This window comes from Equus przewalskii, chromosome 17 (genome assembly GCF_037783145.1).
Source record: "Equus przewalskii isolate Varuska chromosome 17, EquPr2, whole genome shotgun sequence".
Taxonomy (NCBI): Eukaryota; Metazoa; Chordata; class Mammalia; order Perissodactyla; family Equidae; genus Equus; species Equus przewalskii.
The window spans coordinates 37,832,254-37,904,342 of NC_091847.1; the positions used below are offsets into that span (position 1 = coordinate 37,832,254).

At 39.3% G+C, this 72,089-nt stretch overlaps 2 protein-coding genes across 2 annotated transcripts; one reads left to right on the top strand and one right to left on the bottom strand.

Moving 5' to 3' along the window:
- The first annotated feature begins 4,958 nt into the window (after positions 1 to 4,958).
- On the top strand, positions 4,959 to 52,239 carry GALNT5 (polypeptide N-acetylgalactosaminyltransferase 5). The gene is made up of 10 exons (XM_070581364.1): positions 4,959 to 6,922; positions 24,546 to 24,712; positions 26,408 to 26,527; positions 34,991 to 35,126; positions 35,705 to 35,824; positions 38,275 to 38,392; positions 39,406 to 39,729; positions 44,363 to 44,443; positions 47,341 to 47,502; positions 50,298 to 52,239. Exons 1-10 carry the CDS (start codon positions 5,469 to 5,471, stop codon positions 50,436 to 50,438), a joined length of 2,823 nt encoding a protein of 940 aa, XP_070437465.1. The 5' UTR covers positions 4,959 to 5,468; the 3' UTR covers positions 50,439 to 52,239.
- A 4,387-nt stretch (positions 52,240 to 56,626) lies between these two features.
- Positions 56,627 to 64,012, bottom strand: ERMN (ermin). The gene is made up of 3 exons (XM_008525446.2): positions 63,410 to 64,012; positions 62,667 to 62,759; positions 56,627 to 59,769 (listed from the first exon to the last, which is right to left on the bottom strand). The coding sequence occupies exons 1-3, from the start codon at positions 63,648 to 63,650 to the stop codon at positions 59,249 to 59,251; spliced, it is 855 nt and encodes a 284-aa protein (XP_008523668.1). The 5' UTR covers positions 63,651 to 64,012; the 3' UTR covers positions 56,627 to 59,248.
- Positions 64,013 to 72,089: the final 8,077 nt, after the last annotated feature.

The window sequence follows — 72,089 nt, forward strand, 5'->3', positions numbered from 1 at the left end:
TATTAAAAAATTAAAATTGGCCAGGAACCTATAAAGCACAAATGTTGGCTTGTCTCCACTCCTCAAATATCAATGAAAGCTGAGGTCTGAGTATAGTATATTATCTTTCAAGGATAGAGGCCTTGCTTTCTTTAACTCAGGCTTAATTGATTGTGATTTAGCACCCCTAATATGGGGAACCCTTTCCAAGAACAGATGTCTAAGACCAGATCATCTTATTCTCTGGACCTTAAGACCATTTCTTAACCAGCTTTCAAATCTTATAAAAAAGGAGACATACACCAATGCTTAAATGGCTTCCAGAAGTTATAGTCATCCATCTTTATTGGAAGAACTGGTTAAAATGGAACAAGAGTCTCATTTGTGTTTTTATGCTACCCACAGATTTTGCAATAACCCCAGGCTTTAAGTTATGATTTTCAAAATTCTCTCCTTTTTTTGTGGATTTTGTTCACAGGATAATGTTATCCTGCTGAATAGAATTTGTCTTTTCCTCAAAAAAAAAGAATTTTGAAAGAAAAGGGACCATATTAAAATAAGAAAGCAAGATGATATTTAATATTTACTTGGCTTTCCCATTTGAATTTCCAAAATGGATAATATCCACATCCCATATTGTCTTTAACTGGAATCCCCAAATTTAAATCTAAATTCAAATTCAGCGATGTACCTATAGATTATCATTATTCTCTGTAAAATATACATTTAAATATGTTTTCCCTTTTATATCCTTTATAATTAGGAGTAGGCAATTGAGTAAATATGATAAAAGAAAATAGATAAGAAGCATTAGTGACTCAGAATATACTTATGTGGTCAAGAAACATTCAAATGCCCTGAGAGAGTAACTTTAGATGCAAAGCTGGAGAATTAGAACCAGTACTTCTAAGATTCTGTGTTCCCACTGAGGAAATTTGAAGGATAAAAATAAAAACATGTTTACTGAACTCCTACTAATTAACAATAAGGAATATTCAGAGATATGTGCCATGGAAGTGGAACAGGGTACAGATTTGACTCTAGTTATATGCAGATCTATCTTACTAAACAGTTCACAATCTAGTCTGGGAGAATCTAGTGGGAGGCACTCAGTAAACTCTCAATAAATCCTTGCTATTAATATGATTATCCTGACAGCAACCAAGTAGAGTAAAGGGTAGGTCTCCTATTAATATACCCATTTTACAGAAGAAGAAACTAAAAATATTTTTTTAAATTTTTCACTACACAGGTGGAATCAGAATAGAAATTAGAGTAACCCCTCCGAAAGCCTCCCAAGGATCAGTTCATGACTTTAGAATTTTAGATGAATATCTACTCCTACTATGTACAGATTCCTGGGAAATTTGACCAGCCAAAGCTACCATTTGGGATGACAGTCATAAGTACCTTAAACAGCCAACCCACCTATATATTTAGTTTTCTGCTGGAAACATGGAAATTAATACAACTAAAATAAAAAACAGCATCATTTACTTATGCGAAAAGTCATCTGTTGGGCAAAGTGTGTGTTGACTTCTTTTAAAGGTAGAATTTCTTAATTTCTTTGTTTTCTATTCCTTTTTATCCATATTTTGCCATTGGTATGAACATTATATGTGTCCAGACAAGAGAGGAGAAAAGGAGAGATGGTGGAGCCACCAGAAATTGTTGCTGGGTCCCTGAAGATCCATAGAGTTGAGCCTGTAGTGTTCCTTATAACCAACTTCTGTCATCCTCATGGATTCGCACAGACTCACCAGGGCAGAAGATGAGGGAGAGGCTGGGAAGAGACCCTTAGCGGAGTTCTTTCATGTGCGACATGTCTGTGGTCATGTTTGTTAAAGGCCAAATCAGCACTTTAGACCAAGTCTGACTATCAATCCACTCCTTTTGTAGGGAACTTGATCAGATTTCTTTCCTCTCTTAGGTACTCTTCTTGTCTTATTCTGAATTCTCTACCATCTAGAACTGAAGACTAAGCTGGAGCTAACAAGTAACTTTACCTAGGTTAGATAAGCCTACTTTAATTTTGTCAACATTTTCCTCTCCTATTGCAAGTAATTTATGTCATGACCAGCAAGGACAGACCAGAAAGAGAGAAAGAAATCATTGTTCTTACATCAAATGAATGCAGAAGGCTTATAATGTTTTTCAAACAGTGTTTTAAAGCTGTCAAGCATAGTTAGGATGTAACAAGTGTTAACTTTTCTAATAGAAGTTTGAGTAATTCCAGCTGTCATTTGGGGTGGGGAAGCGGTTGGACAAGACTTAATAGTGAAAAAAATTTCTCACGTTATTTCTGAACATAAATCCTCAATAGTTGTGCTATATTTTGTGTTGAAGATGTTCTATTCATTGGAGTTTTAAGGTCATTAGGGGCAGAAACAATGTCACCCACTTCATGTTTTGGGCATGTAGGGAGTTCTCAGTGAACAATTGTTCATTGGTTGAATCCATAATAAAAGGAAATAGGAACAACAAGAAAAAAATTAAATATATACTCAGATATACTTTTTGACCCATTGCCAACATCATGTTAGTCATCAGTCTTCTATTTGATTTTTTGGGAAGAACTAGTGTGTTGTTTCCCACAAGCACGTCACATTCCTATCACAACAAAGTGTCAGCAACAGTATTAGTGGCAGTGACTATCATTTATAGAGTGCATTCAATATAACAAGAACTTGAAAACATTTTGTCGAATCTTCACATTAGCATGCAATGTAGAAATTATTTTCTTTTTTTATTGCTGAGTAAACACATAAAATTAACTAACTTGCAAGGTCACACAGCTAGAGAAGCTGTGCTGTGTCATATTTAGGCACATGGACTATAGCATCATACAGTCCTTTATTCAAGATCCAGCTCCTCCAATCTCTATTGCAAGTTGCTTCACCTCTCTAAACTTTTGTTTCCTTGATTACATAGTGATGGTTAGAATTGTATCTTCCCCATTGGATTGTTGAAGATTGAGTGAGAGACTTAATGCAAAGACCTTTGCAAAGTGTTTGGGACATATTGGGTACACACACACACATACGCTCACACGCAAGCTAACACCAAAGCCTGTGTGTCCAATCACGATGGTTCTCAGAAATTTGTCTTCCCCAAAAGTACTAAACTCTCTCTTCATTTCTATGTTTTTGCTAATTTATCTGCCTTTCACCATCCAACTAATATTTCATTTCTCGAATCACAATATGAGCAGAGATAATTATGTTCTTATTCATCCCTCAAGCCTAAGAGTAGCTTCTTCAAAAATCATCCGTGCATCCGAAAGCTAAGCTACGTCCCCATAGAATCCAAGATATTATTCTCTCAAATACTTATTTTGTGACATTACTTTCTCAAATACTTATTTTTTTACTTATTGTGTATTGTATATGTGCCTACCTATCTGTACCCACCAATAGATTGTGAGATCTCAAAGACAAGAACTATGTTCTTTTACTCAGTATCCCTCAACACCCAACACAAGGCCTGAGCCATGGAACACAGTCAAGCAGTATTGGAAGGGTGGATGAATCGAGGCAGGGATGCATGGAAGAAACGGCTGAGCTACCAATACTGCTATCCACATGGATATTCCAAATCAGAGTGAGCAGGCACTGAATAAAAAGGAGAACCAGGGATTCAAGAAACATGTTCCAGAGCTCCATTTATCTAGGTTCCCTCCCTTGGGGCAAAGTTCAAACTTAAAAGTCAAATGCTGCAGACGGCAATACGTAAGTATAAAGAATTCACAGGGCCGACCCCATGGCCAAGTGGATAAGTTCACGCACTCTACTTCGGCAGCCCAGGGTTTCACCAGTTTGGATCCTGGGCATGGACCCAGCACCACTCATCAGGCCATGCTGAGGCAGCATCCCATATAGCACAACCAGAAAGACCTACAACTAGAATGTCCAACTATGTACTGGGGGTCTTTCGGGGGAAGAAGAAGAAGAAAAAGAGAAGATTGGCAACAGATGTTAGCTCAGGTGCCAATCTTTAAAAAAAAAAAAAAAGAATTCAGAATCTCTCCTTCTTCCCTTCCCAAGTCTTCAGGAGCCTAACTTTATCTCAAAGGACGGACACTATATCCCTCTAACACTAGAGTAATAAGTGGTACCACTGTCTGCAGGTCATTCAGAGATCCTCTGAGAACAGTGCTCCTGGGCAGTCCTTCTCAAACGTTGCAAAGTTTATAACAGGTGATGTTAAAATGCAGATTCTGACCCAGTTGCTCTGGGAATGTATAGATTTTATTAGATTTTCCTGTATCTGTCTGGGAAGGAATTTCACAAAAAGTATGGGCAATGTTCAAAAACTAAAAAAAAAATAATAGTGAGGCATTTTATTCTAGACCTTGTTTCTCAACTTCGGCTATACATTAGAAAGACCTTAAAATTACAATACGAGACCAGCTGTCATCTCTCTCCCCTGCCCCCATCAATTAATCAGAACTTGGGGGCTTCTCCAGAGTGATTCCAGCCTAAAGCCTGTGTGCGGCCACTCTTGTCCCAGTCTACCAGCTCCACTCAAAGTCTGCTCCAAGTCCTGGAGCAGTCCGCAAACTGTTACTGGTCTGTGACGAGAGAAGTACCGAAACTGAGAGTAAGTGCTTTTACAGCAATATGACAAGTTAGGTTTATGTCCAATGAATCTAATAAAAATAAATGGACCAGTGTTTTTAAAAAAGAACACTTGATTTACAAAGAAACATTTTGACACCCCCTCAAGGAAGGCTTCCGAATAATTCAACATCCCCATCTGGTATGGAGGTCATGGTGGGCCCCTTCTTTAAGCTGTTACCTCTGAAAGCTGAAACATTCAGGTCAGTGACTAATGGCAGGGCCAGATCATTCAGAGACCTAGGTACAACAGGGTTAATGAGCAGGAATGGGGTAGGTGGGGTCACAAACCAGGAACACATGTCATCCAAGTTAGATAGCTTTTTTTTCCCATTTAATTGCCCTGAAAACACACACGCTCTCACATAACACGGAAGGTGAGAGCTGAATGAAGTTTTCTGGGTAATGGCTCGAAATGTTTTCCTTATGAGAAGTGGTGTTGAGTTACAGCGTGCAGACTGAGAACTGGGAGGAGAGAAGAAGCAGCCCCAGCCCGGCCCCCACCTTTTCTTGGGCTTGTAGGAAGGTGGACATGGGCTCACGGAGACAAGACGAGTGACATGTTGAACTGTCTGGTGGCTGCAATCGACTGCTCCCAGAGTGACCTAAGGGCAGTGTTTAGCAGGGTTTAGCCAGGGGCCAGCTGAGCAGGCACAGATGCTGTGCTATGAAATGCCACGCAGGCAGAGACTGACAAGCGGTAGGAGCTGAGCTTTCCCCTTGGACTGCTGTTTCCTGCTGTGTTCCGGGGGGGGGGGCGCTTTCTGGCAACTCTGCTGCTGCTGCTGCTGCTGCTGCTACTACTTCAGCTCCCTCTCCACTCAAGGTAAGCAGGCTCAAAGGGAGGGCAGGCTGCAAGGAAGCCTTTGTACCATGAACAAGATCCGAAAGTTTTTCCGAGGAAGTGGGCGAGTCCTGGCATTTATATTTGTAGCTTCTGTCATCTGGCTGCTCTTTGACATGGCAGCTCTCCGCCTCTCATTCAGTGAGATCAACACTCGGGTCCTGAAGGAAGACATCGTCAGGAGGGAGCGGGTAGGATTCAGAGTTAAGCCAGACCAAATGAAGATCATTTACAGCAGCATAAAAGAGATGAAGCCCTCACTGAGGGGACACGGGAAGGGTGTATGGGGCAAAGAGAACTTTAGAAAGACTGAGGAGAGTATGCTCAAGGTTAAGGATAATTTGGACCAAGCTGAGAGGGAAAGAAAAATGCAGAACACCCCAGGGAGGGGCAAAGTTGTGCCTTTGTGGCATCCTGCACGTCTGCAGAGCTTCCCAGTGACTTCTAGCAAGCAGAAGACAGAGGGACGAGACATCAAACCTGAAGCTTCCTCTCACCACATGATGCCAAAGCAAACAACAGCTCAGGAGGCTCAGAAAACCCCATTCATAGCACCAAGAGGAACTCCATTGGCCCAAATATCTGTACACACAGGACCTGTGGGTATACACCAGGAAGCCCTGAAGAGTCATAGTCTCAGCAGTGACACATCAAAACAAGTAGCTGAAAGGAACCTGAAGGTGACCATTAGTCTTACTACTGACAGTTCAAAGCAGCAATCACAGGCAGTAGCAAAGGAGAGGACACACCCTGCCAGCCCACCAGTGCCAAAATCTGGGGAAGCCATAGCCTTAAATAAAACTGAGACTCAGAGTAAAGAACTAAATGCTAATAAACAGAAAGCCAGTAAGGCCCCTTCCTTTTCCAAGCTCAATGCCAATTCAAATCACTTAAAGAAGCAATCTATTAATGAGACACAGTTGGGAGGCTTGCCAAAGGCTGATGGAGCCCAAGTGGCTGGTGGGAAGAAATTCAATTTCTCTGAAAGCCATGTTGTGATTGTAACCAAGGAGGAGGAGCTAAAGACAGACACCAAAGAGATCCCCAATCCTAAAGACAAAACTATATTTTCTCGAGTATTGGGTGAGAGCCAAGGAAAATATATCTCCAGGAATAGAAGGGAGACGTCTTTTTCTTCACTTGCTCTACAGAGAGCAACAGTGTCTCAAACCAATCAAGCCTTAGCTGGGGGGCTAGATCTGGCAAGAACCAACTTAACTGCCAAGGTCCAGCCTGCAGAACTCAACCAAAGTCATATAAAAGTCCTTTTACCTGAAGACAGTGGAATGCACCATGTGTTAAAAATTGATGTGACACTTTCCCCAAGGGACCCCAAAGCTCCAGGTCAGTTTGGACGTCCTGTGGTTGTTCCCCATGGAAAAGAAAAGGAGGCAGAAAGAAGATGGAAAGAAGGAAATTTCAATGTCTACCTCAGTGATTTGATTCCAGTGGACAGAGCCATTGAAGACACAAGACCTGCCGGGTAAGCTGCATTTCTCTTCTCTTTCTTCAACCTCAAGTATTTTGGCTCTTATTTAGAGAAAATTTATTTCTAGATAACTCTGTGTGATTTTTGGCCACCTAGAGAATTAAAACAACATTAATTATTAGACACAGTCCAAATAATCTACCATCCACACAGAGAAAAGTTCTGATATCAGTTTCCCCACTATGTTCTCTTTCTGAACTTTCTACACTTATTTCTCTGAGACTTTGGCTCTCATTCTTGTGAGCTCATGTTTCATTTCCTTTCCTCTATGGAAAACCTTTTAAAATGATTAGATGAACTCCATTCCTAATAAGATGTATATGAAAGGTAGAGCTTAAAATGTAATTCCATTAAAACAGTGACAAAGAAGTGAATTCCCAACTTTGAAACTTTTCATTATTAACAAGTTTGTCAGGACTATATTTGGGAAAGGAGGGAGAGAAAGAGCCTTCTAGGCCTCCCTGGAATCACATCTTAACCAGCAGAATTCTGCCTAATCAAGAGTAATGATCACCACACTAGCAAGTGAAGAAGTGAATTTACCCTCTAAAACTTAATAATCTTTGTAGATGGAGATAGTAGACATTTCAGGAGTTCAGTTATACAGGAATAATAATGTTGGGAAAATTCAATCAGCTAATAACTGGAAAACACCTGCAGGATGTACAAGAGTATAATAATAACCACTTAAATTTCTAGAGTTTCACCATTTACAAAGAACCTGCATACACATCACATGAACTTTATGAGTCCCAGAAAGGAGGTTGCAGATGCTATAGGTTCAAATTAACAGATGAGGGTACTCCGAAATTTTGTCACTTTCCCAAGGTAACACAGCTCTAAAGTTGCCCTATGAGCCTTCATGAGCCAGTTCTTCAAGGAACTAAATTCCTATAACTACATCACTGGAAAGTAGATCAAGTCACATATATTTGATCTGATTCAAATACAGCCGAGTTCTCTGCTCTTTTTGGCCCTATCATAAATGACGGTACTTTGCAGCCATATGTTCACTATCCATTAATTGATAGTACAGCTCCATGTACACCTTGATATTCTATTCCTGAGCCAAACAATGTTTGCCTAAAAGTTGGAATTAGAGAATGTCAAAATTCAGAATAGCACATTATGTAAACCACGGCCTTGTTAGGCCTCTGTAGAAAACTCTTCTTTGTGCTCCAGGTAGTCAACGTTACTAGGAGGAAGGCAGATAGAGATGTGCCTGGATTCATATTAGTAAGAGGAGTCTCTCCATTGTGATGTCAACTATGAGAAGGCCACTTTCGGCTCTGTTAGCCATTGGCAGATGGCTATCAGCCGTGTGCTAATAGCCTGCTTAGATCAAGCACTATGCCATTCACGTCCCTCAACGTGGTAAAACTCACAACCTTGAGGAGAACACAAATGTACCCACAATAAAGATGAAGAAACTGAGGCCCTGGAAAGTTACATTGTCTGTGGTCATAAGACAAATGATTAAAATCTATGTTCAAAATTATGCTGTGCTGTTTATCTCCCATCTCTTGCTGATTATCCTCAAAAAAAAGATCCTAAAACTTATGTTGGGCCAACTCAGATCTGAGATCCTGTGTATCACATATATTTATGTATAATTTATATATATACATATGTATGTATACATATATATGCCAGCTTTGAACACAGAATGCCAGAGAATGAAGTAGTAGTTAAAGTAGCCTTATTTTAACATCTCTTTAGTGACCCGGCAGACTGCTACAGAGTCTGGGGAAGAATCAGCCACTGCACAGAAGCACAGGCTGCACTTCCAAACCAGAGAAAGAGCAATTGTGTGAGGGCCAAAAGCAAGCAACAATGATATTATCGTCCATGTGATTTATTGAAGGGCTGATGGCTCTCAGCGCTTGTTAGTCTCCGAAATTTGGTCTGTGGAAGTTCAGGGTTGCGGCCCAGGAAAGTCACAGTCAGGCTCTGTCTTCTGAAGGAGACTGTCCCGACCGTAGGAGAAAATGACACGTGTGCTTGAGGATGAGTCAGACAGCATGCGGCCAGGCCCCTCCCTCTTATCACACAATCCACCTTGGTTAAATATAGACACTCCTGCGAGCTGCCTACCTAATGCCCTACTCCACCAACAGTTTAGCCACCAGGGGTCCTATGGACAGACCCCCTGAACTATTAACAGCCCTTTTGGGCCACTCTGCTTTGAAAGGGGATACATTATTTTTCTTTTCTTTTACTCAAATACTCTGACTACAAATATGTGCAAATTATATATTCCCATGGATAAAGATTGGAAGAAAACGCAAATGAAAAACATGTGATTCATCAGGTTGGCAGGAACTGAAGTTTCTTTACTTTGATTTTGTTTTCAATCTTACTCAAAAAAGCACATGAGATGGCTTATAAGAATACACACAATAAGATTTTTCAAGATAATAAATTTTAAAGGTCAGCATAAGGGGAAAGTTGTTATGGAATCTAATAAGAAAATGTGTGTATGAGAGAGAGAAAGAGAGAAAGAAAGAAAGAAAAAGAAAGACAGGAGGGCTGGGCTCCAAAACTTAGCTACAGTAGCAGCCCCCTCAATCCTTTAACTTTTAAGAGTTCTGGGGGATATCTCTCTTACGGCTCTTTACATTTCCCAAAAATCCACCATTATGGATTGATTAACACAGTAACTGACCTATCGTAACTGCCTAATGAATATACAGTGAACTGAAAAAAGGGTAAAAACCACTGATGGGCTAGTATGTTCCTTTAAATTCAATTCTTCTCAGTGAAGATAGTAACTAGAACTAGTTTTCACTTGACTGATAGGCTTGCGTGAGGCTGGCATTGGGGAGGAGAGGCGATGAGCAGAGTTCCCGGAACTACTTCACCTGCTCTAGATCTAAAATCAGACTCTCTTTTCCAAAACTGCTCTTCCCTTCTCTTCTCCTGAGTCCCCAAGAACCCTTTCTAAGATGCTGAGATGCAATCAGGGCCTTTCCCACAAGCACAAGAACTCCTTTCTGTCAGCAGCATTGTTTTCACTGTCCTATTCGGTGCCACCCAGGTTTCTGCCCCTTGCAGTGTAGCTATAGCTTTCTGCATGTGCCACTCTCTCCAATGCAGGCCTTCGGCGTTAGGAAAGTTAGCCTCATTACCCTTTTCCGCACATCATGTTCACCACCATCCACCGAGGTTTTTCGGTGCACTAGTTCCTTCCCCAGCCTCCCGCCATTTTCACCTTGCAGGATCCTCACCATTTTCTCCCACACATCTGAATCCGACTCTGCTCAAAACCCAGCTGTAGCTTACCTCCACCTGGACCGGGATTTGACTGTGACCTCTAAATTCCAAGTACCCTTCATGCACCCGTGGTTACTGAAACAAGCCTTGTCATGTGCTTTTCACCGACTAGAGCCTTGAGAATCTGCTTTGCCTTCTCAGTGAGGTTATAAGCCTCTGAAGGAAACTCTGTCTTTTACTTTATTTTATACCCCTTAGCACTGAGCACAGCGCTGTACACTCAAAAGGTACATACAGGTTTACACAACATGGTTTTAAAAGAGATGTTTCTCTGAAATGACTTTTGAAAATCGATACTATGTTTAAAAAATAAATGAGAGGTGACTATTTTAAATGAGGCCTGCAATGAGTCTTTTTATCAGTTAATATTGACTTCCTAATTTTTCATTTTGAATATGTTAGTATCTGGTTTAAGGTAAATACATTCTGTTCTAACACTATAATCTCTTCATTAATTTGTATTTATTCTTTAGTTCATATTTTTGTTGTTGTTTGTTTTTAATTTTAATGTTTTGACTTTCCAGGCAGGAAAATCTTTTTATTTTACATTCAAGAATGTATTATGTCAGAAAGTAAAATACAGTTTCATTTTTGCCTAGAACTTTTACCTATAAAATATGCTTCAAATAAAATACTTTTTTGACAGTCATTTTAAAGTTCCATATTTAATCTTTTCTTTATAAAAAGCTAACCCTTGCAGTTCTTGCTCTTAACTATGAAGTTTGTTTCAGTCAGCAATAATCAATACACACATAGGTTTTGCTAAATACACACAAAACACGCATAGGTTTTCCTAAAACATGGTCCTATCTACTGAAAATGCAGGGCAATTCTACTTAGAGACGTCTGTCTCTAGGCCCGCACCTATAGTTAAGTGAAACTCCAAAAATAAGTTTATTTTAAGAGTGTACTTCCTGAATCTGTATTTAGAGAAAAATGACTCAAAGAAATTTTTGCTGCCAGCCTTTAGTTTATAAAGTACAAAAAGAATTACAGCACGCTCTACTACACTGCTGCGTCGTCATGATGTTCCTAGATGGCTTAATTTAATGCTTTGCTTTTCCTACAAAACTCTGGCAAGTCCCTCAATAAAGTAATTAAAACTGGTCTTTATTCTCCTAGCCCGGAGCTGGGAGTGTCAACCAATCATTTGATTCCTTCCTACACAGCTAACGAGAGTTTTCTTTTGGCACATATGAAAAGCAAAAGATAGCACCATGCATTTGCCACAAACCAGACTAAATTACTGAGGGGAAGGGAAAAACCTTTCTGGAACCTGAATTTCCATCCCTCCCCTCCCCTCCCCTCCCAATCCTAGTGAGGATAAAAACCGTAACTAATGAACTGCTGGGGGAGGAGCAGCTAGGAGAGAGAAAATAAATTGACCACACATCCTTCCAAACTTCAGGCTTCTACAAGTTTATCAGGCTGTGAGAAAAGAGAAACTTTAAAGTCAAATGAAGTTCAGCTTTTTTCATTTTTACATGGGATGAATATTTTAATTGATGAAATGCGACTGCTTTTGAGTTTAATCGTGATCGGTGAATGTCAGCTAAAATTGGCTGAAATAGCTATGAGACCTCCCTGAGAAACCAAACAGGGGCAGAGAAACAAAAATCTCACAAGACGGATTTAAAAGGATCATTTCCAGCTTTTACCTCTATGGGTGTACACACTGCAATGGTGCTTTTGAACTGTGTGTGTGGGTCCACATTCAGGCATATTTGTGTATTTGTGTGTGTTAGAGCATAGTGTGCTATTTCACTGAAAAGTCATGGCCAAGAGAAGAAAATAAAAAGCAAAATTTGTTTAAAAGGTGCAGGCTAGACCATAACACAACAAAGGTTAAATATGGCCAAAAGATGATTACAGATCCTTTCGATACTTTTATTTATCATACTGTCCCCATAACTCAGGGAATAATAAGGAGAAAGACGATCAAAGGACATAAAACACATTTCTGCTACTAATTCAAAGAGAAGGAAGCAGTTAAACAGTGCCTAATTAATGTAAAACTGAGAAATGTTAAGCAAATCAGCAACTGTTTCTCCTAAATACTGCCAAAGACCTAGAAATATTTCTGGAAGAGAGTAATTAGCAAATGTAGGAATTTGAACCTATTTAAACTTCTTTTTTACACATCTGATCCAGAGCCCAACTTAATCATCAGCCTAGTTTTATCAAGTTCTTGCTGTAATATTGCCTTGTGTACTCTTTTTTTTTTTTTTTTTTTGAGGAAGATTAGCCCTGAGCTAACTACTGCCAATCCTCCTCTTTTTTCTGAGGAAGCTTGGCCCTGAGCTAACATCCATGCCCATCTTCCTCTACTTTATACGTGGGACGCCTACCACAGCATGGCATGCCACGTGATGCGAAGTCCACACCCGGGATCCGAACCCGTGAACCCCAGGCCACCACAGAGAAGTGGAATGTGCGAACATAACCACTCCACCATGGGCCAACCCCTGCCCTGTGTACTCTTGTTTCAGAAAATAACTTCCTATTGGACCGTTCTGGGTAACCCATTCAGAGCAGAGCCTCTCAAGAAAGAACATTTTTGCTCAATAGTCAGAAAATTCAGGAAAAATAGTAATGTTTTTACAGGCCCTGTTTTGTTGTTTGCTTCCAAAACGAAAGAATTTTTTCAGAGTCTCCTCTATGTTTAAAAAAAGATCTGTATTATTCCAAATTAAGCTATCTTCTAAACTGGCCCTGCTTCTGAAATGTTGGTATATGGACCTGTATGAGAAATAGAGTATTTACAAGAGTCTTTATGACTTGTCTTCTCATTTGATCCTTAAAACCATTCCTCAGGGCAGGTACTATCATCGTCCCAGCTTTACCTACAGAGAAACTAAGACTTGAAGAAGCAGCTGATGTTTCAGATTACAACAGATAATTCAGAGGGAGGCAGTTCATTGCGTTCCCCGTGCTATTTGCTCGCTGCCTATCATGAGCTGGGCACACCATGCCAGGCAACTGGCACCTTTCGTTCTTCACATACATCATCTCATTTGATCCTTACAACAACCATGTCAGATTGATAAAGTGCTACATCTCCTTATTAACAGATGAGGGAAAAAAAAAACACAGGGAAAGGTAATTTGCCCTGGGGCCCGCAGCTCACAAATGGTGAGGTTAGGACCCAACCCTTAGGCTTCTGATTCCTCCCCACTCAGTGGTAATTCTCTTACAGCAGGCTGGCTCTCTCCTCGACTCTAGTTACTCTTCTTTCACAGTGGCCATCACCTCCACCTCTCCTGGGTTGGCCAAGGCTCTCTGAATAAGGAGAATCTCTCCCTTGCTCAGCCTCACCAAAGAAGTGACTATTTAAGTTCCAGGCAGTGATATATGTGTGTGTGTGTGTATGTGTGTGTGTGTGTGTGTGTAGATTTTATATGTGTGTGTGCTTTTATTCTAACCAACCCTCACAGCAACACTGTGAAAGATATACTATTTCTCATATGATATACAGAAGAGAATAATGAGGCTTTATAAAAACACATGTTCTGCTATCCCAGAAAGCCAACAGCAGATTTGGGATTCAAAAGAAAATTTTCTGACTCCTAATTTTAGTGCTCTTTCCATAGGATACAGCTCCTCCTTCCTTTATTTCCTCATAATCATAGGACTTTGGCAGAAATTAAAACATCTCTTTTCCTTAAATACAGCTCAGAGGTGTATGAGGGGAATTCGTTTTGCACGTCAGATGCCACGTCAGAGAGAAAATTAATAGGAAATCATTTTCTATTCAGCACTAAGCAAATGGTCCACCAACCGCAGTTCAGCAGTGAGCAAATATCTCTGGGCTCCTGCTATGCAATCTAACATCTAAGATGGCCTCTGCCTTCAAGGCACGTGGAGCAAAACGTTATACAGAAGCACAGGGTACTACTGGAGTGAGGAAGAGAAAGGCTGCACGTGGCCTGAAACAGGGCAGAGGCCTTTGGGCTGCAACCTGAAAGGGTAGGGAGTTAGAGAAGTGGGGAAAGGGGTAAAAAGAGGGGTCCACTGAGAAACTGAGGGAAATCTGACATGGAGTTGGGGGAGCGGTGAGGGTGGAAATGAAACCATAGAAGTAAGCAGAGTCCAGATCACTCAGGACCTTCTAAGAGCCAGGGGAAAAATGTCAAAAAATGTAAAGCCATGGAAAGAATCATTGAATTTACCTTTTCTCAGGGGTCTTGTGACCCAGAGGGAAGCACTTATGAGTAAATGCGGCTAAAGTTGCGTAGACAATCACAGAATGTTAATATTGGATGAAGCTTTGGAAGTGATCTAATCCAGTCCCTTGTGCTACAGAGAAATCTGAGGAGGGAAGGGACTTACCCAAAGTCATACACTGCAGAAGACCCAGGGCTCCCCCTCGGAGCCCTGACCGCCACCCAGAACTATTTCTGCCACATCACACCACCTCCTGCTCTTCTCCCTCCCGCCCCAGTTTCACTCTGACAGCTGCCTGCCCGAAATAGGCTATTGTTAAAGCGGTGAATGTTGATGCTGGTGGTTTATATTTCTAAGCCTGAGGTCAGTAGCTTTGATGGCTCTACGGTTACCTCAGGAACCACAGCTTCAGCTAGTGAAGGCCTTTGGCGTAGAGGTGGTGAGCATGACTGAAATCCTCTAAATTAGCAGTCAGGCGATTCTGACTGAATGTCAGGGGTAGTCTAGCCCAGAAAGAACAAAACATGAAAGTAAAATTTTAATATAACCATACCCTTTTATCAGTCAGAGGAAAAGAAGCCCCATAACGCTAAGGTCTTGGAGAAAAGAATATAATTCTGGACACGGCTCCTCAGCCAGATGCTCCTTTCTCCTTCCGATCCTTTCAAAGATATCAGAGCTCAGGGAGTGGAGGCCCTGAAGGCTCACTTGGAGGCAGTAGTTGAATTGCAAATAAAAGCTGAGAAAATATTCTCCTCAACCTTCTGTTCAAACCCGAGAAGACTGAGACTTGACCCACATTGTACGTTTTGACTGTTTTGGAATAAAACGAAAAATTCATAGAAATGAGAGAATGTTATCATGCCCTCAATCTTCTGATCTGAAACCTTCTTTATTTGATAGGCGACATTCAAATCAGGTTAGTGGCTGAGCGCTCAGCACACACAGCTGAGAAAGCAAAACACATCACTGTCCAAGTCTCTTGATAAATGATGAGCCCTTGATAGATTTGGATTAAAGACGACCTGGAAAAAGGCAGTGCACTCTGTCGAAATGTGTACATTTGCATTGTGGGTAATCATAGGCCCTCACACAAGGAGTCCACAAAATTGTGTTTTTTTCATTTTTTTTTTTTTTGAGGAAGATTAACCCTGCGCTAACATCTACCACCAATCCTCCTCTTTTTGCTGAGGAAGATTGGCCCTGAGCTAACACTCATGCCCATCTTCCTCTACTTTATGTGTGGGACGCCTGCCACAGTATGGCTTGAGAAGCAGTGCGCAAGGTCCGCACCCGGGATCCGAACTGATGAACCCCCGGCCACCAAAGGGGAACATGCAAACTTAACTGCTGTTCCATCAGGCCAGCCCGGACAAAGTATTTTTATATCCATTATCTCATCAAATCTTCACAGACATTCTGTGATGAAGGCAAAGGATTCTTCGTCCCAAAAGTGAGGATGCTGAGGTTCTGGAAACTTCTGTGACTTGCCCATGGTCATGCAGCTAGTAAGTGTCAGAAAGGACTCAACACTTAGTCCTCTGTCATCTTTCTCAAGTCCAGAGTCTTTCTGTCCCACCACAGTAGCATATCAACTGTGTGCAGGACAGTGGAACCCCCACATTACAGTCCCCATTTTTCAGTAGTTCGATTGGCTACAGTAATCTAAGTCTAGACTTCCCCCAAACAAAACAGATGGAGTTAATTTTTGAGTATAGAGTGGAGCCCACATACTCTAAACACCTAACTTGTGTAATGAATGGGCATATAAAGTTAAAATATGATTTCTTATCCTCAAAAAAGATTACAAACCCAGAAATACCCTGCATTTAACTTAGACTTTACTTGAGCTGCAACTTCTCCCTCTAGAAAGTAGGACTTTCAATGGGCAAATTGGAAGAAAGGAAATTTGCTTCAGTTGCATCAGTGTGGGATAACTTGAAATAGTTTTTTACAACCTGTGTTTTTACAACTGGGTGACTCTCAGTATGCAAGAACAGTTAATAATGCAGAAAGAGTTAATAATGCTGAAAGCCTTTCTGGTCTGACCCACCGTGCCTTTGGACAAAACAAGCATGTTGCGTTTTCTAGACACCTGGAAACGTGTTTCACCTGATTGGTAGTGCAGGGAACCAGGGGCCTGTAGATGTCAGAGTGGCCTGACACCCCGGCCGCCCATACCAAGGCACACTCCGAAACTTTGTATTTGAAACCTCACACTTTCTCCTGTGCCCCTCTCTCCCATCCTTGAATGTGGCCCTTTTTTCCAGGCACCAATATGCTCTGTACAATAAAATCTTCCATAGGGTCTTCTTCAGTGTGATTCCTTAAATACACCTAAAATATAAGTTTGTCAATAATTGGCAGAGGTTCTCCTTAGTTCCCGGCATATTGCATCTATTAGAATTCCTCATCATCTACCCATATAGGTCTCTAGTGGTAAAATTAGGGCATCGTGACAGGTTATGAGGATGGAGGATCAGATATTTGGTGATTCCGAGGGGCCTGCCCCAAATCTCTCAAATCTTGGAGAGCTCTTTCTCCCTCCAATTTCAAACTGGCTAGCATTACAACAGTTCTTAGAACTTCCTTCTAAAAGAGACTGAAGATCTACGATTTATATTATAAAAAGATTCATCTGCATTAGCCTGCTTGGTTAACTCTCCCCAATGTATTTTTATGTGTAACTAGATGTTTCTAAAGTCAACCAAATTTTAGTAGTAAAGAAACTCCCAGAACTTCACAGCTGGGCTTGTTGGTTCAAATGACTCAGACAGAATTTGTGCAGCTGACCCTTCCTTTTTAGAATTGACTTATTTTTTCAGCACCAAACATCGTAAAGAATATTTAACCGTGAAATATGCATTTCCTGTTTATTTACATTATAAAATTAGAGATGAGGACGTCATAGGAAGTCACTGATGTCTTCTGTATCATCTCTTTCACTCAGGCTATTAAATTCCTCTTGGCTTTACTTCCTCTTTCCCAACTTAGAACCCATGATGGAACAATTGAATCATTTTACACAAGTACCCTCAAAATCCTCTATCACTTTTCTTTCTACCTCATTTTTTCTGATGACCCCTAGACTTGGATTAATCCAACAATCTGCTTTCTCTCCTCCTACACGCAGGCTGACAGACACTGGTGAAGCAAATGACACTTGCATTTTGACTAAAATTTGGGGATCTCCAAATACAGGGAATTGCTCAATGCCCTTCAGAAATCCTTTTCTGTGCAGCTGGCCAGTACTCTTTCCCTTTTCTCATAGTGTTCTTACCACCCAAGGAGAGACATCTGCCCACCTCAAGACATGCCAACAGTCAAGAGGCAAGGAGGTGTGAGAGAAAGGACTTTATTATAGCTTGCTAGCAAGGGGGAAGATGGCTGACTAATGTCTGAAAGAACCATCTTCCAGAACAAAGATGACAGGCCAGTTATGTAGGAGGCTGCTCTCTGGGTGGGGGCATCTGTCTAATCTCCAAGTGGGGGCAGACATCTGGTCTTAATTCCTGATAGTCTTCTGTTTTACTGGGTATGCATCAGAGACTGGAGCAACACCCTACCCTATACCCTGATCTTTCAGTTGTCATTGATGATGGCTATCAGCATAGAATCTCTGCCCAGCTGTCATCACATTCCTGAGGAACTCAACAAAGTTATCAACTTGTAGCAACTGGGAGGAGCCAGAAAATCTACAGAGTATGTCTGAGTTAGTTAATCAGAGGTCATTCAAAGTTACAGTATGTTTTCTTTTCTGCAATATAGCTTCCCTTATATCAACCTTGTTTTGAGCAGGTATCAGTGTCTGTGTCAAATATTCCCCATTCTCATCAAGACCCTACCTTATTACATTAGCAAAAAACCTTTCCTCCAGTATGAGCTAGAAATTCTTTCAACTTCTTATCCCATAAGCATAAACTTGTTTACATAAATTACCACATTTTTCTCTTCCTCTCTCAAGGGAAACGATCTCTTCTTCTACCATTTAAACTTTTTATTTCAGCTCCATTCCCTCTCCGTTCATCCATCCACCCATTTAATACATATTTATCAAGTATTTGTTAAGTGAAACTGTTCTAGAAGTTTGTGGCACTGTAGTAAGCAAGGTAGATTTGCCCTGCCCTTAGGAAATACTGGGTACAGAAGATAAGGAAATAAAACCAATAAGGTTAATGCCATGGCAGAAATACAGGTGACTATGACAGAGAATAATAGGAGGGTTAGCTAAATTTCAGTACAGTAGTCAGAGGAGGCTTCTCTGTAGAGGCAATATTTATTTAAGCTAAGAGTTAAATGAACAGAAGAAGCCAGCCATGAGGACACGGGGAGGGTAGCAATACTGCTGGAAGTTAAGGAAACAATAAATGCTGAAAGGAGTTTAATACCTTTCAAGGAGCTAAAGAAGGCCCATGTGGCTAGGTGGAGTGTGAGGGGATAATGGAATGACCCACAGCCAACTGGAAAGATGGGCTGGGGCTACGCCATAGGGTGTCCTTAAGGCTATGGTAAAGAATTTGGATTTTTAATTTTTTTTTTTTTTACTTTGTCGCATAAGAGTTCACTGAAGGATTTTAAACAGGATAGTATTGTGGACGTGGTGAAGAGTGGAAATAGAGAGGCCTATTAGGAGACTTCAGCAATAATCCTAGAGAAAGATGATGGAAGCTCAAGAACTAGTGGTGGCAACTGTGGAGATATAAAGAAATTGAAATTGAGATATATTTTGGCAGTACAATGGGCAGAAGTTGACAATAGATTGGTTTTATCGACTGTCAGGAAGAGGGTGAATCTAGGATGACATCCGTATTTCTGCAGCAAGGCGGCTGATGATACCATTAATTAAGAGGAAAAATGCAGAGGACTGATTGGATTGGATAGGGTGAAATCAAGACATCTGTTTCAAATGCTCATGTGTAAGATGCCCATGCAATATCTAGAGGAGATATCAGGTAGTTGCTTGGATATGTGAGTTTGGAATTCAGAGGAGAAGTCTGACTTGGATGTAAATTGGAGGCTATAAGACTCAAAGCTGTGGGCATAGATGAGATCATACAGTGAGATAGTACATAGAAGAAAGCAAAGCCTAGGACTCAGCTCTGAGAATCTTCTGTTTAGAGATAAGAAGAGGAGGAAAGAGATAAGAAGGAGACTAAGGAGTAAAAGCCAGTGAGTAATGGTGAAAACCAGGAGAAGGTATTGTTTACAGGACAGAGGAAAAAAAGGAGAGTGACTCAAGGAGTCAAGACTTATCAATTGAGTCAACTGCCACTGTAAGGTTGATTAATGCAAGGAGAGAGACCTTGCTCCACCAATAATCCTATCAATCACTGATTCTTTTAACTCTCAACTCTATTTGTACCTTCCCTGAAGCCCATAAATATGATTCTGTTCCTTCCTTCTCAGGAAAGGGAGAGGGAACAAGGATGACAAATTTGCCCTGCATCCCACATGGTTATCTTCTCTCTTTCTTCTCCAGGTTTCCTCCCAAACTAGTGTACAAAATAGCTTGCACTCTCTCATCAACCCTTTACTCTTTAATCCATTGTACTCTATCCCCACTCATTTCCTCTTGGCAAACTTTAGTCTCCTCACTTCTGGTCCTTGATGTTCATCACCAGAGATGCTGAGAAGTGAATTCTCACATTAGAGACATTTTTGCATTGCGAAAAAAATTCCAGAGTTTAAAGTTTGTCTAATACCAAAATTGTCCTTCAATTGTTGGATTGTCAGTAATTATGCCATCAAATACTACAATATTCTATTTAATGCTTGGAAATCCCTCCATTCTTATTTTGTCCTCTCTTTTTCTAATTATTTTTCTTTTCTATAATTGAATTTTAATATTATAATTCATAATTTGCTAACACCAATTAACACTTCCATGGTCTTCAATGCATAAATTCCTAAACTTCAAAGAAGCCATAAATATAGTAAAAAAAAAAAAAAAAAAATTATTCCCTTACTTTAATAAGTCTCTTAATTCAAAGCAAACCTACCTTTTCCTGAGGGGCAAGGATGTCACTCACCCATTCAAAGAAATAACAGATGTGTCATCTCTCTCTCTCAAGAAGTATATTTCTTTTTTTTTAGAATTATTTTATTGAATTCACATTGGTTTATAACATTGTATAAATTTCAGGTGTACATCATTATATTTTGGCTTCTGTATAGACTACATCGTATTCACCACCAAAAGTCTAATTTTAATCTATCACCAAAAGTGTATTTCTTACTTTAACTTATTAGGCCCTTGTGGCAGGCTGAAAGAAATGGCCCCCCAAAGCTATATTTGCTTCTAATCTCAATAACCTGTGAATATTACCTTACATGGCAAAAGATTTGATTAAGTTAAAGAGCTTGAGAGAAAGAGTTTATCCTAAATTATCTAGGTAAGCCCTAAATTCAATGATATATATCCTTATAAAAAAGAGCCAGAAGGAATTTTCACACAGAGACACCGAAGAGAAGGTGATGTTGTAGGGGAGGAAGGCATTTCCTCCAGCCACTCTGGGTCATTCTGGCTCGGCTACGAATTAAAACTCAGGAGACAGAAGAACAGGAGAAAATTAAACAAAGCTTTATAACATGTATACTTGGCAGAGACTCGGGAAAACTGAGCAACTTGCCAAAATGGCAGAGGTTCTCATCTTAAATACCCTCTTCAGCTAAAGGCAAAGGAGGATGTTGGGGGTGGAGGGAGTCAGTTATAGGAGGTTACCAGAAAAGCACAGTAAACAAGAGTAAGGTTATTATGCAGATTGAAGTCCTTGCCTTCCGCATTGATAAGAGTTTCTAGAGACAAGGTCATCCCCCTCCTTCCTGGTACAGAGAGGGAGACACCTTTACAGATGGAGATTTCCTTTACAAATGTAAATGTCTCTTTACAAAGGGTAACTTCTACATTTTACAGTCTCTCTCATGTCTGCAGTCTTTAAAAGTAACGAGCCCAAAATAATCCTCATGCCTAAAAGACATATCTTGGGGTGGCCAATTCCAGTCCCCCACAACGTGAAGGCAGAGACAGAGACTGGAGTGATGCAGCCACAAGTCAAGGAAGGCCAGCAGAAGCTGGAAAAGGCAAGAAACAGAAGTTCCCCTAGAGGCCCTGGAGGCAGTATGGCCTTCCTGACACCTTGGTTTCAGACTTCTGGCCTCTAGAACTGTGAAAGAATATGTTTCTTCTGTTTTAAGCCATGCAGTTTGTAGTGCTTTGTTATGGAAGCCACAGGAAACTAATGTAGATTTTGGAATCAGGAACTGGAGTGCAGCTGTAACAAATACCTAAAAATGTGAAGTATTATCCAAATAATGTCCAAAGAATTGGATAATGGGTAGAGGCTAGAAAAATTTTGAGAAGTATGACAGGCAAAGCCTAGATGGCCTTGAAGAAATGGTTGGTGGAAATACGAACGTTGAAGATGCTGATGATGAGGTTTAGAAGGAGATGAGGAGCACCGTAAAGGAAGCTCCTATCATCCATAAGCGTACATATATTGTCCTGAACAGAATGCTGGTAGAACTATGAGCATTCTAAGTGCTTCTTGTGAGGGCTCAGAAGGAAATGTGTAATGTTTCATTGAGAACTGGAAGAAAGGTGATCTGTGCAACGTAGTGGCAGAAAGCTTGGCTAAATTGTATCCTACAGTTCTGTGGAAAGGAGAACAAGCAATGAGCTTGGATATTTAGCTGAGGAGAATTCCAAGCTAAGTGTTGAAGGTGTGGCCTGTTATTTTCTTTCTGTTATAGTAAAATGTGAGAGGAAAGCGATAAACTGAGGAAGGAACCATTGAGCAAAATTTTTGGTAATTTGTTAGAACGGCCACAAGAAATTAATGCAGCCCTTAAGTGAAGTCAGGAATGTCTCATTTTATTCAGAGATGCCAATGCATGGATCCTTGGTGTAGAACCAGACAAATTTAGGCTGCCTGCTAGTTTATGTTGACTTTAGATACCTAATCACTACATCAAGATACCTGACCAAATGTGTTATTTTACATCACTTGAAGATTCGGGACATGCTCCTATCAGCCCTCAATTTATTTTTTTAAGATTAGCCACAAAGGACAAGGCAAATAAATCCACTTTGTGTTAGAGCTCAAGTTCCCAAACTGGCCTCTCAACAACTTGTGTGTCTTTTATTGGTTGGTTGTATTTTTGTTTTGTTTGTTTGCTTTTTAAGAGAAAGTTTCTCAGAGCCTATTCAGACCTCCTGAACTGATTTTCTGGGGCTGGGGACTGGATATGTATGTTTTTCTAAGGTTTCATGGGTTATTATAGTAACCAACCATTTCAAGAACCCATTGAAATCACAAACCATAGCTAGATTCCCCTACCTTTTCTTAAGTACCTGCTGTATGTCAGATATATTCTAGGTGAGTTTTATATAATATTTGCATTTAATCTTACAAGTAGACTCAATCTCTGTTTTGTACTTGGCAAATTGAGGTTCAAAGAAGTTATATACTTTATCCAAAGTTCTATACTTTATCCAAACCATTAACTAGGGGAACTGATATTCGACCACATCTCTCTCTGATTCCAAAACCCATCCCCTTAGCACGAGAAAATCAGCATAGTGCAGTGAAATGAAAAATATTTGTTCACATTTCCATGTACGTTCTTTCTGGGCAAATGATGTGTTGGGCGAGTCATTTAACTTCTTGAGCTTCGGTTTCCTCTATTGGAAAAAGATTATAATGATATGTATCTCAAGCAGTTGTTATAAAGATTGAATTTAGTCATGTACATAATAGTACTTTACCAACTGTAAAGTGCTATGCAAATACGGTTTTACTATGGCTTTTACTCTTATCTACTTCTTAGTTACAGACTAAGCAAAGTGTAGCTATATTATCTGGCAGAAGTGCCTGCCCCCACAAAATGTTACATCTGCTGCCAGCTGCTTTTATTCTTGTGGACTTAGGACTTCTTAAATGGTTATTTCTGGAGCCAGACTAAACCAGAGTTTGAATCCCAACTCCACCATTTACTAACAGTATAATCACGGACTAGTCTCCCCATGATTTCAATTATTCATCTATAAAAAGAGGAGGAGATGCTATTGGTTTGAGGTTTGAATTGAAATAATGCAGAGTGCCTACAATATTTATTGATGCTCATCATAATTTAATAATTGCATTGCTAACAGTAGCTGTCTTAAGGGAGGACAAATAGTCCTTGCCAGGTTCCACCGGGCACCATTCCCTGAAGAGGAGCACAGGTGGGAGATGGAAAAATGCCAGCAGTGAGGCGGTCTGCACTGCAGGGTATGGAAAAAACCCAAGAGCAATTACAACCCACGTGAATCCCAACTCCCACTGTAGCCTTGTTCTCATTTCTGTGCCAGAACATAATTGCAACTGTGGCTACTCTGTAGCAGAGATAGGGTAGCTGAAATGGTGAATCATTTGGCATAAATACACACCTAATGTATATACATTTCCATAAACACCTTTACAGGCAGAGTGGGAGAAAGAACGTTTCCTTTGCCATTTGGCAGAAGGCCAGTTGGAAAGGCATTCATAAACTACTTAGTAACATTAAATAAGTCAGAATGTTCTCTTGTGGTATATGATCTAATTAGGTTAACAATAGCTCCCATTTGGTGAATTCCTGTGCCAGAAACTGTGCTAGACATTTTATGTACATTCTCACTAGGTTGTTAAACTTTCTTAAATAAGAATCATTACCTCATTTTACTGATGAGGAAACTGAGATACAAAGAGATTAAGTAAGGTATCAATGGATAAAGATCTGAGAAATAGCGGTCGTGGGATTTAAAATGGCGTCTAACCACCTGCAAAGCCCACATCCTTTCCACCACAGCGTGATGCCTCCACAGGAAGTTCTCGTGTCTTGCCTTGCTAGTCCTTTTATAGCAACTACTGTAACTGGCTATTCTTCCTCTGCTCTTTCATTTTGCTTATTCCCCTCCCCAAGAAAAAGCAGATGATAAAATCATCACTGATATAGATAAATGGATGGATGGATGGATGGATAGACAGACGACTGGATGGATGGATAAATAAATATATAGACATACAGACAAAAACACAGACAGATGAACAGACCATGTGAGTGTATATGTGTATACATACAATCACACTCTGTGACTTTTAAAACCATCTTGTGGATCTTGTTAGCACATTGCTTGTACTCTGCTTGTGTTCTGGCCCAGGTGTGCAGAACAGCTAGTTCACAATAACCTCCCAACCACCAGTGTCATCATGTGCTTTGTGGACGAAGTGTGGTCCACTCTCCTGAGGTCTGTTCATAGCGTCCTCAATCGCTCTCCTCCACACCTCATCAAGGAGATTCTGTTGGTGGATGACTTCAGCACCAAAGGTAAGAAAATCACTCCTGGAAAATCATAGCTTGATATGAGGCAATAGTAGTTTGGATGGAGGGCAAAATTATAGAGTAACTTAACAAAGTATAAACATTTTACAAATGCCAGATCATTGTTTCATGTGGTACCTTAGAGGCCTGACTCCAAGCATCTATGGGATACAGAAAGTCAGCTCTAACTATCATCAGGCTCTGTTAGGTTAGCTGCCTCAGACTTCCCTTCAGCTGTGACTTCTCTGCAATGGAGGAGTGATTTTCTAACTGCAGCTCCTTGGAGATGGGCACTTTGAAGTTCCAGAGACCAGAAGATGTTCTCTGCAATTACACAAATATTCTTTTTATGTCTAGTACTTTTTTTAATCTAATAAGCAAATACCCCACAATTAATGGGATGCCTTTCCTACCGGTAATAATTAAAGTAAGAGTTAGAGTCTATGGAAAACCAAGAAATGGAAAGCCTATGGCTTCGTCCTCAAGAGCAAAGCATATTGTGTGTTCAGTTAAGTGTCAGGAAGACAAATTGCCAATGGGACTGGAGAGATGAGGTTCCAACAGAGCTCAAAGGCAGAATCCACCATGATCTTTATGTTTGTTTTTGTTTATTACAGTGAAGAATCTCTCTTTGGGTTGTCGAATAATTTGTGTATGCAAGTAGTTCCATGACCACCAGAGGTCCCATCACCGCCACATTACTAATTCCTCAAATGCAACGCACTTCAGAAAATTTCAGAAAATAGCAGAGAGAACAACCATAACAGAACCGTTGAGCTTTGATCATGACCACAATGACATGGGCCAGTTTCCTCAGCCTCAGTGTCCCAACCAATCACCCTGAGCTCCAGGAGCAGTGAGACGTCTAAGGAAAACTAGTTGAAAACTTTAAGAAATGGCCTTGAAAGCATAAACAGAAATAGTATATAGTTACCAAGCAGGTAATAGTCCCTTTATGAATGGCAGATCCAGATTTCCTGGGACCTGAAGCTTACATGGTTTTCAGGGTCCTCTTTAAGAAAAAGAACACAAAATTAGCAGGAAAATGAACAGCAGAAGGGTCCCTGGAATCCCCTTCTATCTGGGATACCTGTCAGTAGCTTAACTATACATAGAAGGGACTGCAAGCTACATAAATATACCCCATAAAACCCCAACAAGGTTCCTTTAGCTGGACCCCTCTTTGCCTCCCTCATGCCTCCAGCAAGAGAGGGAACATATGACAGAGTGGATGTCACCACAGGAAGTCACAGTGGTCTTACCCAATTGCAGTTGCAATATCTTTCTTTGGCAAATTTTTCAATTTGCATACAATGCTTAGCCTCTTCCCTGGGTCTTGGAAGAAGACCTCGCAATCTGGAAAGTTTGTGCAGAAACCTGAGCTTCATTTATTTCAAGGTAAATGTGCCCCTGTCCTGACAAATACTCAGAAAAGATGAGCCCTCCTCTGTATAACTTGGCAACACTGAAAAGAAGGATTTGGGATTTAAGAAAACAGACAGCTTAGAGTGTTGAACCCAGACAAAAATCCATCCAAGAAAAATGATGTCAGAAAATAAAATCACAGCCCAAGGGATAAAATTTAGTGACTGTAGTAATTGTCATAGCTTTTGGAATTTGACGTTGAGGAGTCATTGCTTCTGGTATTATCCAGACCTAGCTAATTAAAGTGTTATCTTGTCTATCCTTACTTGGATACAGACTACCTGAAAGATAATTTGGATAAATACATGTCTCAGTTTCCAAAAGTTCGGATTCTTCGCCTCAAAGAGAGACACGGCTTAATAAGAGCCAGGCTGGCGGGAGCGCAGAATGCAACAGGTAAGAAGCTGCTAATTTTTTTGTTGTGTTTACATTTTTGTTTTCATTTAAATTTTTTTTCAACATACAGCAGATTTGAAATAATAGTACAGTGAACCCCCATGTATCCGTCATTTCATTCTGCGAGTTTTAAATTCTTGCAATATGTACTTTAACACACACATACACAGACACATGTTTATAGACACACACTTTTTTTTCTGAACTTTTGAAAAGGAATTTACAGACATCATGACACTACACCCTTAAGTACCTCAGTAAGCAACTCTGAAGAATAGAGACATTCTCTTATATAAGCATAACTTTCATATCTAAATATCATCCAGTATATGCTCTTTTGAAATTTCCTCATTATTTCCAAAATGTTTTTTATAGCTGCTTCTTTCTTTTGAAATTTGAGATCTAATTAAGTTTCGTGCACTGCATCTGGTTGTTTGGTCTCCTTAGTCTCTCAATCTAGAATAGTCAACTCCACACACATTGTTTAGTGGCCATTGACTTGGGGTTTTTTTGAAAAGTTTAGGCCGTTTCTTTTGTGCAATTGACCATGTTCTGAAATTTCCTCACTGTTTCCCCGTATCACATTCAGGACAAATGTTTTTGCGTAAATACTATATAGAATTCTACTACATATGTGATAGGAATAATGTACTTCTTATTGCTTCAAATCAAGAGGTACGTGATGTCAGCTTGTCCCACCATTGGTGATACTAATTTTGAGCACTTGGTTAAGATGTTGACCGCTACATCTTTCTTTTGGGGGTAAGAATAATTTGTGGGGTGATATTTTGATCCACAAGAATATTCCGCTTTCCTTACAACATTTTACCCAATGGTTTAGCATCCATTGATGATCATCGCTTGAATCAGTTTTTACAGTGAGGGCTGCAAAATTGTTTTTCTAATTCTATCATTCCTTCTTTTATTAGCTGACTTCCCTCGTAAAGAAGAAATCTCTCTCTCCCTCTCTCTTTCCCTCTCTCTCTCACACCCTCCTTCTCTCTCCTCTCCCTCCCCTTTGTCTCTCTCTCCCTCCTTCCTCCTTCCCTCTCATGCCCCCATCACTATGGATTTATTTTTAAAAAATTCAATGTGTATATTATCAGCATTACTTTTTTAGTGCTCAGATTGTCTCAAATTTGACCAGCAGAAGCCCCTGCAACCATGTGCCTTTTTGACCTGACCTCATCAGTATTTGAGGACTTCAGAATTTTTGAATTTTCTCTTCCCTGACCTGTCTGCTCTTCCTCTAGCCCCTTCTGTCTTCCCAAAGAGCAACAGGCTTTTTTTTTCTCACCTCTTTTTAACGTGTGGATGTTGGTGGGTGAACGGGGAAGGCAAATCTTTTCAGTTCATGAGCGTTCTAAAAATAACATCAAACATTTTGGTTTATTTACACGTCTTACTATGGAAGGACCCCATAATAATAGTTGAACTTATATATCAGACATCATTCTAAACACTTTCTATACTAATTGATTTAATCCTCGTAATAACTCTATGAAATAGATATGATCATTTTCCTCATTTTACAGATGAAGATATGGAGGCACAGTGAGGTTAGTACTTGCCCATTTTCTCTCAGTTAGTATAGATAGAGCCAAGATTGGAACACAGAAACCTTGACTCCAGAATCTGCCTCTTATCTACTACATTTTGCTGCCTCTAGACATTTAGCCGCCACTCTGCCACCATAGGCCATGGCTTTGCAGACCTCCACCAGCTTGGATTCAAGCATGTTCTGATGGTGAATTATCTGCTCACTTGAGTTTTACTTCCCTGTACAAAAAATAGGATAGTGAAGAAATAGTCCAAGTAGGTAACTTTTGGACTGAGATCTGAGTGAAGAATATTCCCAGGCAAATGGAACAAGAATTGCAAATGTCCTGATGCAGAAACACGCTCTGTATATTCAAGTTAAAGAAAGAAGTTTATTATGGCTAATTGGTGCCGATCATGGAGAGAGTGGTAGGAGGTTCATTTGGAGAGAAAGGTAAAGGCAGGCTTTTGTAAAGTTCTATGCATCATTTAAGAAGTGCAGGCATTATTCTTGGTATAATGTGAAGCCAGTGAAGGACATTAAAGAGAAGAATAAAAGTGTCTAACTTCATTTTAAAAGCTCACTCTGGCCACCTCATAGAGAACAGATATTAGGGAGATGAGAGAGGAAGTAGGGAGACCAATTAGGAGGATACTGTAACTGTCCAGGCACTGGGAAGGTGCCAGGGCACGTGGAGGGAGTGGTCAGATTCAGAATGTATTGTGGACATGGAGCCTACAAGAGTTACCATCAGATTAGATGTGAAGAGAATAACAATGGGAAAAATCAAAAAAGAAGCTTAGGATTGGAATCTGAATGATTTGATGGGTGGTGGGGCCATAAGCAGAGGAACAGGTTTGGGATTGCAATTGAGTTCAGATTTCGTCCAGGTAGGTCTGAGATGAAAATTAGACTCCATGTAGAGAAAGCTGATAAGCACAGAACCAAAAAAGTGCTTCTTAAAAAATTTCTCTCTGCCGGCGTGGAACACAAAGCACGCTGTTAATGATCTCTAGAACAGTCTAAACTGGTAGACAACATGGGAGGCTGTGTTCAGATGGAGTGCAATGAACTTGATCAAAGAGTCGCCTAATTGGTCTGCTTCAGCATTTTTGGTTACAACCGTAAAATGATTTCTTTGAATTTAGTAAATCCAAATGCAGAAATGTATATTTGTGTCTCAGTCATTCATTAACACCCTTGAGCACATTAGTTCAGTTTTAGCTGAGTAATTTTCAAACTATTTTGACCATGACCCATGTTAAGAAATAAATTTTACTTCACAACCCCATCCATGTATAGGTTACACGAAAAACTACCGTCAACATTTCAAGAAATAACGTGTGCCATGAATTCTACTATCTTCTTTTCTACTCTATTTATTTTTTAGATTCTGGCCAATCCTACTCAGCTGTTTTAATGACTCGCTAAAGAGTCACAACTCTTAGTGTGGAAAGCCCCAGCTAAGCGCATCTTAGTTGCTCGCCACTATGTAGTGAAGAGTTGCTTCTCATAGAAGAACTTTTTTTCTAATTTCCAAATTTTTGTAGACCTATGCTTTGTAAATTATAATAAAAATAAATTATCTAAAAGAGAATTGGGAAAAAATAGAGATATATGCATAAATATCATAGATATATGCATAATTATATTTGCATATATCTATGTATATAAATATATACATAATTTTATAATTATGTTTACATTATGCATATATGTAATTATGTTTATATTTATGCAAATATCTATGATTTTGTAATGCTCACAGCAATGTCAAGTTTTTTGCTTGGGGCCAGCCCGGTGGCGCAGTGGTTAAGTGCACATGTTCTGCTTCAGTGGCCTAGGATTCGCTGGTTCAGATCCTGGGTGCGGACATGGTACAAGTTGGCACGCCATGCTGTGGTAGGCGTCCTACATATAAAGTAGAGGAAGATGGGCATGGATGTTAGCTCAGGGCCAGTCTTCCTCAGCTAAAAGAGGAGGATTCGCAGCAGTTAGCTCAGGGCTGATCTTCCTCAAAAAAAAAAAACAGTATGTTGCTAAATGCCGTGTCATGAAGGAAATGAGAATCTGATCTCTACTCTGACTCTCTGGAATGTATGTACTACTGAACCTGCCCAACTTCGGGCTCCTCTTGACAGAGCAATAATTCACTCAGTCCATTCAATATTAGCATGAGATCCAGGTGGTTGGCTTATTCCTGTGGACCTCAATGACCCCATCTCTTTTTACTTCTGTTGCCTTCATATTGGGACCTTCCCTAGAGATCCATAGATTTATGAATAGATATATGCATAACACATAAATATATGCATAATTATATTTGCGTATATCTATGTATATAAATACGTAATTTTACTATGTACAACATATACATATGTATATGTGTGTATATAATATATATAATGATGTTATATATGCACATATATGAAATAGACAATAAGTTACTTTGGCAAACTGCTATAAAGTTTTAAAACATATGTTCTCAGTTTCTGTTCGTACCTCCCTGTAGACAGCAGGGTCTATGGCCCACACTTTGAGCAGCATTGGTGGAGGTCCAGTGCCTGAGTTTGGAAAGAAGCAGAAAGGGATATCTCGATGAGATTAATAACAGTCTTGCCTAAGGACACACCCAGCTGCCCTGAAGTGTGCTCAACCCCTATTGGGAATTCAAAGGGATTCAGGATCCTGTACCAGCTTTAGCCAAGGATATAATTCAGGGATCATCACTGAGCGGGGCTGACCAGCCTGGGTAATCCTTCTAAAGTTCCCCTGGGCATTCCCCAGTCCTCATGAGTAGAGCCTAGTAGGAGACTCTCTGGGCCTAAAGGATCTCTGTACAGAAATCAGCAAAGGTATCAGGGCAGAAATTTGCTGTAGAATGCCTTAGCCAAACAAAGAAATCAAAGATAAGAATCTGAACCCAGGATCTGACAGGCCTTGACAGCTATTGTTCCCTAAAGATTTACCCTTAGGATAGCATTATTAGGCTCTCTGAAAGTCTAAAAAGTCTTCTACAAGATAATAAGGACAAAACAGTAACTCTCTGACCACTAGCAATGTCCACTGTGCATTCAGGTTCTAGGGCGTGACAGTTCTTCATCTGAATCTGATTCAGACAAAAAGATCAGGTCCAATCAGTTGTTTACTGGGAATGAGGAGTTAGAGAGGCCAGGTAGAATTTCAAAATTTGAAGGGTAAGCCAAGGTCAATGGATCTCTAGGGAAAGTCCCAATATGAAGGCAACAGAAGTAAAAAGAGATGAGGTCATTGAGATCCACAGGAATAAGCCGACCACCTGGATCTCATGCTAATATTGAATGCACTGAGTGAATTGCTGCTCTGTCAAGAGGAGCCCGAAGTTGGGCAGGTTCAACAGTACGTACATTCCAGAGAGTCAGAGTAGAGATCAGATTCTCATTTCCTTCATGACATGGCATTTAGCAAAATACTTGACATTGCTGTGAGCATTACAAAAAATCAGTTGGCTAACTTTAAGTACATGGACGAGAAGTGACATCTAGCTCCTGGCCAACTCTGAGGTCTCCTGAAGAGCAACAGTCCTTCTGTGAATTTCTACAATTTGTTTCTGCTGCAGATAAAACAGGTGGTTTCCTTAGCCTCACTTATAAATCATTATGTAAAAGTAAGTGGCGAGCCAGGTGCACATGTCTCAAGGAACCCTAAACACAACACTCCAGCATTAATTGGTGCTGGCAGCAATATCCCAACCTGGTCAGCTAAATATACGCGGGGGTCCATGTTCAAAAAGAAGCCAAAGCTGTTTGACACATTAAGCTGCTCTGAGTTGACCAAAATAGAAATAAATAAATAAGCCACAATGAAACCCATTGCAAACAGTCCAGCATTATTGGACCTACTCTAATGAAACAGAAAAACTTGCCATGTGGCAATCAAGATTGAGTTAATTATTCTGAGCCATAACTTAAACACTCATTGAAAAACAGTATACAATACTTGCCATTTATTAGGAATTTAGGTATTAGGTAGATCCTAGAAATATCCCCATAAGGTAAGGCTCAAAGAGGTTAAAAGTAACTTATCCAGTGAGGCTAAGAGAAAGGAAGCTGGGATGAAGGTAGTTCTGTGTGACTTCAATCCTGTGTTCATTTCACATCCCTCTCAGCCTCTCAGGGTCAGGAACAGTGTGTAAAATGTCCACATACAGTATCCAGAACAATCAGAAATCCCATCCAGAGTCAGCTACACAGACAGCTCCCTGTTCTGATTTCTGAGATCTTACTTACAAACAAAATGTCTGAAAGTGGAGCAATGACATTCATACATGCGAAGATTCTCTTCTCTCCCAAAATAAAACAATATAGAATTCCAGCCTATGTGTTGGACAGATGCTGCTTCCCTTTGGTCCTGGCTGCAAGTGAATGAGAACCTTTTTGGGGATGTGGGCCAGGTGGGAAGTGAATGCAAGTTTGGGGACCCATCCTGCTGCCCTGGAGACTGAGGAAATTGATCCAGGCCCCTTTGACCCTACAAGCCTGCTATGGGAATAGCGACAGAGTCTAGCAGACTCTGCTCTGTAAACTCTTGAGTCTGAATGGACCAGGAGTAGGAGTGGTGAAAGAAACTAGACCACTAGCCAAGTGGGACCTTGGCAGACCATGCTCACATATCCTTCACACCTAGATGACCCCTGCAAACCTTCCCACAACAGAAAGAGGGCTGTGTAAGAGGACACCCTTAGGAGAAAATGACCTTCCATTATCAAACAAGCTATAATTCACTGAAACTAGGACTCCCCCATGATCAGGAGATGTAACTGCTGTCTCCCAGACTAGGGGACTGGGGTGGGAGGTGACCTCTGCGTAGCACAGCCTGGTTGCATCTAAAGAGACTTCTTAAGAACAACCCCCATCCTGGCTAAGACCTTGGCTAAGATCAGTCCCTTTACTTTCATGCAAAACTTCCATTGTTGATCGGATAATTAATAAGATGCTGAATTCCGTTAATTCAGAGGTTGCTTACAGATCTCAGTGGATCGTAATCTGTCATCCACATATCTAATTTCACCTTGTTCTTTGACTGCTGCTATCTTCTGCTTTTACTTTAAGCATTCTCATACTCATAGCTCTGCCTCTTTCTGGATCCCCCCCCCCCCCCCACCGAGACATGAACAATTGAATGAACTGTTTCCTAATACCAGCCTCCCATTTAGCTGTACAACCTTGGAAAAGTTGCTTAAGTTCTTTGTTCCTCTTAAATGGAAATAAAACTTAGACCGATATCTCTTATCTCTTAAATGGGAATAAAAATTAGACCTATACTTCAGGTTTGTTGTAAGGATTAAATAAGATGACCGTGTGGAATGCTTAGAACAGTGTCTGGCATGGAGTAATTGAAGATAATTGATGTTATCATAGATTTGTCAGGAGGTGACAAGAACAGCCAGGTGTCAGAGTTGTCAATTAAAACAATGAGCCAAAAAGAAAATAACAGTCAAGTCTTTAATAACTTCCTGCAATCGTATAAGTAAGAAGCAAAACAGAAGAAAGCTCTGACTCCCCCAGTGTTCCACCGTTCCACAGAAAAATGGGCTGGTGGATCAGAGCCGAGACGAGGATCATCTCATTGCCTGAGGAGTCCGCTCCTGTTTTATGGCCCCAGGGGGCCAGGATGAGGGAAAGGGAGAAGATGTGGGAAAGTACTGAATACTGAGTCAGAGTGGAGAAAAATGTCCTGAAGATCCACCCAGCTCCATAAGGAGAGGCAGAGATCTTAGCCTGAGAGGGGCTTTCAAATGGAGGAAGCTGGGCTAGGAACGCAGCTATGTGGTAAAAGCACGTCCAGCCCAAGGGCAGGGAGGACCTGAGGCCTTGACTGCAACTCCCTTCAGAGTCTGCAGTGTATTGGCTGCCAACGAAGCCTGGAGGGGAGAGCAGCTTTCCCGCATGAGGCCTGCCAGGTAAGTCTTCGCAATTGTCTACGGTCTATGGTTGGGCCTGAAAGATCACACATAAGATTTTGGCCAGGGTTCAGATTCCTTCGGTTATTATTAATCTCTCTCTCTCTCTCTCTCTCTCTCACACACACACACACACACAAAATTTACTTGTATAAAATCACTTGGAACAATGTAGATGCTACTGAGATTTTCATTGGGGAGAGAGTGTTACCTCACACACCTAATAAAAAAAAAAAGGAATACTTAATAAGTATTTCTGGCCTCCAATTTTCCTTTTTTTTTTTTCCTCCTGTAACTCGTTTAATTTTGATAAAATATATATAACAAAAAATTCACCATCATACCCATTTTTTAAGTGTACAGTTCAGTACTCTGAAGAACATTCACACTGTTGTGCAATCAATCTCCAGAACTCTTTTCATCTTGCAAAAGTAAAACTCTTTATCCATTAAACAACTCCCTATTCCCTCTCCCCTCCCCTGTGACCCTTTTAACACACCTCGTCCTCGATGTCTTGCTGAGTCCTCCACCTTAATTTCTTTTCACCACTATGTTGTGGAGAGATTTTTCCTCTTCATCATTCCTAAGGTCAAACTTAGAATCTCAAATTCCTCTTGGTTTTCTGCCAAACGAAGTCCTCATTCTCCACCCTCCGAGTTAATGGCACCCACCCTCCCTAGAAGGGACATAAGCAACCACCTTTAATACTAAATATTCCCTTCACAGTCTTGGCTACCCATTCTAAGTGGCTTATCAATTTTTTCCAAACGTAAATGTTGCTTGCCCCACAGCACTGGCTAGAAACAAAATTTCTTTCACTTCATTATAGAATGAAATTATAGGGATCAGGAATTTGGTGAGAAGAAAATACTACCGCCTTTACAACCACATTTCTGGAGCTATCTCTGAGACCTTCGAACATGAAGTACACACACTCAGTAGGTCTCTTTTTCAAGTGATTGTTTTTCCTCTGGCTCTCTAGGTGATGTGTTGACATTCTTAGATTCTCACGTGGAATGTAACGTTGGTTGGTTGGAACCTCTTCTGGAGAGAGTTTATTTAAGTAGAAAGAAAGTAGCCTGTCCAGTAATCGAAGTCATCAATGATAAGGATATGAGGTAATATTGTCATACTCCATAAGATACTTCTGAGTCTTTAACCAGCAGCAACGGAAAATACCTGGTCATATTATTAGCATGTGGGGTGCAAATCTAAGAAATACATACTTTATCTATTTAAATAAATAGAAATATGTGATAGATATCTTGGGACAAGAGAAGGTCAATCCAATAATTTATTTGATCATCAATCAAATCATCATCAATCCTTAAGACCAGTAAATCCTAACACTCATTGTCCAGTTCTTTCCTCTTTCTGTTCAGCTGAACTCCAAGATATTTATTTTCCTTCATATTAGTTCTTCTTTTTTTGGGAAATATGTGTATGCTCCTAAATTGTTTTTTTCCCCTGAAAAGTGACCAAAACGTTATAAGTTAAAAGTAAGCAATCCAGCCATTTAGTCACTAATGAAAATTGTACTTATAAGTTTTCTTGAAATATTATTTAAAAGTTTATGATGATCTAAAATCATATGCATAAGCACTTCTTTCATTCATTTGAACACAACATGGCGTCGGGTTGATTAAGTATATGGATATGATCTCAGGTAGCACTTTTGGTTTATTTCCTGGATCAGTTACATGACAGTGGACAACTTTCAAAGAGGCGTCTTTGTGTGGCCCATGAACTTTGGTTGGAGAACAATTCCTCCAGACATTGTTGCAAAAAACAGAATTAAAGACACTGACATAATAAGGTAAGTGTGTGAAATTTAAAATTAGGAAGCAGTCAGGTATCTTTTTATAAAGGCGTAGGAAGCAATTCCACAAACAAATGTTTTCATTCTGTCATTCTACAGAGCGTCAAGAATTACAGTTCTAGCCAATAGATGACCAAAAGCAAAGTTTTCCTGAGAAATTAGTTTCCGCTAACAAAATGCATTTTTTCAAATGGTCAATTTCTCCCTATTCAGCCCTGAACCCAGAGAAATTCGCTAATACTATTCCTGTTCTCTGGGATTTACAACCTAAGAAACATAAGCTAGTTGAATATGCTGCATAAATGCTGTATAAACACACATAATATGAAAGTCTACATGAGTGAAAATTAAAAGAGTAAATAATAGTAATAGAAATACCATTATAATGATAGCTGCTGTTAGGATTTTCTTTTCGAGTTTAATCCTACTCCTTCCATGGGAGGGATGCCAAGTTCTGTGAATAAATTGAGAAATAGACACAGAAGCCATATATGAATTAAAATTGGGGCTTTATTGCTGGAGAAGCAGGATTGAAGAACACAGCTTAGAACTGAAGCCAAAGTGGAAGCTTCCTAAAATTTCTCCCAGAGTCCAGATCTATGAGACTAGCACACAGCCAGCTTCAGGCAGAGCAGCAGGAGTCCTGAGCTTTCCTCTTGGAGAGAGAACTTGAGTAGATGCAAGCCAGCAAGTCCCAGGAGGAAGCTGGAGCCCAGACTGTGCGTTGCAGCATGGCTTCCCCGAACTTACCCCTCGATAAGGCAGGCCTCCTCCTTGCCAGGTGTGATGCTTTCAGAATTGATACTCCTGGCAAGTGAAGTGGGAGTACTATCATTTACTAAGCCGTATGCATTTAACCCTTTCTACAACCCTAGGAGAGAGGTGGTAGCATTCCCATTATAGAGATGAGGACATTGAGATGTAAAAGAGTTAAGTAATTTTCCCAAGGATATACAGCTAGTTAAAGAAGAAATTGCGATTCAAACTCAGATCTGCCTGAATTTGACACTCTTGCTCTAATTCCGCACCTAAAGAAACTCTTTGCCTTTTTCAGACTCCCATTTTGAGAGTCAATGTAGTGGTTGAGTTCAGATTATATTCAATATAAGGTTAGGAAGAGAATGCATGCTGGCTAGTCTGGAAAGGACATTTGGGATACAGATCAAATATGTACATAAATGGTGGGGCAAGGGAGGTAGGTGTGGGGCAGGAATTACTTTACCCTTGAGATTGCTGTATACCCAGAACACAAGGCAGGACCTCCACACAAACCACCTTCAGCTGGCTGACCACCAGTGGCGATCACCATGGGGGGTGATTACCGCCTTGCCTAACTGCTGACTCAAATGTCGTGTCTATCCTCCATGATCAATAACAGTAGTGAAGGCTCTGGAGTCAGACTCTGGGTTTAAATCTCAACTCTACTACTTACTAGTAGTCTGGGCTTTAAAAAATGACAACCTGTTGAGGAAACATCTGTTTCCTCATTTTTACATTAAGACTAATTTATAGACTAAGTTACCTCTTAGACTGTTTTGAGAATTAAATCAGATAATATATATAAAGGGTTTTAAAAAGTATTCACACCTGCAACTAAGATATACAACTGTGTACGGGGTGGGGGGAGGTTAGGGAGATAAAGCAGAAGAAAAAAAAAAGATTGGCATCAGTTGTTAAAAAAAAAAGTATTCGCCACATGAGCTGTCAGTAAATCTTGTCTACGATAGAGGCAGTATAGCAGAGTGCGAGAACAGAGCATTAAGCCAGAACACCTAAATTTGAAACCCCAGATGTACATCATATTAGTCCGTGGCCTTGGGAAAGTTTCTCACTTTTTCTATGTTGTAGTTTCTTTTCTTTTTTTTTTTTTTTTTCGAGGAAGATTAGCCCTGAGCTAACATCCGTGCTCATCTTCCTCTACTTTATACATGAGATGCCTGCTACAGCATGGCTTGACACACCATGCATAGGTCCACACCCAGGATCCGAACCAGTGAACCCCCAACTGCCAAAGTGCAAGGTGCGAACTTAACCAATGCACCACTGGGCTGGCTATGTTGTAGTTTCTTAATGGTACACACTCATGGGATTTTTGTGAAGTATGAGTTTTTATATATATATATAATACCTACAACAGTGCCTGGTACTCCCTTAGCACTAAATAAGTGTTGTTAAAAATAACATCTCTGGAGAGTTTGTGTCAGAGAGTAAAGGACAAATAAGAATCCTAGGTCCAGGCCCCATCTTTGACCCTAATCAAGCTCTGTCCTCATGAACCAGGGAACTCATCACTTACATGCTCTTTGTGACTCCATTCCAACATCTCCCTGTACTTGGTAGCTATTCTGAAATGCCTCCTAACTCCATCACAACTGCACAGGGGACCCACTCTAAAAGTTGAGCTCCCATGACATGCAAGTTTAAAAAACAAACTTTTCTTCTTGTAGGTGCCCTGTCATGGCAGGTGGATTATTTTCTATCGATAAAAACTACTTTTTTGAACTTGGAACTTATGACCCTGGGCTTGATGTTTGGGGTGGAGAAAATATGGAGCTCTCATTCAAGGTATTACCAGGTGTTTCTCAAATTCTGTTTACAGTTAAGAGTTTATCATTTTTAAATGGTTTCATTTTACTAATACAATCACATTTGCGACTGCCTCTGAGAGGAAATTTCGCAGAAATTTCAACGCTTCTGGATTAATGGTTTCATATCCCATATTGAATTTGGAAGAATCAGCAGCGCTCATGAAATTTACTAGAGTTCCTTAATATTTCACAATACTATTTCTGCCTCTGAATATAGAGGAAATAGCTGCCGTTCAGTGTAAATGCTATGGGATTCTTACTTGATGCAAAACAACTCTCCCAGAACATTTTTCTAATGTATTGGGAGTAATGAAATTATTCAGTAATGGGTCATCTTGGAGAGTCCAAGCAACAGAAGTACAAGAAGTGCCTCTAGAGCAGGCCACCAACAGGGGCCAGTGCACAACTTTGGGCACCTCAGACAACTCTGGGTGTTTATGCAATCATTGGTTAACACCCAAGAAAGTCGCAACAGCAGCCATACTGGGGAGTGTTCAAACAGCAACTGCTCTCCCATGGAGTGGGGTGGTATATAGTAAAAGGGGTATTACCTTGAGCTCCTGATCAAGAAAAATGGTTTTCGAGTTGTGTTCCACAAATCATATGGATCATTCCAAGATGTGAGAAAGGAAGGTTGAAAAAATGGAAATATATACTCCTTTCCCTGTTTCAACCAAAGCAGGAACTCATGTTATGTATTTTATTCATTGGAATTCTGTGAGAATGTCTTTAGCGAAAAGGATTTACCCTGCGGGGTATGGAAGGAAAAATATATCTATTTTACAAATCCTAAAATGATCCTCAGCAATATATAAAACTAAATAAACCTGTGAGTTTAATTTTCTATTGAAAAAGATTTTAGAAGTGAAAAATCCTACTTCAAACGGGGCTGGGGGCGGGGAGTCACCAGGTGGTTTCTTATTGTTGTTAATTGCCCATGAATTGTGGACAATCATTTGATAATTGATGCTTATCATCAAACTATTCCAGGTGTGGATGTGTGGTGGTGAAATTGAAATCATTCCCTGTTCCCGAGTGGGTCACATATTCAGAAATGACAATCCGTATTCCTTCCCCAAAGACCGGATGAAGACAGTGGAGCGGAACTTGGTGCGGGTTGCTGAGGTCTGGCTTGACGAGTACAAGGAGCTGTTCTATGGCCATGGGGATCACCTCATAGACCAAGGGTTAGATGTCGGAAACCTCACCCAACAACGGGAGCTACGAAAGAAGCTAAAATGCAAAAGTTTCAAGTGGTACTTGGACAATGTTTTTCCAGACTTGAAGGCTCCCATTGTGAGGGCTAGTGGTGTGGTAAGTTCAAGCAGCAATTTAAAATATCTCTCTAAAAAAACAAAATGCCAAAGCTCTTTTGAAAATGTGTGGGAAAGAATGATTTATTACGTTATGAATAAACACCAAATATGAGTGCAGATGAGACAAAACGTGATTGAGGATTAAATATAGGTAAACTTGTGGAAGGCTTCCAGGCAGTCATGTTCATTGATTAATTCAGCAAATGCACATTGAGCATCAATAAACCAGGCAGTGTTTCAGCATTGGATTATAGGGTGATGAATTAAGTAGACCTGATCCCTTCTTTGTGAAGCTTAAAATTGAGTAGGGAAGAAAGATAATAAACAAATAAGCTAGTAAAGTGTAAATAAAAAATATAATAGCTCTCGTTTAGGGAACTGGCCACAGTGATGAATCCTTCTAAGTTAGGGTAACCACCTGAGGGCTTTTGAAGGCCAGGCCTGAGAGACGAAGTGTCTGTCAGTCAAGCACTAAAGCAGAGAGCTCTAAGCAGAGGATGCCCCTTGTGCAAAAACTCTAAGGTGACAGTTTGAGGCAATCAAGAACAGGAAATTAGATGAATGTTGTTGTCAGGGTGTGAGGGAGAGAAGAATGGTACCAGATGAAGCTGAAGAGGGAGGAAGGAGAAAGATAATGTAGGTCTTTCTAGGCAGAGCAAACATTCTTTCTTTCTTTCTCTTTATTTCTCTTTCTTTCTTACTTTTTCTCTCTCTCTTTCTTTCTTCTTTTATGTATTTCTTTCTTACTCTTGCTTGCATTCTTCTGAACGTAATAGGAAGTTATTGAGTAGGGTTAAGCAATGGGTTGCCATAATTTAACTAGAGTTTTACAGATTTCAAAGAGGTGTTGAAAATAACAAATATTGTCAGACAATGGCAGAGAAAGTTCCAGGGCACAAGGTAACATACCAAAAGGGAAGAAGCCAAGCTAGATAGATTGGATGGTAGTACAAAGCTAAGAAGAAAACAAGGATGAAAGGCATTTCAAACCCACTCTAGGAGTGAGGCCTAATGTGAAGAAGATGGCAAGACATGAGGACATTTACCATAGAATGGGTTTAGGGAGGTTAGTCAAGCTTTGACCTCAAGTTCCTCCCCATGCTTGCATATTTTTGACTCTCTTTTATTGTTTTATTTCTCATTTAATTTTACTCATAAAGATTCCCAGTCTTGTTTCATTTTCTTTCAGAGATTCCTTTTTCTTCATGCAAGGGGTTCTCAGACTTGACCATCAGTCAACCTGCTCTTTTAGGCCAAGTTTCTTCAGTTCTCCCCACAAGGTGGATTGTACAAACCAACCACTCTCTGCCTAGCAAATCTCCCAATGACAAGGATTTAGTAAAGCCATTCTCCTTGACGGTAGAGGGAGATCTGGGAAGAGTGTGAAAGAGAGGAAACTAGTCCGAAAATTTGTTCTGTTTTTATAAAATTCAGCTGACAAATAAGTCTATGTGACCTGTTTGTATGTAACATAATATATCATAAAATTGCCCTCTTTATAGATCAAGATAGAACAGCAGCTACTTCAGGTGGTTCGACCTGATATTTTATCCCACGTAACTCTTTAGGAAGAATACCCTGGATTTATACACTGTTCAAATAACATGTCTGTAAAATAAATTTACATTTTTAAATTCTGTCTCCTGAGCAGGGAAAAAAGAAAGAAATTTTCGTTGTAGTAACTTTTCCCTCTCAACAGCACAGAATCTCAGCAAGAGCATTACTGAACTTTAGCCACCAGAGGGAACTAAAAAACTACCTTTCGCCTCCTCTGCAAGGCTGACTTGGGTTAAGCCTGCCCAGGACATTTTTGAAGCGTTCTCCAAATGAGACAGCTGTCTGCTGATGTCTGGGCTATAATATATCAAAATGCAGAAAATATCTTTTTAATGATTTTAACAAGTCCTTTCCTTCTATTACCTCACTGTTTGATGCCTTCCTTAGACAAATTTAAATAAAGATGTCTTTTGCTTCCTTCTAAGGAGCCAGGGGGGAGCAGTATCACCATTTAAAAAAAAAAATGGGACCTTTCTCCAGGCAAGTCAGAGTGAGATTATCTAGATCATTATTTTGGATAGACAATCGTCAAAAGTTCCAAGAAAATAAACTCCACAATTTTTTGTTTCTTGTTCCTGTTTTCTCTTCTTTCAACCTACACACAGGAATCTAAATCCATTGAAAGTTTTATCTTTTTTGAGTGAGAACAAATCATTTCTTATTTAAACAAATATACTTGATACGAATAAAATAATGTCACAAATAATTTATATTATATATTTATATTGGATTTAACTCTTAGCAAACAGCCTATAAGCTAATGTTTAACAATCCTATGATAAACTGTGGACACCCACCTCCTAAGTTGGAAAATAAAATAATTCAAAACAGATCATTTAAAATTTATATACTGTCCGATTTTTTTTTTTTAAAAAAAAGATTGCAATGGCTTACAACAAAAGCATGGATACAATTCTTTAAAAATAAAATGAAAAATCAATTTTGAAAACAATCCACAATGAGATAAAGAATAACAATTTCTTGGCACTTCATAGATTATTTCTATATGAAGAAAAGCAGTTTCTACAGTAATTTCCCGTCAGAGAGAAGGGAAACAGATCTTCACATGAAGTGAAGGCAAAGGATAGAAAAGTTTTCTCTTTCCTTCTGCTGTCTTTGAGTGCTTGGAAGAAGGTATTGTGCAAAATAAATGCAAAGAAATCAGTGAAACTAGGGGTTCCCAAACACTGTTCTAGGCAATGTTATTAGTTGTGATGACAAAAGTAGGATTCCGTGGTCAAATACGTTCGGCAAACTTTCACACTACATTGCCTCGTAGAGCAGAGAACTAAAGGTTAACTTCCAGAAGGTTCTGGAAGTTCTGGAGTAGGACAACCTGTTCAGCTGTGTTGAAGCCAGAGGTTTCCAAACCCATTTGAAGAGAGAATATTTTCTGTATAATCTACCAGTACAGGAGCTTATACTGATCTCTGTGAAGACCCCGAGAACAATTGGAACACCACTTTCTTCTTTAAACTCCAGGATTATTCTACCTGTGTACATTTCTATCAAATCTCCTCTCTGACGTTCATGGTCATTGATTCTTTCTGTGCATTCTGACCGCTCTCCTTTACTGACCGTGGATTGTCTCCTCCCATATTTTTCATTTTAAATTGTGAATAGAGCTTTCTTTGAGAATTTCTGTTGGAGATTCTGATCTTCTAGAATTGTTTTGCTTGCCAGCCACACCAGAAGTAACCAACCTGGTACAATTTTTATGTTTCTTTCTGTGCTTTGATGGTCTGTCATGGTTCCTATCCAATGCAAGCAGTGCAAATTTGCATCTCTGACCCAAGCTAAGGTTGGCGTAAAGTTTTATATTCCCATGGGAGAATCTAGCTTCCCTGTTATCTCTCTGTACTAATGGGTAAACTGTTTTTCCCAGTACACCGTTCCATTGAGGGTCTAACTCTTTAGTTTTCCACCTTTATGTAGAAGACCTCAATTCCAACTCTGGTTTATCCATGCCCAAGTTTTTCTCCTGTCCTTACAATATTGGCCCCTGCTTACCAATACTTGAAAATTTCCCTCTTGCTTTTAGATTTTCCTGCATTTTGTAGTGCCTTAAGATTCTTCTTACGTTCTTGCAAGCTAAGCTATGCATGTAAAAATGAGGACCAAGCCGCTGAGCAGACTGTTACAAAGTTTGGCAACTCTGTGAGCGACACAGCCTGAGTCATGCAGCACCCCAGAGTTAGAGATCTTTGTTAGGCACCAGGAAACAGGAAGGACCACAGATAATGTCCCTGGCAACAAAAACCTTACCACCTCCCAGCACAGGAGGCTTTCTGAATGTAGACTTGCTCTACACAACTCTTCCAGAAATCTGAGAAGTCTAAATCGCACCGTTAACCCACCATCTCGTTAGCCCTGCTCAGAATGTCAAAGGGGGCAAGGGAATCAACATTTTTCTGCATTAAATGGTGACTTATAGAAAGCTGCCTCCATATTTGACCCTGTAAATCCATTAAAAACCTGGGTGCCTGCCAGAAAGTGCCTTTAAACTTGGCTCTGTATCAACTTTCATGACTTTCCTGTAATGAATTGTAGCTTGCCTGAGTCATTAAGAAGATTCTGACAGGGAATCAGCCTGAATCTGCTGTTCCTGAAGGACTCAACTTATCTATGATTCAGTGCCTAAGCAGTCAAATAGCTTGGAGGGGTCAGCCAGGGAACACAGCCCACAACTGTTGGTTTGATTAAATTGCACATATGTGCATTGACTTTTAATATATGCATCAGACAAACTTGAGACAAGAAAATAACTACTTTTCATGCCACCTTTTGCTCATTCTCTATTCAGCATTCTGGGCAAGGGTTAATTAAAAGCTTCTGTTTGTTGGCTCTGTGGCTGAATCACAGGCCTAAATGGACAGATTGAAGCTGTACTTTAGCAAGATTACATTATGTCTCTGTTAGAGATAGCAACCAATAAAATCGTAGTGCTAAGTAATGCCAAGCTATTAACTTAGCCATCTCTTAACCTTATTATATTTATATTCTGTGTTTTCTGAATGTCTTGTTCTACTTTAAAATATTTTTTCTGAATGCATGTTTTATATTTTGCTTCCTAGCTTATTAATGTGGCCTTGGGTAAATGCATTTCCATTGAAAACACTACCATCATTCTGGAAGACTGTGACGGGAGCAGCAAGGTATGTTGAGCTGGATTTTCTCCCTCATAGGAGGTGCAGCTGATAGTTGGTACGGGTGTAATTGACAGGCGCAGGGTACAACATCTTCATCGCTCACTTGAGAAATTCATTTTTACCAATGGAAATAATAACTCACTTCTAAACTTCTATGTAATCATAAGGTTGGTGCTAAGAGGGTCCACCACTAAATGTACAGACAGCGACTGAGGGAGTAAAGGTGTAGGTACTGTAGTCAACCCCTTCAGGGACCCAGTTCTGGCCCCATCACTTGTTAAAGTGTGTTAACTTTGCAAATTCCTTAAAGTTTAGGTAAATGGCAGTAATAATAGTGCCCACCCTAGAGCTGGCATGAGGATCGAATTAGATAATATGTATGAAGTGTGGAGAACAATATCTGACACTGAGTGCTCCACAAATGTTCACTGCTACCAGAATAAAGACAAAAATGTGAAAAGTAACACATTACATATAAAGATAAAATAATACAGAAAATAAAGACAGCACATGTTTTTAAATAATTAATCTAAGGGAGCAATTTTATTTCTGATTCAGTTGCCCCTCCCCATTCTGCTACATCTTAAGGAAGTAATGCAAATCACACTTTCATGATCCATGGTAGAAAACCCGACAGCAAAACTCCCACAAACTCAGAGCACAATGGTTGGAGGAGGGAGGAGGGCCGGGGAGAACAGAGCAGGGACTCCACAGTGCTGGCGCTGAGCTCTGGGTGACGGCACCTCCCTCTCCAACATACGTTTCCCACCTGTTCTCATTCTGTGGGGACAGTTACAGTATGGGTGCCAAATAGGACTCACAGGAACATCAATTCATCAGTAGAACTCAGTCCCATAAATTGCAGATCACTCTGATAGAGAAATTGTTTTGAGATGACAATCTAGGCTTGTGTAGACTTATTTCTTTGCTTTAACTTAGAGATGCTGCTTATATTTTCAAGTGCATCTCATTTCTAAGATCTTAATTCAAAGGTGCTACTAGAAGAAAAGGCATTTTTGTCATCTCTGTTGCTGTAATTCAGCCGTGGATTACAAAATTGAGGCTAAGAGAATTCTTTCTTTTTTTTTTTTTTTTAACTCTTCTCCTCAAAGCTCCCCAGTACGTAGTTGTAAATTCTAGTTGTGAGTGCCTGTAATTGCGCTATATGGGACACCGCCTCAGCATGGCTTGATGAGCCATGCCCTGTCCGCACCCAGGATCTGAACTGGCGAAATCCTAGGCCACCAAAGCAGAGCACCGGAACTTAACCACTCGGCCACAGGGCTGGCCCCTACGGAATTCTTTCTTAATTAGAAAAGAGAGTAAAATATTAAATAATGCAATCCTTCAAGACTCATCATTTTAGTGATTTCCTGTGCTTGATTAACCAGTATTTTATTGGAAAAGCCAAGTTCTGATCTTGAAAACTGTTGCATCTCTAGGGGATGCTGGGAGGCAGAGGTCTGAATTACACAGCCCGCGCCTTCCACAGAGGCCCATCTTCTTTTTCGTCTCATTACTCCTATTTAGCTTCTGCTTCTTATGCTTGGTTTAAGTAACAAAAAGTAAAGAAACATGAAGGAAGTTAACTTATGTGAGGCAGAATTAACAAGGCTTAATACCAAGCCAGTGACTATAGCATTCCTCCAAAAAACCTCAAAAGGAATAAAACACTAGGATTCTACCATCATGCCCTATCCGTCACCTTACATAAAAAGTCTCCTTAGTTATTAACTTTTCAACCAGCTGAGATGTTTCTTTTCAAGGGAATATCTCACTTCTCTTAGTACTAACATAAATTCCTTGTGTGATGACATACATCCATGCTTCTCAAATTTTAAGGTGCACCTGGGGAGTTTGTTACATTGCAAGTTCTCGTTCAATAGGTCCACGGTGGGGCTGAGATTCAGCGGTCCCAACTAGCTCCCAGGTGATGCTGATGTTGGTCCAGGGACTACCCTTTGAGTGAGGAGGTCTAACCCATGATGCACTTGATAATCTAAGTTAAATCTCAATTACATTATAAATGATTCACCAGATGAAACCATTCAGATAAATTTTGCCAACAGTCTATTTTTTTCTAAAATGTTTACATTGGTGCAAAAACAAATTGATCACAGATCCAGAGCCTTAGAGTTAATTGACCAGGTAGATATTACTAGGTTGTAAACAACTGGAGAAAATATTTATAAAAATTGAAAATGTCGTTCCATTACCCAAATCAGTATTTATTTTAGACATTGGCAACTCCTTAAAACTGGACTTCTCTGAGAGCACTTCCTATGAACTGGAGGATGCGAACACCCCAGCAACCTGATGATTCCTTGTGCTGTCGGCAAAGAAAGACTTTAGCCTTTCCTACAATAGAACACAGCCTCTAGGAGTCCAGTTGTCTAGACAGTCCAGCAAAGAAGCATAATAATTTCCGTCAAAGTAACTTAGGACCGTGACTTGGACTTCCCCATAGCCCCAGTGGCTTAATCATTAAAAATTGGAGCCTTAATCATGTGATGGTTTGAATGCTCCAATACCTCAAACACCAGTGCTGTCTGGGATTCAGAGCCCTTGAAATGACATCCATTTGCATCTTAGTACTAACTATACTAAATAATTTTTATTATTGCAGCTAACATTTATTGAGGGCTTACCATGTGCTAAACACTTGACAGTCATTACCCCGACCTTCTGAGATAAACGCTATTGCTCTCCAACTTAGAAATGATAAAAATGAGATTAGACAGGGTAAATAATATGCCCACACTATCAGAATTGAAAGTGGATTTGAATACAAAACATCTGCCCAGGGTGCCCACGTTCTTCACCACTGCTGTCAGAAACCTTTGACCGGGCTCCTACTTGTGTTTGCTGCCTGAAGTGACCTTCTCTATTCATTTCTCCCACAGCTTCAACAATTTAATTACACCTGGTTAAGACTTATTAAACATGGGGAATGGTGCTTAGCTCCCATCCCTGATAACAGAGCCCTGAGGCTGCACCTCTGTGATAACAGAAACAAAGGGCTAAAATGGCTACATAAATCAACATCAGTCTTTCACCCAGAACTGGTAAGCAAAATATCTGTGCTTCTTCTTTACCACAAATCCAACTTTCAATTAAATAGGACATAGAACCCCCATTGTCAGCTTCCTCAATCAGAAGCTTTAAATGTGTTTGTGACAGTAGAGGCAGTGTAAAAGTTCATCCAGAGAGATGAGCAGATATTTTTGTTAATTGTTAAGTCCTTTTTTTTCTTTTACAACATTATTTCAAATCAGTTATTTTAAATAGAAGTCACCAGGTTCTTTGGGTTATATTGCCGTCAACATCTTTGTCTCTAAAAGTCATTTGCTTCAGTCCATTAAAGCCAAAAGTCAGGCTTAGTGGCTACAGTTGGTTTTCACTGGTTACCAGAAAAGTTTATAAGGAGAGTATATGAGGAAAGCAAGAAGCAGTGTGGTTCCTACAAGCCCTGCCCTCTAGTATGAATCTGGTTCCACATTGTGCCTCCTTTCCACACAGGGAGACTTTTTCTCATGCCATCTGGATCCCAGAGACCTAGGCTCTCAGGGGCCTGCTGGAGCCAGCTCCAACCAGCTTGCAGGAGCTGACTGTGTACAGCACTTGCCCCCCTACAGTGGTAGCTTGAAACCAGCCATGATGGGAGTATCACTCCCACACTACCAATCAAGGGATTTTTTCCAGAGGTCCAGTTGTTCATATTTACTAGAACACACTTGCTCTATCCTATTCACTCTCAATGTCCTCTCAGTTTTTCCCAATTATATTTTAACAGGGTACAAATCCATAAGCATTAGTGTAGGATCTTGGGGTGGCAGAAATAATTTGAGGACTGCCTTCTCAAATTTGCCACTATCTTACTAGCACGTGGCCACCAAATCCACTGAATGCGTCGAGTATATGGAGATCATCATTTTGCTCAGGACCGGCCCCAAAATGAGCACACTTTTTCCTTGAAGTGCTTTCAATCTTTTTGGTGTCACAGCCAGTGACTATTCTCTTCACGACATTTTTCATCCTGCTCAGGATCAAAGTCAGGACCTGAGTAACACATTCTCCAATCTTCCTCCCCATAGATCCTCCCTGTTATATTTCATTTCCTTATGGACAATTTTTTTTCTCTTTGGTGATAATTTTATCACCAAAAAATTAGAAATTACTAGCGTATAAGCTGCTAATTTTATGTTGCATAGTGTTGGGGAAATCCGTAAACATCTATTGAATAAATTACATCTTACCTTCTGCTTTCTTAACCCTGTGCTAAAGGGGAGAGAGAGAGATTGAGAATCAGAACACACTCCTCATCTCCAGAAGTGAATCTGTCACCAGAAAAAATTTCAGGTTGATGAGAAAATGTTTAGGAAGAGACAGTCTTTAAATCACATAGGGCTTATTTACCAGCTAGATTGGCCCCGGAACTTAAGCCTTCATTAGCTGATATTTGTATAGGCTCAATTTTGGTCTCCTTAAAAGGTAAGCCAATTTGTAAGAAGATAACTTAATTAAGATGGCAAAAGTTAGAAAGCTGCTCCCCTACCTTGTTTGTGCCTGCGACATTGTCACATGTTACATAGCTGCCTTCTGCGTTGGGTTCCCCTCTTCATGCTGCTAGATGTTATGGAGATGAATATCTTGACAGTCATCTTTTTCCTTTTTTTCAGTTTTTGGTAGTTTTCGTACTAAAGCTCCCAAGTGCTCAAACATATGTGTGTTAAAAAACAAGAGAAATGGTGAATAAGGCTATAAATCACAGAAGCATCTCTCTTCTTTTAGAAAGCATTAGTAATTGAGAACTTCAGGGATGGACATAGGGTAGTAGTGAGTTTGACCCTGGATACCAATGAGTTATTAAAATTGTACATTTCTAGATCTGCATTTAAAAGATGTCCTCTAGATCAGCCCTCCCCAAATGCACTGGATTGTGACCATCTAAAAGGAAATACTCTCACAGGTGGTGTCTGTGATTGGGACATGAAATGCTCCTCCACCACTGGTTCCCACATCAAATGTCTTTAGGCTGGGGACGAGTTATTTAGTTACCTCTTTACAATCGACCAGCAGAACATTGTAGATAATCCAGAATGTTTTTGCTCAAGTCCAGCTGCTTTACAAAACCTTGAGCATACTCAATCGCCACATTTCCAAATTCCTACAAGGGGAGCGATGTTTTTGTAGGAGCATATTTAAAATAAATTATTATGAAGTCACCCTATTCGATCAATTTTTTTAAGTATTTCAAAACAATATATATATAATGAAGATTATCTTTGTCACAGTCATGGATAATTGAGAGCATTGATGGGTGAAAAAAATTATAAACATGAACACGTTCTAAGTAGGTTATCGACCATTTCTAGGATATTCAATAAATATTAAGCAAAATTGCACCCTTTGAAATACCTTTGACTTTTTTCTAATTACACGTTGTATTCCAAATTTACATTCTGAGGCATATTCTTAAGAAATTAACTAGCTTACTTTTTGTGATGGTGTATTTTTTCTTTACCACCATCAGTGAGGGAGCCAGGTATCAAATATAGTAAATGCCAATTGGAATTATTTCCTTTAAATAATACAGTTATTACCCATTATCATCAGAAAATTCATCTTTTGTTTCCTGAGGAGCTAAAAGTCTTGTAGCTTAGAGAAGTATGAGAACCTAGTTTGAGACAGAGAAAAAAATACTGTCCAAAGCCTGTGTTTATGTTATTAATTTAGTTCAGTAGAATTCCTAAGGAATCAAAAATACAATAAACTATCTTTTTTTATTGGTCTCTATTTCTTTGCATCTCAGTTGTCCAATTCAGCCCACTGCTCATTCCCAGGTTCCCTTTCTCTCCAGGTGAACCACATTGTTTTTGGAAACTATCACCAGTTGTTATGCTTGGAAGGAAATCTTTCTCAGAAGACCCTGAAAGTTGCTGCTTGTGACCCAGTGAAGCCAAATCAAAAGTGGAAATTTGAAAAATATTATGAAGACTGAAGAGCAACTGATATTTTTATCTAATAAACCCGTTAGACACTGTGAAAATGACAGTGAACTTGGTGACTATATTTCTCCAGGGTTGTTTAAAAGTTTCAAAATTATTAACATTTGAATGGAAGATTTTTTTTTTTAAATCACAATATTTGAGACAGCAACAGTTAACTCAGGGAAACAGTCCAACATTGGATTGGAGTCCTTCTTCAGCACCTGGTGGTCTTTTAAATTGCCTGCTTCTTCCCCTTATGCTGGAATTCAGCCTGCAAGTTTCCCCATGCCATCTAAAGGTAACCGGAAATGAGTTCAGAAGTATTTGGGGAAACACATTGATACTAAGGATGACTGTTTTTGTTAATAACTAACTCTTTCAGCCCACAAGTAGGTAAAATCAATGAGAACCTGGTCTTTTACTTGCTATTTCTTCGTCCAAAAAAAAAAAAAATTTACTTGAGTTGCTATAGCTAGAAGACCTCAGAAACACAAAGTTATCACCTTGGTGAAATCCCGCTGGACCACAAGCGTGTTTACCCAACAGTGTGAAATAGTGTTGATGTAATACTCCTTGATGGCAGGATTTTGATCTCGACACCGCATAATGTTTTTTCCCAATCTGACTCAGTGGAAAAAATTTTAAGTGAGGAAGTCAAATGCTTATTCAATTCTAGATATGGACATTGTTTCGATTCATTTTCTGCTTTTAAAACTACACTTTTAAAAAAAGTCATATACTAGTAACTTTCTAGCTACTAGTTGTGTGGATATTTAAAGAGAAAGAAAAAAGGCAAAGAAGAAAAGGCCGGGTCTCAACACACTGTAGCAACCAAAAACACATTTAATTGTTGAGCACATTCTAGTGGGGGGTCAAATAAGAAGAGTTGAAACAAATAAGGCAGAAATAGAGCACTGGAAAAGTATTCAGGTTCTTTTCTATAAAATACTACTTTAGATTTAGCAGCAGTCACAGGGATGAAGTGTGCTAAAAATGGGCTCTAAAAGATATCAAAGTAGAAATAAAGTGAAGGAAACCTAGTAAAAAGGGAAAAGAATGAAGTAAACAACCATCAGGAAGAGAGTTGAGAAAAAATTGCCCTACTCTTGGCCAAAAAAGAAAGGGGATCTGACACCTCTGTGGGGGAAAAAATAATAAAGCCCCAGATGTGGGCCTAATGATAACATTGATAAATCTGGGGGAAAGTTCAATAATTCTTTGATCCAAGAAGAGCCCCTATTCTTAGGTATGGCAGTACTTGCACATACCAGAAGAGATCTTAGAAATCCTGATATCCCTTTCATTCATTTTGGCAAAAAAGTTGATGCCCAGAAGATACATTACCTGTCTAAAAATCCCAGACCAGTTAGTGACAGAATCAGAATTAGAATTTGCATCTCCAGAGACAGGGCTCGTTCAATTGCCCCAGGCCACCAGCCTAAACAAATCTGTTCCGAAGCATTCCTCTGAAAGAGATACACAAATATTTTTGCTGGGGTGAGTCTCTGGAGGACATCCATGCTATATGCTTGTTAACATAAAAAAGAAAACCTTTGTTCAGTTGAGCTGATGGTAAAATTAGGCATCTTTAATTCTGACTTCCTGTTTAAAATGTAATTTGGGGGCCAGCCCTGTAACTGAGTGGTTAAAGTTCAGCACACTCCACTTCAGCAGCCCAGGTTCACGGGTTCAGATCCTGAGTACAGACCTACTCCACTCATCAGCCATGAGGTGGAGGTGTCCCACATACAAAGTAGAGGAAGACTGGCACAGATGTTAGCTCAGGGCTAATCTTCCTCAAGCAAATGAATAGGAAGATTGGCAATGGACATTAGCTCAGGGTGAATTTTCCTCACCAAAAAAATAAAAATAAAAAACAAGAAGACAAAATTTAATTTTAACTCCCAATTAATTACACAAAAGTAGAGCAAAAACTAAGAATTGGAAGGGGAAATAGTTCTGCATATTTGCATCATATTTAAGATGTTTTATTTGAATCATTGACATTGCAGATGAGATAAGAGAATGGCTAGAAAATGAGATAATTCTTCTCAAAACAGAGCCATATGGGAGAGAAAACACAAGTCAGTTGCCAAAGGACTAACTGAATTGCTGACCAAACTGAATATGCTGGATGCCTCATGCAATTCTTCGTGTAACTGAAAAATTTTGAAAAGTTTTCCACCAGTCTAACGACACTCTTTTTATTCAAAAACAGTATCCACCAAAAACATCAACTCTATTCAGAAAAAGATAAATTATGTCTTGGATATATTTACCGTTGGGTACACTAGCTGAAGAAATTTGAATGTTTTTCTCAAAAGAACCCTCAATTGTCTGTTCAGTGTATGCTCTTCCTGACTTTACCTTGACATACTTATTATATGAAGCTATATTTGAATCTATACTGTCAATGTAACAAAGGACCGTTTTCATACATCACATATTTGTTCTTGGATAGAATTTTAAAAACAGCTTTTACCATGTGTTTGCTCAATTACTCTGAGGTACAAGGAACTAATCACTAGTTAAGAATCTTATGGGTCTAACCTTAATAAGAGCATTGACTAATTGTATAGTCTACTAACAACATTTTTTAAATCATTGCTCTCTAAATTTTGTTTTCAGAAGACTATAATAAAGGTATATATGCTACTGGGTCTTCTGGCACTTCTAATGAGAAAACCATGGAGGGGACACATCAGGGCTTCTCATCAGCCCAGAATTCTTTAACAGGAGGCTGTGCTGTTGGGGACTTCAGCAATCCCCTGGATTGGCTTGAGTTCCTGCCTTTGCTTAGAATAAGGTCTATGTTGTTACCATAAACACAGGCATTGTTTTGATAATCTTTTACAAGGCTTATTTGATCAAAAACTAAGTTACCAAACCATCTGAGTGCTTCTGAGCTTTTCAGCTTGCACAGTTCCTTTCTCATTTTCAACAGTCACCCAGAGCTTCCTCTAGTCTCCTGAAGGATGGCACAGCTGTTGTTGGTACAACCGTGTTTTATCACCAGCATCAAATTTGCTCAGTTCTGCTTGCTGACATTCAGTCAGCTGTCATTCATAGGATCAAAAACCACGATGTGCTGTGATCACAAAGTATTGTTAGCTTCTCCATGATAATTTGGAAATACTCTCTTAGATATTAAAACATTTTGCTCCTATTATTGCCGTAGGGGTTGTAGAAGGGCAAAGATATCAGTTATAGTGCATAAATGAATTCAATTTCCCCAGTTAACTTTGATTCCATGAATGGCTTAAAATGATTTTCAGGGGGCTCTCATGCAAGAGAACGGGGTTAAGGCACACTGGATAGTGCCATCTTTATTTGTTCTAATGTCTTTAATTTAACCTCCACATTTAAACACAGGACAGAAATTATGCCTCTCATGAAGTCCCCGATATCTTGGAGAAAAACATTGAAATTACAAGGAGTAAAAGGAAAAGTGACAGGAACTAATTATCTTTGAGTACCTACTCCGTGCTTGGCACTGTTTGTGCCCCATCTCACTGCTGTGCACAATTTAGTGAGATGAGTTCCATTTTCCTCATTATGCAGACAAGGAGGATGGCTAAGAGAGATTGGCTAAGGTCATCTCACTAGTAAGCAATAAAACTCAGTTTCCATTCTATCTGGCTTAAAAAAAAGAGAGGGAGAGAGAGAGTCTCTTTCACTACACCCTGCTGCTATCATTCTTTTTTTTTTTCTTTAAGTACAACTATCAACTCAGGTGGGCTCAGTTAAAATCCCTCTGCATGGAGTCAAACCTCTTTGGTCTCTCTCTCTCTTGGATGTTGTGTAGACAGGAAATAGAGGCTGCCTCCCTCTCTGTTAAACTGAAGTATAGGCTTAAGGGTGGCTATCCCCACGTGCTTTGGAGTGGTCTGTCTCCTTGACTTCATGCAGGATATATTCTTTTCCATTTCCTAAAACAAATATGAGAGGGAGATCTGAATATATAGAGATTGCTCCTCTGTGAATAATATTACCTTGGCTATCTTCCCCCAACCGTTAAGCAAAGCTGACAGATTGCTCAATTTGAACAAAGGTGGGAAGTAAACAATTGAAGAGTCCTTTAATTTAAAACACAAACCAAGAGTTGTAACTTTTACTCCATTGTGTAGATTGTCACTATAGTGCTTTGTGGCAACTTTTGCATAGGTTACTCAATAATTGCTATAAGTCAAAATGTCTTGAAATTAGTAAAGGAACACTAACTAAAGCTTATATATATAGTATTTATTTTTGGCAAATAGCTATATCATGGCTAACTCTGAATAAGTGATATAAAGTATTATATACACCTGATGAGGTTTAATGGATGATATTTCATGTGTTGATGGTGCCTGTGTCTAAAAGAAAGAAAAAAAAATACTGTTAACCAAGCAGATCTAATGCCTCCGTTTTCAACCTAATGGGTCAACTAACAGTTACCACTCCAATTAGGGTTTCTTTGCAAGTTTCTGTGACTCTTTGCTTTTCAAAAGTACACATGAAAATTCTCATTTTCCAGGAAGCAGAGCAACTTCTAATATGCTGAATTCCTAATGATGACAGCTGTCATCAAATAAGTAACAAATAATTTCTTTGAAAACAGAGACTTTCTATCTTATTATTGATTAATAGATATTTGCCATTTAAAAATATTGTTCATAAATATCTATATAAATAAAGCCTTTATATTGATGTTGAAAAATTTGATAGCATAAATAGATTGTCTTTACTTGACCATTAAAAAGCATATCCATCTTTGTAAACACAGATGTATACATATATATATTTATATGTGTATGTGTAAATATATGTCTCTATATTTTCTGCTTTGAACTGGGAGAAAGTAAAACCAGGAGTTTCTACTTACAAATAAAGAAAATTAAGAAATGTTTGGATATTTTTAGCTCTTTTAAGCACATAGCTGTGTCTGTGTCTTTCCTTCTGGACGAAAGTATGTTAGGTGGCCTTTCACTGTGGGTGTTGTTTTCCAAACATGAGAGGAGTAACCAAACTCTAAATTATCAGGATGCTTGATATTCAGTTTAGGATTATGCATATGCCTTCATTCTTCTCTTTCAAACAACTACCCAAATGTTGCTAGTTTTATACGTATTAATTAGAAGAGGTGGACGTAAAAACAAGAGAAGGCAAAGGTCAAAGTAGTGAACTTTGATATTGATTACTTGAAAACATTTGTTAATAGCAGAACTAGATTAAAACCATGGAGTATAAAGGCATTTGGAGTTACTTTGAACATTTTTGAGTACCCAGTATTTCTACCTCTGACCAACTGAAGTTATTATAAAGAAGGAATCAAATATGCAATTTTAAGTTTCTAAGTAAAAATTCAAATTACTTTCCAAATTCATTTCCAAAACTTTCCCAAGCTGGCAGTTAATTACTAGACATCATCTTTTGATTTTGGGGTTTGTAGTTCACCATGTATCTGGGGGGTTTCTGCTGCTCATTACTACCTGTGTCCTTGTGTTCACGTTGATTGTATGGCCTAGTCACCTCGTGTTCTTCATGAGCTGTATACACATTTTGGTATTCATATTTATTATGTTAGTGTCTGATATTTTAATATTGGCAAATGTTTGCTATAACTTTTGACATTACTTTTTATAGCCCTCTTGTTTTTATAGAGCAATGAAGTTCAGGCTTTAAAAGAAGTCATTGCTTTTCTCATATGGTCAAACATATTTCTTCTTAATGATACTCTGGTGCTTTGGCTTTTTCCATAATTCTCTATTATTACTTATTTTAAGTGATTTTTCTATCACTTTGAAAAACTTAAATGTCCGTTCTCCATTTAAAAATGTGCCAAAAGTCCTACCCCATGTAAATATGCAGAAACAATTACTATAAAAGTGTCAGCATAGTTTCAATGTATTACCTTGATGATTACAAAGATATTTATATGTTTTCTAAGTTGTTGGAGTTAAGATACATCTAAAACAATAGCTCAGTTTCTATAAAAGTAATAGAAATTATTCACATTATATATCTACCCACCAGAAATTATTTTTGCAATTTCATACACAATCATTTTAAGACCTTTTTGAAATAAATAATTTAAATGAATCAAAATGTGTTTTCTTGATTTCTGAAAGCAGTTATTAATGGTCTTAATAGCTACTCATATGCAAGGGTTCTTTCTAAAAAGTATAAGGTAGCCAAAAAAAAAGTCTAGACACCAAAAACAAGTACACAAACTTTTATTGAAAGCAAGTCAGACACAGCAGCTCTTTATTTACATTGTTGATAGATAGATATATAGATAGGTCAATTGATCGATCAACGGATTCTGATATATTCTGTGTCTTCAAAGGTAGCATTATATGAAAGGCAAATTTTATATTGACAGAGAAATAAAGCTGTTATTAATTTCTTTTCACCCAGCAATTAAGGAAAATAAAAGGTCATATAAGAAGTATCAGCATTCTCACAATAAGTCAATTCTCCCTCCTACCAGGTAGCACAGCCCTTCTTTCGCCCCTGAACCGTGAATCACAAAAGTGATAAAGCTTCTTGTATAGTTACCAATTTGTGTTCTGACGTGTCCCATATGAGTTTCAAATGTGTTAAATATCCCTCATGCAGTCTGAACCACACCCTTGTCTTTCTTAGGTTACAAAAAATCAAGCAAACGCCCATCACCATCTCATTACTTATGGTCACTTAACTCCCGGGCCTTAGTATAAGATGGCAACGTAGGATAACAGACGCCATTACCAAAGAATAGTTTCAGTGATCTTTTGCAACTACGTGCCCCATCTATGGGCATTAAGCATTTACCCATTGAACACACTCTAAAATAAAGTCTTTGTGGACAAAATCCTTCATGGTTGGTTAATTGTCTGGTAGGAACACAAAGCTAAAAAGGCTAGGGGTACTATATATTGGGGCCCCATAAGAGCAGCTAGTTGCTTGGCTATGTCACATGGCCATAAGTCACCCACCTCACTCAAGTTCCACAGGCATTCATCACCTCTGCTGGAATAATTCAAAATACAGGCTCTGTGGATGGAAGGTTAACAATCTGGTCCTGTTCCATGATGGATAACACAACACTATGCTTTGAAGTGAAGTAGAAAATTGTAGGGGTCATCAGTAAGCCAGAGAAGAAAATAGGTTGTCCAGGTGGGAAGATTTAGAGGGTCTAAATAAACAGGAAATTGTCCTAGTGCATCAATCTTCTACCTACATTTATCAATGAAGACCTGATTTCCCTGGCTTTGTTTTGAAAACTTGCATTGTCAAGAAGAAAATCTGTAGGTTCTATAGATTGATGGTGATGGAACTTTTACATGGTCTGCAAAGTATCTGAAAGAATAAAATGAGCACTTCAATCTTGAATTCAAATTCGAGTCTTGTAAACACTAAACAATAGTATATGATACTGTGGAAATATATGACCAAGAAGAATTAAAGAAATCACCATTAGAATGTGTGGGATTTGTTACACATAAATAAGCAATAATCTAAGAAGGGCTAACCCAGGGTTTTTCACAAAATGAAAGAGAAATAAACAAAGGGTTGAACAGTACAATGAAGACTGTATTACATTCAGACAATAAGGAATTGTTTTTTTATTTGCAGGACTGAAAATTATCTTTATCTGTGGTGACAGAAAGTTCAGGGTAATATATACGAAAGCGTGAAATGAAAAATTACAGAACTATCTAAGAATAGAAATGTAGACTCTCCCTTTTCATAAATATTCAATACATTATTTGACACATTGGTTTGAATGAAGCTCCACAAGCACAATTTTAAGCATCTCGATTTGGGCCGAGGTCCAGTAAATTATATATTCCCAACAACTTATCAGAGGTTTCTCACTAAAAATGCATGCTTACACTCTACTTTGAAAATATCCTAAGATAATTATGTCCATTTTCATAGTAACTAGTATAGTTATGATTAGAGTTGTCTCAGGTTTCTAAGGAAAGAAAATTATTCTGAGATACTGTTAATAAGAGAAAGCGTGGTAATAGAGAGGGGTATTTTTTTTAAATTGTGCTTAAGATGTCATTTTCATTTTTAATGACTTTGTGCTAGACGATTTTATTTTCAGTCACAGAAATAAACTACCAGATATAACTCTTTAGTCTATTGCCCACCAATTTCCAGCCCCTCCCTGTATCAACCTCACAATGGGTTTAATTCATCTTGAATGCATAAAGCCTACATTTAGTAAACAGAATTTTCCTGACTGACAATTGCTCAGTCCTTCTAGTGAGAAAATTCGGTGAATGGTAACACCTAGGAAGGAGGCCTATACCGAATTTTTGCTCTGTAGATGCCAAGGAAAACCACTTAAAATGTTTTTTGAAGATACTGGGAAAGCCAAAGGATTTTGGAAAATTTATTGCCAAAGTCTATAAAACTCTGTTTAAAAGTAGGAGAGGTTTAATATCAGACATTTTAACACCCTCAATGTACAGGAAGAAAGACATCAAAAGAAATACAGGAATCATTTCATATAGTCCTCTTGCGTTTGGTGACTACATTTCCCAGCACTGCTACCTTAAAGCCAGATTCGCCGGGGGTGCTGGCTCTTTAGTGCTTGTTATACAACGCTATATTAGTGAAGTTTTAAAAAGCAAATGTCCAAGAATGAGTCTAAAGCTTTTTGATTTGAGGTTACCAGACTGGATTTTGTCTAGAGTTATTTCCACATTATTCCACAGTAAAACAGAGAGTAAGCTTCCACATCTTTAAAGGGGATGACTCAATTAAGGCATACAAAGAGGCATCTCGGGAAAATAGAATTAGCTTTTGCTTTAATGGGCGTGAGAACTTCTCTGTTCCAGTTAGTTCATAAATGCATCATAGACTCGAATTCATCAATTCTTTGCTTGGTATTCCCCTTCCTGATTTTCCGATAGGATATTGTATTGTATCTTGAATAAGCACTTCTGGAGATATCATTCTTCTTCCCGAAGGGTGGCTGCTCATCAGGTGTCACAGGTTGGGAACTGGGGCTGCTCAGTGGGGAGTCCTCACTTGCATCGCCTTCATCTTTTGCTTGAGAACCCTCTTCATTTTTTTTCTTGAATTCTATCACTCTAATTTCGTCTTCGTCATCATTGCAATCATCATCATCATCATTGTTAATTTCTTCATCCCAAACCTCTGGCTGCTCATCATGTTTAGAATGCAACACATCAACTTGGCTAGGTTTCTGACATCCCAGCCATTCAATTTCAGTTGCCTGGTGAGTTTTGTTCTTCCTATCCTCATCTTCTCTCTCTTCTAGAGGATGTTCAGCAACGCTTTCTTTTGGTCTGCTTATTTCCTGGTTACTGCTGCTCAGAGTAGTTTTCTCCCACTGATGCCCTGTAGCAAAATCAATTGGTAGTTGAAATTCCAAATACCTAGCTGGTTCCAAATACCCAGCTATTATTCTCTGAAGTATTTTTCTAAACAATCATTTCCCAACTTGTTTTATGGGATATTATTCTGTGGGTTATGGATACATTTAAACAATAAAACAGGCTACACTAGCAAGTTAGTCTGGAAAATACAGTTAAGGGAGCTTTTTTTAGAATTTATCTCAACCTATAAAAGGCTAATGAATATTGTAAATCTCTGAGAAAATAGGCAACCCAACCTCATTTGCCTGTGGAACTTTTTTTGTTGTGAACTACTGTATCCAGGGAGACTGGTATTCCCTGAGGTACACTTTTAAAATCCTGTCTAGCCTGTCATGACTGGATAAGTGAATACATAAAATAAAATATTTCAACCTATATTTTACACACGCACACACACACAGTCCTCAGGGAAAACTAGAAAAATATCTCACAGGGAAAAGAAGGCTTTCTTCCAATAGTTAAAACAATGCTTGCCTACATGTGGTCATGCTCAGAGTAGCACATTCAATATTTGCCACCATGCTTCTCAGAGTTATCCTAACGTACCAACCAGCTGCAGGAGGAGGAGTGGGGGGCCAGAGGGGGTCAGGAGTCGTGTGCTGAGCTAACTGAGACACCAAGGCCACACAGATATACATAACATAGTCTAAGATCTGCCACTGATTCCTAAAGAGCCAAGACTTAAAAATCATGTTGAGATCATATCAACATGGTACTAGATTAGCCGATCATTTTATACATGTCCCTAATGACAATGAAGTAACTCACATTGTTTAGTACCATATAGTGACTTTTAAAAGACTTAATTCATCACAAATTTCACTTTGAAGCAATTAGCTCATATCAGCATATCCTCAACAGTATTTATTGAGCATGCTAAAAAGAGTTAATTATCAGAGAGTAGATATTCTCTGGGCTTTCACCCCTAAAGGACTTCTGTTGGAAGTTCAGTCTGTAGTGTGCATGACTCAGAAATATTGTCTGCATCACACCCCTTATCAAGCCTGGGGTTCACTTTGCCCTTCCAACCCCATAAGAATCTTTAAATAAAGTGAGAGGTGACATTCTTCTTTGCCCTTCCACTCCACAATTTTCTACTTTCACTGAAAGATGTTCACAAGTCCATTTCTATCAAAGATTTTTCATTCTCTTTTCATTTTTTTGTTTTCCCAACTATAGGAATCAGATTGTAAACTTACAAAAAAGAGATAGAAGCAAATGTGAGTTACCACTCCTAACTAGTTGTACATGGGTCCTATCAGATCGTTGGGGTCTAGTCCATGTTCTTTACATTACAAATAATACTCATTAGAATGTTTGCTATAACTTAAGCTTTGTTTTGTTTTCTTTTTTACCACAAGAAGCAAAGAAACTGATCTTTTTGCTCATATTCATGACTCGGGCATGGAGTTATGCATGAAATTACTTCCTGAATTTAAATTATACCTTTTCCTCAATGTTTTTAGCGTCTTATTTTTCAATCAGGGCATATTCTCTGTGGAGACTTTATAGGTATTTGCCATGGTGAAAATAAAAGACACCAAAATGTGTACCTCTATCCTATAGGAAAAACATATGCTCCACCAAACACAGAAGGATCCATTCAGGGAAAATCCACCCTGAGACCATCTACTTTGAAAATCCAGACTGCTTTCATTTTCATTCTGTGTTTGATCAAAATGAAAGATCCTAGAAAACTGTTGTTTCCAGTGGACTTCCTGATCATTAATTTAAAAAGGGTTCTAGATGGAAGATTGAGATCCCTGCCTCTGAGAGCTTGCTACCTTGGAAACAGAAAGATTAGTGCAAAGAGATAATTTACTTCATTTCATAGGGGCTTAAGTCTTATAAATTATCTCTGATAAAGTAAGAGCTTGACAATGGCTTTAGCTTCCTATGTTCCTCCTTAAGTGTCTACACAGTAGACCAGTGCATGTGGTCAGCAGACATAGTCTAAGAGGTGTCCAGGCAAAGGGGACACCAAGGATATTTTCAAGCAAATCCATGTCTTGCTTGGGCATTTAGTATTTTGTGTGATGTTCTAACGTTTTGATCAAGAGTCTCTTTAGTATTTTGCCTAAGATCCTGACTAAGCTGAATTGCTTAAGTCTAACAAGCTGACATCAATTTTGGGATAAGACATTTTTGGCTGCAAGAAAGGAAACAAATGATTAATTAATAGATTTTTATCCTGCTTATTTGAAAACTGCTTGAATGTAGGAGTCTGCTTAGAAGAGAAATCTAAAAGATTTTGTCTCTTAGTCTCCTGAGTTGATCTGAAATATAATATAGTCACTGAAAAATCGACATTCTTTTTAGTCTCCCTTTTTCTGAAAGAACACAATTAAAATTAACCTCATCACCCAGGCAGCTTCCTTTGACAAGAATTAGAAAGCCATTTTGTGCTTACATCAGAAGTCTAGAATTTTCCTATGGATTAAATAAATTTATAAGATTATTTTAAATTGTATGTCAATGGTAAACTTTTAGGATAAACTGATTTTTGCAACATTTACATTTCTCAAGGTGCCTGACACAGATCTGAAGATACTAAGTCAAAAAGAAAGGTTGATTTAGTGAACTAACTTATTAAAAGACAGATACTATATCAGCAGGTCAAAGTATGCCAATCAGTTATACAAAATCATGTGGTTTCAGTCTTGAAGGTTCTGGAATGCTTTCTAAGGTGGAACCCACAAATAAGTCCAGAATCCCTTATCTGCCTATAACAGCTTTGAACGTTTGAAGGCGTTGCCTGGATTGCTTTTTCAACACCACACTCACACAACATCCCATGCAAACACTGTCATCCATATCCAGTCAAACAATTTCTATATACAAAATGGAAGTTCCTCTTACCTTCTCTGAATGTCACTTCATCAACACCTGTTTCTTGAAGAGAAAGATCTGTGATAGCTTTATGAACAATGAAGAGATTCTCTTCTGGTTTTTCTGGGGAAAAAACCCCACAAGATTAATATTTTAACATTTAAGTAGTTCCAGGGAAAATAAATTATCAATTTAGACTCTAACTAGGTAGATTTCTTTGATTTTTAACTGTAATCACTAAAAACTCTATTTCACTCTTCCAACTCATTTCTTCATTGGTTCCTTTCATTTATAAACATAATGATAACCTCTCCTTTAATATCTATATAAGGTATAGAACCATGAATTCAGACACTTTCAGGTATGTTAGAAGGAAAATTTCAAATTCTGAATTCCTTTTACTCAAGTAATGGGGCTGTCCATAAAAATAATAATAAATAACAATAGTTAACATTTAACCAACACTTACTAATCCTTGCAACAACCCTACAAATGTCAGTGCTATTATTCTGCCTTCTTTTGATGAGAAAACGAAGGCTTTAGGAGGCTAGGAAAGTTGTCTAGGGTCACAGAGGTATCAAATAAATTAGCCTGGATTTGACCCGAGGCAGAGATTTAGTCCCTACGTAATGCAGCCCCTGTAGAATAAGGGGCCACATTTGAACAGCAACAGGGGTGGGAGGATGCACAGCTCATTCCTGTCATAATAGTTTTTCAAAAGAATCCTGTTACAAATCAAATCAAGCAAACTGAAGAGAAGGAAAATGCTTTACCTTTTAGAATCTTCTCATCCATGGACCGGTTGAGCAGCATGTTCTCTTGTGATTTTTCACTTTTCTCCTGATTTCCTTCTGTGGGCAAATCTTCAAGACTAGGTTCTACCCTATGGTATGGTGGAGGGCCATCCACATCACTGGCTTCCTCATTGATTTTAGTGATTGGTTGTTGATCTTTTTCAGGTCCTGTATCCCCATTACACTCAACCTGACTAAATGCCACTGGAACATCTGTCATGATGTACAGTTGAGTCCAACTTGGAGAGAACTTGGGGAAATTGAGTGAACAGATCCTTGATAAGATACGTTCTCTTGCCTTCAAGTCCTATAGTCCCAACTCCTACTCCAAGAATATAGTTTACTTTAGTACATAACAAGCTTCTTTTCCTAAAGGTGTCCAGATAGAGCTTAGAACAAAAGCAATGGGATTTGTCGGATTTGCCACCAGCCCATGCGCAAGAATCCAGCCAATCACCACCTTCTTTGTTGCTTAGCAGTCCCATTTGCTGAATTAATGGCAGTCTTTTGATTTACATACACAAACAATCTGAGGCAATCAGGCTTTTGTGTTGGCCTGTAGAGGAGGACTTTCAGCTTGTCAGTCCCCCTCTGGGAACAGAGATTTTTGTCCCTTTTCATAATGGCCCTTTGTGATTTTCCTTGTAACAGGAGCCACAATTGTTCCACAGCTTTAATCCAGAGAGAATGACCACCTTGAGGCATATAACCAGCTTAACATTTCCAAACAGATTTTGTTCAAGTAAAACCTCAGCTATTTTATAGGAGACAATGGCATGGTTTCTTATTTATTAAAGAATAAAAACAGCTTACCAAAAACCTGTAAACAAGACAACTTTATTGTAAGTGGTTCTGGCGGCAGATTCCATGGTATGCTTTCAGGAACCCAGAGAGAGGACCTAAGAAAAAACAAATAAAAAATTCTGCCATCTTGTTAATACCAAAAATGTTACAATGTCAGAGTAAGTCATTTGGTCTATAGCTTCTTATTCTCTAGTTTATTGATGTCTATTGAAGCCCAACCCATCCTTTAAAACCCTAATATAATTTCTTCCATGAAGTTTTCCCTTCCCCCAATCAGAACTAATCTCTATTTTCCCTATCGATATTGTGTGATGCTGGGAAAATTTACAGCACCAACAGAGTCAGCCCTTGGAGGAAACAGGTGATTCTGTAAAACAGCTGCTGCTGACCACTCCTTCTTTTTAAAGGAAGGCAGTAATTCTCCTTCTCTTTTGGATCTCAGATAGGACTTAACAATTCCAGAGCCTTTGGCCATGCTGCTCCCACTGCTTGGAATGCCCTTCTCTTCCTCAAGGCCGAACCCCTGGCCTAAGCAGCTCCTCTAAGTTCTCAGCTCTTAGGCTAAAATATCATTTCTTTAATGACACTTTCCCTGACCCACAGCATTAGATGAGATACCTGGTACACATTATCTTCATCCTTCAAAGTATTCTTCACAATTGTAATTAAACAAGTAATTACAGACTTATCTGTGTAATGTCTTTTTCACAAACCAGAATCTAAGCTTTATCTGGGCAAGGAACCATGTTTAACTTGCTTACATGTGTCCCCAGCATGTGGCATCTGCCTTGAAATCAGTAGGTACTCGAAAAATTATTGTTGAATAAATGAATAAATTTTACTCTCAGGAGCGATAAACAAATGGCAAGCAATAGGATATATTGGAGTATGAGGAAGCCATTTGATATAAACCTAATTCCACCTGATCTTGTTCTTTCAAAATGGCCTGATGTTGCCAGTGAGCATGCATGATATATCTGCTTTAAGCATTTGCTGTGTCCCAAAGACAAGAACAAATGTCCTTAAGATAAAGATGCAACTTCCCCCCACACTGGCATTTCCTTAAGCATAAGCATCTCTCCCTAGGCTAGGAACTGATTGCTGTGCTCACCCTGTGACCACCCAGCTTGAGATAACAGACCTGCTATCCTGCTGTGTCCACCAAGACAGCAGACCTACTATCTGCTATGTCCATCAGTTGCTGTGCTAACAAAGCAATCTTGTGACCAATGTAAAGGGGACATTTCAATCATATGTGATACATGCTCTTTGATGGTATATAATCACTCTGTACACCCCACTTCTTCGATGCCCTTCCTTCCTTGGGGAAGGAAGGCCCAGGCTAAGCTAGTCCTCAGATCTGGCTCACAATAAACTCACTCCAATTTTCATTTATAGATTGGTTACGGATTAGTTTCATCAAGAGGAGAATACATTTCAGATCTTTTCTAAAGGGAAGAAGAATAGAGGTTGGAAAGTAATTGCAAATTTATCGCCTTTAAGATTGTGTCTCAGGCTGAGTCCTTTAGACTCTATATCAGGGATGACAAATGCATGGCACTCTGGCCTCATCCTCTTCTCCCATGTTCTTGGAAAACATTTCTAACTGAATCCAGAACTCTCTCCCTTGTCATCAGTAGCTCTCCTCTACTCAACACATTAATTGTTTGTTTGTATAGGGGAGGAAAAATAATTTTCCCTCTACCTTCTGAGTTCTCAGGTGAGACTCCTGTAATAAAAGACAAATCAGCAAGAGAAAAAGGAACAGAAGCTTATTAACACACTGTTAAAAGATCAATTTAGGCATACTAAAAATTTTAAGAGTTAATTGGAGGAAGACTCACTTCGAATTGGGCAGTGCCAGACAGGAAGTGGTTAGGAGTGCTCCACCGACAGCAGCTCCAGGAGAGACTTTACAGAGAAAAAGCAGAAGCAAAGTAGGGAAATTACTCATCGGCCATAATTTCAAGCCTAATTGATTGTTTGTGATTGGTTGTCTTCAGTGTTTTGATTTTGTAACCTGAAGGCCTTTACAGGCTTAGGTGTGGGTTTGCTTAGGTATGCCACCACGGCATCAGAGCCACAGCAGGCTAATGGACGCTTTGTTTAATTCATTTAACAATGCATGTCTTGTGTACACACGGTAGTTACCCTGAGAAACTAACTCTAAGCCACCAACTTTAAACAGCATCTTTAGCTAAAGACAAAAGAGAGAAAAGGGGGGGAGGCAGTTATGAGCAGTTACCAGGAAAAGCACAGTAAACAAGGGCAAGGTTTGTTATATAGATTTGAGTGGATGCCTTCTTCATTGATAAGATTCTCTTGTGATTTACAGTCATCCTTCTCTTCCTGGTACAGAGAGTAAGAAATGGAGATTTCCTTTATAAATGACAGCTTCCCTTACAACAGGGTAACTTTCCATTTTCTGAGCTTCTCTAGTGTCTGCTCTTTCTCAAAAGTAATCCTATGCCATAGAGGCATATTTTGGAGTGGCATATTCTGCTACCCTTCATTTGCTTGTTTTTAATTTTTTTACAGCATTTATTATATACCAGGTACTGTTCAAATAGTAACAGTAATACATTTGATCTTCATAATAATCCTGTAAGGTAGATGCTGTTATTATCCCCATTTTACAGACTAGAAAAATAAAGCGAAGAGAGAGTAAGGAATTTGCTCAGCGTCACACAGTTAATAAGCCTACTGTTAAGAGTTCACAGCATAGATGAAGCTGAGTGCCATCCCTGGCCTGGGTGCTGATGTTTTCTTGGGCTAGAGATCCCACCGGGCTGCAGCCTGAAGAATTAGCTACCTTGGCGGCAAGGTGTCCAAGAAGTCGTTGTAGCCAGGAAAGGGCAGCAGAGGGCCTGAGACAGTATCAAGGCCTTCCCAAGACAGACGCTCCAGCTGCTGAGCACAGCGTTGGGAGGCTGTGGGAGCTTCCTCCCACCAGGAATGACAGAGCTATTCACTTAATTCAAAGATCAGAATCTGGAGCTTCGAGGCCAGGTCAGGCTGCCTCACTAACTTAGACTCAGAACAGCTCAGCATCTGGAGCAAGAGAACAATATTGAATGGAATAGATGAGGGAATGTAGAAACTAAGACCAAAGCTAGGAGCACATGGGAACATACTAGAGTGTGAGATCTTTCAGGGCAGGAAGTGGCACTAGTTCAACAGAATTCCCAGCGATCCAGTCACTCCGAATTCCCTTGAGACTGCTAAGCACTTCAGTTCAGGGACACTAACCTAGAGAGGCCAGCTTCTCTCTCCTACTCCTAGATTTCCATGACCCTACAGCAACCTGCAACTTACAGCTTAGTTTTTACAGGAGTTCAGTTTTTTTTATTATCTTCTTTCTAATGCCATGCTTTGACATTTTTTCTGCCGTTAGAATTGCTTCAGATTTAGGAAGATAGAAAAATAATGCAGTCTCAGCCAACCAGTGTGTTCACCTCTATAAAAGCAGTGATTTTATGCTGTCCTCCTAATGGAGGTCAGGTAAATGGTTTGTAACATTTATTATTCTTCCTACAAGTAGATGGCAACATGAAATATATTTAGCACCAAGATGAGTCTACCTAACTACCAAATAAAACAGGGTATTTTGTCTATAAAGAGGTAAGTTGTCACCCATTGTTTGTATCAACCTATGACTTGTAAAGTATGTTAGGATTTGCACTAACAATCCTTAATTCAAATAATATCGCATAATCTCCACTGCATGAAACACAACTTTTTTTAGATGACTTACTAGAGTATGTGTCTTTTTCTCTAGTTATTATTCTTGATGGTAAAGGACGTCATATAAATATAACCGTTATCACATCTATAACAAAATATGATAACAAAAGGATCTTCACTAGGGAATGTAAAGCATCAAAATGAAATTATGTAAATATCCTCATTTCACTTGTCAAATGCCAAATGCTTAATGTTAAGACTACATTAGATCCCCAAACAAAATTTGGGGAAAAGTCATAAAATCTCAAGCTTTAATAATATGTGAAAAGCCAAGCCCCAAGTTAATGTTACACCTAAGAAGTCACCAAGAAGCACTGAATAAAAACAAGAAATAAATTTAAAAGATGAGTTTTTGATTCGGGTAACTTGGAGCCAATTCTTATAGACAGAAATTTGCATACTTGGGACAGGAGTGTTGTATCAATCGGGGTTGAAACAGAAGGATAGAACCACTAAGAGATCTACCGATAGATCTATCTATCTATCTGAAGGAGCTTGACCTTATACAATGGTGAGTGCTGCCTAAGCCATCTCTGTATGTCTGTTGTTAAGTCTGGTGCCGGAGCTTGAAGTCTACCGGGCAGAAAGTTGGGAAGGAAAGACAGATGTAAAGGGCAAGAAAAAGCTGAAGACTCAGGTACAAACTGGGACACACAGGGGCAAGCTGAAAGCTTACTGCCTCTGACCTTAATGATATGAGTGTCCTTCAGGAGAAGTTGGTCCCCTTGTCAAGGGCCAGGAAGCAGGGAAGCTGAGAGAAGATCCAGGGGCAAGTGGAGCACTTGCAGGCCCCATGCTGCCCCATGCAACTGGTGAACCAGCAGATCAACAGTGGGTGTGAGTTACAAAGTACCGCTGCTTGACTTCTGCCCTACAAGTCTCACACAAGAATGTCTCTTACAGCCCTTGTTTCTTTTTCTGGAAATATTCAGGGAGGGAATTCTGGGAAATGTAGTTTAGACGGGTCAAGTTGACACATAACAACATCACCACTATGGACCTCCAACATCTCTCTGAAGCGGTGTGGTACTACGCAAACTTTCAGCTCAAAATCCTACCAATAACCCATAGAATCTTCTCAAGGGAATGTGCAACCCTTGAATGACCCTGAGGAGACAGAGTAATCCGAAGTGGTTCACTTAAGGTATTACCATTCCGAATTGAATGGACAGTCCAGCTAAAGTGAACTTACATTCATTTACAGAAATATAAAATATTATAACATAATGAAATCTATCAGTATCCATTTATTTCACTTCAAAAAACAATAATTGTCTGCCACTTAGTATAAGTAGCTTAAGCTGATTATCTTGTGCCTTATTAGTACTTTGTGTATATATTTATGCCTAGTGTGAAACAACAGCCGTCATTTTAGCAATGTAAGATTTTGAAGTAAAGGATGCTTTCCTCCAGGAGGCCGATAGTGAAGTCTATGGGTAGCACGTGAGTTTTAAGAATGTAATGTAAGAGAATTTGAAAATTCAACTGCACCTGACAAGAAGCATGCTCTCCAACTTCAGAGGTGAGTTGGGGTGCAGGGAAGCGGGGACGATTACCCGTTGTCTCTCTAAAGACAAAGCCTCTCTCATACCCCAGGAAAGGTGTATCTCTTTGTGGTCCTAGAATCTGGGGCCTGGCCTCCCAGTGAGTCACTGTCCACCATTTTAAAGGAAAGTACTGGAACAAACAGGCCAGATATTTGGTGAGGATTAGAGGAGAATGTAGCCCTGAAGAAAGGACTCACAACGTAAGTCCCTAGAGCCAAGACAAGCATAGGTAAGGGATGAGGAGGGACAGTACTGACCTACCTTCCCTCAGACAGAGGACAAATGAGCATTATCATCAGTGACCCCATCAAGAGGATGGACTCAGGCATGAGATAACCCAGCCCGAAATCCTAGCTCTGCTGCTTTGTGACCCTGAGCAAGTGTATGAACCAGGCCTGTTTGGGTTGCAGATTACAGAAACTCAATTCAAAGAATCTTAAACTCTGTCGATTTAACAGATCATTTAATTACAAAGCCCAGAGTTGGTTTTGTGCTTATTTGGATCCAAACGTTTAAACAACATCGCTAGTTACCTTTCTCTCTCAATTATAGGGAAGGTGAATATTAGGAGGTATTTGGGTGGACTCGAGGGTTCAGTCTTTTTCTGGGCCACATAATATCTCCAGCTGAGGGTGGTAGGCTGAATGATGGCCACCCACAATGATGTCCAAGTTCTAATTCCCATAACATGTGAATTGTTACCTTACATGGTAAAAGGGACTTTGGAGATATGATTAAATTAAGGATCTTGAGATGGGGAGATTCTCCTGGATTTTCAGACTGAATGCTATGTAACAATCACCACGGTTCTGATCAAAGGAAAACAAGAAGTCAAAGTGAGTGATAGGAGATGTGACACAACAGCAAAAGCTTGGAGTGATACAAGGAAGGGATCAGGAGCTAATAAACGTGGGCAGCCCATAAAAGCTGAAAAAGACAAGAAAATGGACTCTCCCCTGAAGCTCTAAATGGAACACAACCTTGCCAACGCCTTGATTCTGGACTTCTAACCTCCAGAACTGAAAGTGAATAAATTTATGCTGTTCTAAGCCACTAAATTTGTGGTAATTTGTTACAGTAGAAATAGGAAACTAATACACTGAGTTTCTTGCTTCTCTGACTTCATTTTCATTGACTGGCCAGGGGAAGAAAATTCAGCTTTTCCAACCATTTGTGGGATGTGTATTTTTTAATCTCAACTATCTTGGATTGCTTCTTACTGGCCAAAAAGACTTCTCATAATAAGGTTGTACTTTTTTCTCTCTCATCTTTCTGACAGTACAGGTTTGTCTGAAACTTGTAGCAGTTTACTAAAAACTATAAGAACATTACAAACTCTCCAGTATCCTGATATTTTTCTACTAAGTCTCCTAAAATTCAGTCTTCAGTAAGCAATAGTCTGAATCAAGATTCAAGGGGACAATTTAGAGCAGTGATGGGTCAACTTCACAATCTCAGATGAGAGAATTCTCACGTCTTCTCACCACTCCTCCAGTGATCCAATCCCACATTTTAGGGTCTATAATCTGCATCACATTCTTGGTGTTCATTTCTTTGATATACAATGTTTCATTGATTGAGAGGAAAAGATTCAGTTCCAAACAAATTCCACAGAAATGGGAATTATTCTGGTTTCTAGAAAGTTTCTTCTTTCTCTCCCTCTCTCTATGTCTCTCTCTCTTTGTTTTACTTTCCTCTATATTGTCTTTTTTCTCAGGCAAGTTATCCATAGCTCATAGAAAATATTCCTCTGGCAACCCTAAGCTTACATTATCAAGATAATTAGTGATATGAAAGAGGGGAACATTTCTTTCTCATTAACTCCAGCCAAAGTCTCTGGACTGGTCCTCATTGGGCCAGACAGGGATATGGGTTAATTCCTGAGTCAGTTTTTTGACTAGTGAGATAGAATCCTCCACTTGACCAGGTCTGGACAAGTGTCCTCTCCTGAGCAGAAAAATGAGCATAGAAAATGAATGGGACTGTAGGGAGGACACACAAAAAACAAAAAGTAGCAGGTGCCTCCCATGTGAAGAGAATCAGATCCCTCATCTCTAAAAGATAGATTCTAATGTGATATTCCTCTTAGAACTGTTGTAAAAACTAAATGAGTTAATCCAAGGAAATTGTTTAGCACAGTGTAGCATAGTAGGTATGCATTCATATTTGTGTTGTTTTACTGTTGCTTAGTCATATTACTATTATTATTACTACTAGCCATATAGCTTTGGAAAAGTCACTTAACCTGCCTGAACCCCATTCCTTCATATTAATAGGAATGATGACAACATCCCTTGTTACATGACAATGAAGAGTGAGTTAATGTGTACAAGGGGGTGTCCCCAGTGGGCTGGGCTCTCTAGAGGTTTTAGCCAGACAATTATAATTCTGTCTTACTTACAGGGGGATTTTTCTTGATTCATTTTAATGGAAAGAATGCTTTCTCTATTCACAGAGACTTCATAGTGTTAGCTAGATAGAAATGGAATCTGTGCAGGTGTTTATAAAACCACAGAAAGAGAACTTCTAACTGTATATGCATACACACTCTTGTGGCAGTTTGA

Excerpts from the sequence above, each read along its gene's own strand:
- GALNT5 (XM_070581364.1), top strand. The coding sequence starts at position 5,469 with ATGAACAAGATCCGAAAGTTTTTCCGAGGAAGTGGGCGAGTCCTGGCA. Across the intron at positions 35,127-35,704 it reads ATCAATGATAAGGATATGAG|TTACATGACAGTGGACAACT; the intron begins GTAATATTGTCA and ends TTCCTGGATCAG. Across the intron at positions 44,444-47,340 it reads ACTGTGACGGGAGCAGCAAG|CTTCAACAATTTAATTACAC; the intron begins GTATGTTGAGCT and ends TTTCTCCCACAG.
- ERMN (XM_008525446.2), bottom strand. The coding sequence starts at position 63,650 with ATGACAGATGTTCCAGTGGCATTTAGTCAGGTTGAGTGTAATGGGGAT. Across the intron at positions 62,760-63,409 it reads GGATGAGAAGATTCTAAAAG|AAAAACCAGAAGAGAATCTC; the intron begins GTAAAGCATTTT and ends TTTTTTCCCCAG. Across the intron at positions 59,770-62,666 it reads TGAAGTGACATTCAGAGAAG|GGCATCAGTGGGAGAAAACT; the intron begins GTAAGAGGAACT and ends ATTTTGCTACAG.